Source organism: Thamnophis sirtalis, unplaced genomic scaffold (genome assembly GCF_051295495.1).
Source record: "Thamnophis sirtalis isolate CommonGarterSnake01/CBP01778 unplaced genomic scaffold, rThaSir2_p1.2 scaffold_5, whole genome shotgun sequence".
NCBI classification, from domain to species: Eukaryota; Metazoa; Chordata; class Lepidosauria; order Squamata; family Natricidae; genus Thamnophis; species Thamnophis sirtalis.
In genome coordinates this window covers 112,662,674-112,734,762 of record NW_028261385.1, presented here as the reverse complement: position 1 = coordinate 112,734,762, position 72,089 = coordinate 112,662,674, and positions in this window count along the sequence as shown.

Below are 72,089 nucleotides of genomic sequence, written 5' to 3'. Positions count from 1 at the left end.
CCGTCTTTTGGGGTAGATGGGTTTTTGCTCCAGCTGCTTCTTCCATGATATCGATTTCTGGCTAGGTTGATTTCCACATCAGCAGCCAGCTCATATCAACATTGGAGGTCACCCCCACCCCCACCCCCATTCACACAACTCTGGTACACAATGTTTTTAAGGCCATCCATGTAGCTATCCATCAATGCCTCCTGGCACCACTCCCACATGTGCACAGCCAGCTCATGAAACTCCTGAGGGTATTCTGCCAAAAATCTTCGACCCTGGGTTAAAGTTTTCATCCTGATACCTTCAGGGCCATCATAAACCCATTGTAATCTCTCAGCTGGGGGGAATCATTGTTATGTAGAGCCACCATCCAGTCAGCTGCGTTGCCTTCCAATGTAACACTTCTCACTTTGGCAACTTCTGATGGGAAATCCTCTCCATACTCTTGCATGTAAACTTGAACCAAAAAAAATCCCAGTGCTTTGGGATCTCCCCCTTACTTCACTCCAAGAGGAGGAATCTTTGGATTTCAATGTCTTTGGGGGGATACCCCCCTTGGGTAAGGTGACCAGACATCCCAATTTCAGCGGGACAGTCCCTCTTTTGAACAATTTGTCCTGCGTCCCGGTTTTTTAAAAAAAAGTCCCGATTTTTTTTAAGTTACGAAAAGCCTCCAGCCGCCTTGAGGCTCTCCTAGCAACTGGGAGCGTATATTCTTCAGGCCGAGCGCATTCCCACCCGCGCGTCCTTGGGAGCTGTTGCCAATGGCTGAGGGAGGAGAACACTTTTCTCCATGTGGAGACACCGGGCTTCCCTCACAGATTTTTTCTTCTTCTGTTGCTTTGAGCAGCCCCTCCCTCCCCCTCCCCCTCCCTCTCCCCCCCCCCTCTCTCTCTCTCTCTCTCTCTCTCTCTCTCTCTCTCTCTCTCTCTCTCTCTCTCTCGGAGCTGACGGGATGCCTCCGAGGCTGTCCAAGCTCAGCCCCTCCCCCCCCAGACTGCTGCTTCGCCTCGGCTGCTCGGGGGTTCTAAATTGGCATTGTGTGTTGTTTGGGGAGGGGATTACTGTGCCATAGAAACACAGCGTATGTCTCACGTGGCTGATAACCTGGTCTCTATACAGAAGAGGTAATTTTAAAAACTTCAGAGCGAATCCAGAAAGAGGGGAGAAAGAGCTGAAGGAGTGTTTGCACAGGAGGGGGAATTTATAAACGGCCCAGTGAATCCAGAGGAGGAGTGTGTGTTTGTGTGTGTGTGTGTGTGTGAGAGAGAGAGAGAGAGAGAGCGAGAGAGAGAGAGAGAGAGAGAGAGAGAGAGGCTGAAGGTGTGCACAGGAGGGGGAATTTATAAACGGCCCAGTGAATCCAGAGGAGGAGTGTTTGTGTGTGTGTGTGTGTGTGTGTGAGAGAGAGAGAGAGAGAGAGAGAGAGAGAGAGGCTGAAGGTGTGCACAGGAGGGGGAATTTATAAATGGCCCAGTGAATCCAGAGGAGGAGTGTGTGTGTGTGTGTGTGTGAGAAAGAGAGAGAGAGAGAGAGAGAGAGAGAGAGAGAGAGAGAGAGAGAGAGAGAGAGAGAGAGAGACAGAGGCTGAAGGTGTGCACAGGAGGGGGAATTTATAAATGGCCCAGTGAATCCAGAGGAGGAGGTTTGTGTGTCTGTGTGTGTGTGTGTGTGTGTGTGTGTGTGTGTGTGTGTGTGTGAGAGAGAGAGAGAGAGACTATCACTAAGTGTTGTAGCTTCTGATTCTTGATGAATGTATTCTATTTTATTTTTATTTATGTACACTGAGAGCATATTCACCAAAGACAAATTCCTTGTTTGTCCAATCACACTTGGCTAATAAACGGTTCTATTCTATTCTATTCTATTCTGTTCTATTCTGTTCTATTCTATTCTATTCTATTCTATTCTATTCTATTCTATTCTACTCTACTCTACTCTACTCTACTCTACTCTATTCATTTCTATTTCAATTTTAATAAGGAGTTTAGCTCCTCTCTCTTGAAAATGTAAGCTAGCATAAGGCATTATAATGCAAGCTAGCTTTAGCTTTCAAACAGTTCATTAGTTCATTTAGTGACCAAAGTTACAATGGCATTGAAAAAAGTGACTGATGACCATTTTTCACACTTAGCGACCATTTTTCACACTTAGCGACCATTGCAGCATCCTCATGGTCACGTGATCAAAATTTTGATGTTTGGCAACAGATTCATATTTATGATGGTTTCAGTGTCCTGGGGTCATATAATCGCCTTGTGTGACCTTTTGACAAAATATAAAATTTTTAATCAAGGCTCCCCCCCCCCCCCGTCAATGGTGTCCCTCTTTACCAATCTTTACCACTTTACCCTTGGGGGAACCTGAGGTGTGGCTGTAGCGGCAGCTGGAACTCCTCCACCTTGCCCAGTTTCTGGAGCAGCTCCCAGGGCCAATTCGGAGTTAGCCAGGGCATCTGCTCCCCCCCTCCACCTGCTCGACTATTCCAATCTCCCTCTCAGTGTGACTTTCACACATTCAGCAATTCCCCCAGGCCTCTTGCAAAAGTTGTAAAGCATTGGTCATCATTAGATCCTCTTTTTTGGCTTCCTGCCAAGCAGCCTCTGGTCACTGGTGCTGGGTGGTTGTAACTCCTGGCAGCATCTCCTCAGGATCATTCATCTGTCACACTCCCAGTGACCATCTGGGTTGGACCGATTTTTCTCCCAGATTCAGTTCAGTCATCCACTCTGTTTCCACGGGAGGGGAGGATGCAGCAGCCCCCATGTCCTACTGGTCGCTGCAGGGGTTAGACACGGTACCCCCCACGGTAACTTTTAACTCTGGGATGGGTGGGAAGGTAGATCTTGCTTAATGTCAGGCATGCCTCATTCAGTATTCAAGAAAGAAAACCCCCAACTCCATTTTAGTAGAGATAAAAGTACTTTTACTGGACATGAAATGAAAACAGCTAAAGTAAAGCAGGATCTGAAGCAAAAAAACGCAAACGTGTACATATCAAATGTTTGGCCAAGACCCTCCCCCCCAGTTACCCCAACCCAATGTCCAATCTGCAACTCCCAAAGGTGTCATGTGGGGTACATCTTCAAGTGACCTCATTCAGCTGGTATGCAGAGATGGTTGACTTTGACCAAGCCCAAACACCAGCCATCAGCATGCGAAGATGGTGAGAACAAAACTCCCTACATGGTAACTCCTCCAGTACCTAGTAATCCCCCCCCCAAATACCATGAGCCCCCACCCTCCCCATTACTATGGCAGCCAATAGCAAGCAAGCAAATTAGAGGCTGACACACAGATCAAAATTGTTTTTTACCAAAACAATAAATGAAAAACAATATAAGAATAATATTAGATATCTTAGAATACTACGAGAAACATGACCCACGGGCAAGCTAGAGGACAGGGGGCTATAAGTGGAGGTGGAGTGACCCAAAAACTAAGAGATGAACTGCCAGCTGACCTGTGATATAATGACAAAAAGGAGGCACTGACCCTAAAGGATGGATTAGCCTGGAAAAGCTCAAAGTTGTATGTGCCCACAAGCCTGTGACTCCAAGTTCTTCGGCAGAGTCATGACTCTTGGGGGGGGGGGTTCAGAGTGCTCCTGGGGGGGTAGTGGCCCCCAAAATGAGCAAAAACTGGCCCAATTTTCGTGAAAATGGGCCCATTTTTTGTCAAGAAAATTCATGCATAGCCTTATGGAGCCTTATAGAGTGTTGCTGGGGGCTGGGGGGGATTGTTGCTCATTTCTGCCCTCCCCAACTCCCAGGAGCTCTCTGAAAGTATCCATAAGGGTAGGCATGGCCATTTTGGTGAAGGGGCGGGAGGAAAAATACTGTATTCGGTGTATTCAGATTTTCAGCCTCTTTTTTGAGGGGAAAAGGTGTGTCTTATACTGCAAAAAATACGGTATCTCTTCCTTCTCCTTGTCTTATTGATTCATTTATTGTTTTTTCTGCTCTATCCTTTCCTCTGTTTTTTTCTATTTTCTCCTCTATTTCCTGGGTTTTCTGTTCATTTTTCATTGTTGTTTGCTGAACATTTTCTAATCTCAAAACTATATCATGTATCAAATCCTTTATCTCTCTGTGGTTCTTTGTTATAGTTTCATAAATACTTCCAAACATCAATAGTATTTCTTTTTGAAATATACTTGTTTTCCCTGTTGAAGAGTTTTGTCTTATTTTAATAAGTCCAAAGATTACTCAATAATCAAGGTCCCATCAAAACATCAAAAAGTCAATATTAAAACAATCACCCAATCCCAGAATTATTCTTCAAGATGCACAATAATTATAGTTCTTTATGGTCCTCCACCAGTCAGTTTTCCCAAAACATCTTTTTAAAAAACATTTAACATTTTTAAAAAATAATTCCTTTTTTTGCCTCTTTTTGCAGTTATCAGACAACATTTGTAATCCTTGTTGATCCAACAAGTTTTCCCTTGTCTTCATCAGCCATATAGTCAGATCTTTAATTTCAATGATAATTCCAGGTTACTCTATTTAGCAATCTTCAAAAGTCTCAAAAATTTTCCTCCCTAGCTGGGCAACAAATAGGCGTCAGACAGTATGCAAAAAGAAAAACAATCTTCCATGTGTTGTTTATCTCCACTCTGTATTTCAGATTATTTCAAGGACATTCCCAGCCTTGTAAAAATATAGTATATTTTCTTTCTTTCACCAATAGATGGCACGTCGCCTAAAATTTCAACATTGCACTCACTCTGACAGCTGAAAATCTATTCCAATTTTCTTCAAGCAATTTATTTCAATTTCTTCCAGTAATCAACAAAATGTTTCCAGCATTTAAAAATGTCTTTTCAAAATATTGGCAATAAAATATTCAAATCCAGTCTTTCTGTATTTTAATTTTTTAAAATTCTTTCTTAGGTTTCAATTTCTATCTGTAATCTTTCTCTAAGTATTTGTTCGCCACTTTTTTTTAACCTTTTGGAGGGTCTATCTTTTTGGAGTTTCTTTTCTTTGGGGTTTGATCTCTAGTAAAGAAGTTGAAAATCACGTCACCCAATTCCAGTACACTGTTGACTGTTCACAATATGCTCCAGCACAGTTCTTTCTTCAGTTGTCCCAGCTTCATGGTGGCCATAATGGCCGTTTCCCCTCTTCGTTGTAGGATGGGAGGGTAAGCCTCAGATCAAACAGGAGAGTTGCCACTCTGTGAACTGCAAAACACCCCTCCTTTCTGCATCACCCCTCCAAGGTGACTTTAGCCCTTTAAAAGCCCTGCCAATGAAGAGGATTCAGCCTAGGTTCATGGAGCCCTGCTCCCTACAATTGTCCTGCAGCAACGCCAAACCGGAAGCTTCACTGGAGGCTTTCAAGGGGAGATTGGACTGTCATTTGTCAGGGATGGTGTAGGTCTCCTGATTGGGCAGGGGGTTGGACTAGATGACCTACAAGGTCCCCTCCAAATCTGTTAATCTATGTATCTATCTATAATGAAATAAGTTACACATCTCTGTTTGTTATTTCTTTTTATCTATATCTATTCTCTTCTGCTGTCTCCAAGCACTGCTACATCCTCTATCCAGACTTTTTTTTATCTTTCTTACTGACAACTGTTGTTGTTATTGTTATTATTATTATTATTATTCATGGCCAATCTAGATGCAGTGTGCAAACCATTGAGCACCTCTGATGGTTTTCATATTGTTTTTAATGTAGTCATTGGGCATGTGACTAAGTGTAGAAGATTGGTAGTGCAAAAAGAACAGAAATTGTGCTGGGCTTTTTTTTTCCAGGCAAAAAAGAAAATTGGAAGATTATTTGCAGCTGAAAAATGACTGGAGGTAAGAATTTATTCTTAAAATAAATATCATCATAGTGTATGTATATGTATGTGTGTGTATGTGTTTGTGCATGTATGTGTGTATATATATACACGTACATATATAGATATATACATACATATACACACGTATACACATGTACACACACATGTATGTACACACACACAGACACACACACAGATTGTTTTTTCTTTTGTCAAAGCACCTGGTATGAAAAACCATTTTGTGTTGCATTTATTTATCAGCAAAAATGCAACACAAAATTGTTTTTCCTCCTTGAAGGCTCCTGGAGTGGGGCTGAAAGGCAAAAGGGAAGCAGTATGCCCTCCCATATTTGGGCATACCAGGTGTTTTGACAAAAGAAGAAAAAACAATCATTCCTCTGGCTCAGCTGATAATAGAGGAGAGCTTGTGGCTTAGAGGTTAATATAACTGCCTAATATGTATACTAGTCTCCCTTCATTTATTTATCAACAAAAATGCATCTCTCTCTCTGTATGTATGTATGTATTTATTTGTAGATTTTCATGGGTGTAGGTATGCTGGTCTTGTTGTATTTGGGTCTTTTCCCGTGTAAGATTGAGATTGTCTTGGCAACGTTTCGGCAAGGTCTCACTTGCCATCCTCAGGCTGGTGTTTTTGGCTTAAAGCATGGCCAGAGCTGCCATCTTTTTAAAAATCTTGGTGTGTGTGTGTGTGGAGTGCTGGCTTTGTTTCAGTAAGTGGATTGATTGGATGTGTGGCTGTATCATGATTGGTAGATTGGTGCTGATTGGTGCTGGCTGTGGGTCCATTGTTGGTTTGTGTTGTAGGCCTGGGTGGTGGGTGAGGCTCATTTGTTTACCAGGGCTGGTTTCCAGATATCTGGTAGGCAGGAGGCATCATCACGTTTATTCAGTTGTGGGGGTGTTTCTCTATTTCGATAGCTTCCATAATTATTCTCTTGTTGAAGTGTTCAGTTTTGGAGATTAACCTGGTTCCTTCAAAAATAATTTCATGTCCTGTAGCTTTAAGGTGCTGGAAAAGGGAGGAAGTTTTTTCTTTTTTTCTTACTGCGTTCTTATGTTCTGTGAAGCATGCATTTATTCTCCTGTTCGTTTGTCCTATGTATGTTGCAGGGTAGATTTTGCATGGTATTTCGTAGACTCCTTGGTTTTCTAGCTGGATTTTGTCTTTGGGATTTCTTAAGATGTTGGGTATTTTTGGGTCAGTGTTGAAGGCTGTCATACTCCTGCCTGTCTTTTTCATACCTGGATTGTATCTGCAATTGTGGCCACCATGATAGGTCAATCTCTAATCTTTTTAGTTCTTATTTTGTTTTTAGTTCTCTCTTTTTGTTTAATATGTCCCCATACCTTATAATTTTTTCCATATTTATGACATTAGAATATGTCCATGCCTCCATTATATATAATCATACTGGCACTTACAAGTAGTCATCATATTGTTGAGCCCCCTGCAGCAACATTACAATAAAAATAGAAGCCAACAGCAAATGTCTCAGTTCTGTTTTGGCCTTTATCCTTCTGCTCTTAAAAAGAAATTCATCTGACACTGATACACAGTAAAATCTACATCTGTTTCCATGCAGTGCTCACATTCCTATAGATATTTACATATCTATAATACTAAGTATTTTTGTAAAAACTATTTATAAAGACCTCCTTTATGTATTTTCAGATCTGTGCATATAAATGAGGCAGAAAGATATTCCTTATTATATATGAACATCCTGTTATAGTATTGCATTTGTGGTATATGAAGTCAGACATCTGTGCAAACATTACAAAGAAACTTGTAGGTCTTAAAAGACTAATTACTATAATAGCAGTAAAAGTTTTCATGGGTCAGAACCCATTTAATCAGATGCAGTCACTGTGTAGTATCTGTCCAACTGTATTCTGTAAAATAGGCAATTTTCTCATTTTGCTTTCTCAAGCATGACTGAAGCCTAGATCTTCTTAATCTGTTCATGACCGAATAATTTTTCTGGTTTTATAGAAAGTCTTTAAACTTCAGCATTGCTGCTTTCAAATTCTGAAGAGATAAGTTTACCAGATCTAAATTTTAAAATTGTTACAGTGATAGGTAAAATACTACCTCCATGGCAGCCATATTCCTTGCTTTGGATGAGAATTGCAGGTATTACATATAAAGAAGTAAAGTTTGAAAATATGTATAAGGTATTTTTTTGATATTAGTAAAGTCCAAGTATTAATAGCAATTATAAAAGTAAATTAATAAAATCCAGGACAATTTCCTTTGGCTAAAATTATTACTTATATACGCAAAGCTGATGTGCACTGGTATTATAAATTAATAGTTTAAAGTAGTTTATGTATTTAAGAAAGAGGTAATCACATAATCCTTTAGGCCATAAAATCTCCTTTAACCCTGTATCCTCTATTCGTTACACATTTAGTGAAGCCTTTCTCTCCTGAGATAGTGAATGACTAGGCAATTTCTCTATATAATGTTGCTTAGATTCATTCCTACCATACACCACTTGTAAAATACAGGCTAGAAAATCAGAGACCATGAGTTCTAGACTGCCTTAGACACAAGGCTTGCTGAGTGACCTTTGGCCAGTCACTTTCTTTCAGCCCTAGGAAGGAGGTAATGGCAAACCACTGTTGAAAAACCTTGCCAAGAAAACTGCAGGGACATATTCAAGCAGTCTGAAAATTAAATACAATTAAACCGAAAGCGGGGGGGGAGCCTTTGTGCATATACCAATAAAGGAGAATATTTGAAGTTCAGGGTTGAAATGGGAGGTCCTTAGTGCTCTCTGAGCTTGGTTATTTTCTTGCAGATGCTTCATTAACCAGACTAGGTAATATCATCAGTGCTAGCGATGTAGTCCAGCCACTGATGATGTTACCTTGTTTTGATAGATGTGGACAGTTATGTGAAACGTGCAGTCAGGGGAGGCAGAGCCTCACCATTGTCATCACGAAAAGAAAAAAAATTGTAAAAGGAAAAAGGCAAGAGCTGAGGTCAGGCTGAGCTAGTTGCTGCCAGAGTCATCGTGTCAGGCCTGCAATTATATTCCTTTTAGAATTTTGGCCTGCCACACTTTCTCTTATTTCATTATGCTGTTTCTTTAGTATAGTTGATGGGAGGGGGAAATAGACAGGAGTGAGATTGTGGAATGTATTGTTTTCATTCTTTATTAGAAGCCAAGGTCATCCTTTGTCTCCGCACCAGTACACCTGACTGGAAGCAGATGGGTGTGGATGCCAGCGTGGAAGAAGAAGATTGGACCATGTGATGGATTGTGGGTGTGGGGACAAGATCATGAACTTTTAACTGGGTGGAATTGTGATGTCATTTCCAGTTTTGGGATTAACACAGATGTGCTAAGATGTCTGCTTTATTAAATTGGAACTTTAAGGATCGTTTTGCCTTTGATTCTGATTTAATTCTACATGATACTTGGAACGCTGACACATCATGAATGACTCTGCTTAACTGTTTAAAAAAGCCTCTAAAAACCGCCCTCTACAGGAGGAGGCAGGAGAACGACGTGCCTCATCTAGTCTGACTTTAGGCATTTTATGATCACTCGAGCAGAGTTAAGCAAGGGTTAAAAGCCTAAAAATTCCTGATGTAGGTGAGGCACGTCATTCTCCTGCCTCCTCCTGTAGAGGGCGCTTTTTAGAGGCTTTTTTAAACAGTTAAGCAGAGTCATCCACGGTGACTCTGGCAGCAACTAGCTCAGCCTGACCTCATCTCTTGCCTTTCTCCTTTTACATTTTTTTTCTTTTCATGATGACAGGCAAGAGCAGAGTTGAAATCCTCTTTGAAGCAGCTGGAAAAGGTACGTGTGTGGGTCGGAGGGAGGGGGAGGAATTCAAACTTCATCCTCAAGTGTAGATCCCTCTCCAAGTGTAGTTTGATTGCAGGCAGAGCCACGTGGCCTTTTCAAACACACACACACACACACACACACACACACACAGCTGGACATAAAACTATATAAGCTCAGCTTCACTGATTACAAGTTTGAAAAAGCAATGTGGCTCCGCCTGCAATCACCCCAGCCTGCAAGCAGGAGGTGAGTGGGTGGGTGGGCTTTATTGCATTTCAGGCATTTTCCACCCAGACACCTTGCTGCATTTGCAATAGTGGAGGTGTTTGGGGAAGGCATCAGGGGAATGGGGGGGGAGGGGTATAGCAGAGGAACTGCTTTCAAGCCATTGGAAAATATATCCAATCCAACTTCTGTGTTTGTGTTTGTTTGAGAGAGAGTGAGTGAGAGAGGGAAGGGGGTAGGAGAGATAGTCCAATTCAACTTCTCTGTGTGCGTGTGTCTGTTTGAGAGAGGGGGGAGGGAGGGAGAGAGGGAGGAAGGAGGGAGAGGAAGAAGAAAAGGAATGAAGGAAATTTTTTCGCAAAGGAGAAAAGCAAATGCTGTCACTTTAAATCGGAACTGAGCATGCCTGGCTGTGGAATTCTGGGAGTTGAAGTCCACAAGTCTAAAAAAATTTGAAACCCACCATTGTGTCAGTGCCTCACCAGCCATAAACCTAACCGCACGTCACTGGTAAAAAGATGTGGACAGTCATGTGAAAAGTTGCACCATCTGCACCACAATGAAGAGATCACTGGGAATTCCCCCCGTACTGCTGCAACCAGTAGCAGAGCCAACAAAGCTGTGGGAGGAGATCGCCATGGACTTTATAATAGAGTTGCCAAAAAGTGGGGGAAACATGGTGATTTGGACTGTAATAGACTTGTTCTCCAAACAGGCACAGTTCATACCCTGCAGTAGGACTACCCTTAGCTCACCAGCTGGCCAAACTGTTCCTGAAGCACATCTACCACCTGCATGGAGTACCTTGAAGAATTATCTCAGACAGAGGGGTCCAGTTCATGGCTAAGTTCTGGAGGAAGTTCCTGCAGTCCATTGGGTCATCCCAGGGCCTTAGCTCAGCTTTTCACCCGAGCACCAATGGGGGGGGGGGCAGAAAGACTGAACACCATGGTAGATCAATACCTGAGGTGCTACGTGAACTATCAACAGTCCAATTGGGCAGACCTTCTGTCTTTTGCTGAGGTTACATACAATAATGCTGTTCACAGTAGCACAGGACTAACACCATTCAAAGTAGTGAGCGGCATGGACTTCATCCCAATGCCTGAGTATCCAAGGGATTCCCCCATCATCAGTCACCTTAACTGATTGGATGTCAATGCTAAAAGCAACCTGGGAGAATATCAAAAAAGTGCTGGCTAAAGTGGCACAAACCTATAAGAAATAGGCAGATAAACACTGAGCTCCGCAATGACCATTCCTGCTACTTTCTCCCCTTTCCTTTGGCTGGGGATAAAAAGTCTTAGGGGTAGGGTGAGCGGTTCGATTGGGTCACATACCAGCGGGCTGTCTTCTGGATTGCTTTCAGACTGGTTCAAGTCTTCTTGAACCAGTGCTGTAGTTCCTTCCTCTAGGTTTGGAGGGGAATGAAACTCCACGGCCTCCTGGATTCTCAGTGCAGTTTCTTTTCCTCAGAGGGTGGGTGGGTTTTGCAGGTTTCCCCCCAACATGGTGATCAGGCTTTCTGGTGGGGATTTTTGAACAGCACTCTGCTGCATGGTGCCCCTCCTTCCCACACTTGAAACAAGCTGATGGCCTCAGCATCATGGCGATTTGGGGCTTGAATGGTTCCCGCCAATCTTCTCCATGCTCTGCTTGTGTGGTACTGGTTTTGGGTCTGCCTCCTCTGCCACCAGATACCCCCCGGGCTAGGCAGGCAGTGTAGAGGTCATCGTTGAGCCTGTCTTTAAACCAGAGGCTAGGATATCTTCTGGCTAGTTGACTCAGCCAGCCAAGTCATGGAATTCCTCAACAGGATGATGGCCCTGCATTATGAGTCTAATACAGTCACGGACTTTGCTATTGGTGAGGGGGTCTTTGAAGCGGTGGTGCATGGCTGTCATGAATCAATCAAAGTCCCACAGCTCTGGAGCATTGGCATTGTGGAGGATCACCATCCATCTGGCAGCTGCCCCATTTAGGGCTAGGGTGACAACTCACACTCGTGCTTCCTGGGATGGAAAATTGTGTCCATATTCTTGCATATAGGTGAGGATCTGAGCCAGGAAAAAACCCAATTTCTGAGGATCTCCATCAAATTTTACCCCAAAGGGGGAGTGTTCCTCTCCACCATGGGCCCCTGGGTTTGCTGGGAAACATCACCTGGGCTGGATCTCTGGTGCGGCTGCTGCCCCCCATTTGGTTGGCTGTTTAGTCAGTCACGGCAGGTGACTACTCAGGGTCCTTCGGCTGCTGGATCGCCCACTCTCCTCCATTGGTATCCCAGATCACCTTGGACATTGAGGTTTTGAAGGGCTTCCATCATGAGTTGGTTGATGTACTGCTTCAAACAATCACCATTAGTGGTTCCCCAATCGGTTCTTCCTAATCGGAAAGGGCTTCCAGTTCCTTTTTCCATCCAGGCTTGTAGCTGCCATGGGTGAGGGTCACCCCTTGATTTTTCCTTCCCAGATGTCCCTTTTTCCTATGCTGACAGACCATCGGGGCTTTGTGGAACTTTCAAAGACAGCTTCAATGTCTTCTATGGGACATATGGAGCTGGTATTGGGTTGAGTAGTTGTCAAGGTTTCTCCCCAGCACTTGGCTTCCACATGTTCACTGCTCTGTTTGGGCATTGTTGCAGGGTCCCCTCAGTAGAGAATAAATTTGGAAGAATTTTTTTTCCTCTCCAGGTTGACCACTATTGCACAGCCTGCTTTATGTAAGGACCTGCCTCACTCCTCCTTCAAAAAAGTGCAGACTCTTGAAAACCTTGTATTTCAAAAGGAATCTTTTATTGAAAAGGAGTGAAAGCAAGTCAACATCGAAAGCAGGCTCTGGGGCCTTCAAGTTATACAATCCATGATAAAAGGACTTAGGAACCCCTCCCAATATGGATTCCCAACAATCTGCAGATGTGAAGATGTTTTTGTACTAGCCTCTCTGAGACACAGATAAGCAGGAATTCTCAAGGATCATGTTCCAGAGTTTCAAACCACATGGCTCCCCCCCTCCTTTGCATCCTCCTAGAGGTGAGGATTTTCCAGATCTCTGAGGCACTAGGCAATGGCTATAAATTGGGCACAAGGTTATATAAACATGCAAGGCAAGACATAGAAAGGAGAAAGAACAAAATGCATCAAATCCAACTCCCCCATCTTTGTCCACTGAAGAATGGCAGATTCATAGATCTGACAGGAAGGATTATACTCCTTGCAGACATCTGGTCATTTGCATTCTTTTAGTGATTTGTAAAGGCCACTTGGAGGTTTATCTGTATCATCAGGGCCACCTGAATAGTGCAAATGGGTGTGGAGCCTTCTTGGAACTGTAGAAAGGACTATGTTGTAGACTGGAGACGTATGATGTCATATCCTTCCCCCTCTGTTGAGAGATGGCTGTTCAATTTGGCCTCTTTGATTCCTCTTGATTGATCGATTTGGTATATGCAGTACAATGCAATGAATATATGCAGTACAATGTGCAGATCTGTACATTGGAGGGAATGTACAGAAACAAACCCACCAGGACAAGATTCCGCAGTCCACCTGCATTTAAAAAACAATGGACACTCCTTTGAAGACTGCAAAGCCATTTTGGACTGAAAGGACTTCTGTTTTGAAAGAGAGGTCAAAAAGGTCATCCATATCAAAATTGAACAGCTCTCTCTCAACAGAGGGGGAGATATAGGATATCATCTATCTCCAGTCTACAACACAATCCTTTTAACAGTTCCAAGAAGGCTCCACACCCATTTGCACTACTCAGGTGACCCTGATGACAGTGATAAACCTCCCTGTGGCCTCAACAACTTGCTAAAAGAATGCAAATGAACAGCTGTCTCCAAGGAGCATAAATCCTTCCATTTCCCACCACCCATGCAGAGCTGAAGAAGCTTTTTCAATGAGAAGTGAAATGTCTTCAAAGTAAAATCAGAAAGTCCAGTTGCCTCTTGAAAAAGCACCTTTGGAACAACCATGGCCTGGATGACTGAGAATCTCCATAGACATTTAGGATTAGATTATGTGCTGCCTCCCTGGCCATAAAAATGGCAGATGCTTCCAGTACTGTCACCATAAGGTAAAAGTAAAGGTTCCCCTTGCACATATGTGCTAATTGTTCTCAACTCCAGGAGGCGGTGCTCATCAAAGCCAAAGAGCCAGTGCTGTCCGAAGATGTCTCCGTGGTCATATGGCCGGCATGACTAAATGCCGAAGGAGCATGGAACACTGTTACCTTCCCACCAAAGGTGGTCCCAATTTTTATACTTTCATTTTTACATGCTTTCGAACTGCAGGGTTGGCAGAAGCTGGGACAAGTAACGGGAGCTCACTCCATTATGTGTCACTAGGGATTTGAACCACTGAACTTGTCAGATCCCTAAAAGTGATACTGCCATTCAATTGGGAGGAGGGGGGCTTGGAATGCCTGTGGCAACTGATATTTTACAACTGGCTTCCTGGCGCCGAAATGCCTAAGATCCCATCACCTTTTGGGGGGAACGTTTATGATGGCCATCAGGGACGTTGCATTTTACTGTGTAATGGAAGATAGCCATGGGAACGTATGTTTATTCGGCTCTCAGGGCAGTTGATAAAGGAAACATGTTCACACTTGTGTATTGGCTAGAATCTGCATTCTAACAAATGGGAGGGGTCTCTTTAATGGCTTCCATTCTTCTTAATAAAAAGTTCCTTTTTTAAATACTCAGTTTCAAGAGTCTTCACTTTCTTAAGATAGGAGAGGAGCCCTTACAGAACTGCCAACCTTTTGATCGACAAGCTCGGTGTCTTCCCACTGAGCCACTGCATCCCCTTACTGTCACCATAAAATGCAATAAAATAAAATAAGGCAGGAGCAAATCCATGGTTTGCTACTGTTTTGTTTTGGTGGATTACCTGATCTGAAGATAAGTTCCTGCTTTCTGATTGTAGCACAGATGTTGTCTGGAATTTTTTTTTTGTAAAGGGCAATGAATGATTTGATAGCCTATATAAATGCACCTGTGTATGGTTTGCCAATTGCACAGTGGCAGATAGGACAGCACTTAAGAGGGTTAATGTCATTGCCAAAGGATCATTGGTTGCCCTCTTCCCACTTTGGAAGAGCTTTATAGCTCCCACTGCCTTAAGAAAGTTCAAAAGATTCTTAAAGATCCATCTCGTCCTGGGCACCCCTTTTTTTGAACTATTACTATCTGACAGATGGTACAGGATAATGAAAACAAAGACAAATAGGCTAAAAAACAGCTTCTATCCCAAGGCAGTAACTATATTGAATTCTACTGTATAGTGCAATATTAATGCAATATCAGTTTTAAATTCAATTGTATAGAATGTGAAGGATGTTTGTGTTTTATTTTTATAATGATAATGTACATGGAAGATGGCCTTTAATTTCATTAATTACATGGAAATGAAAGATATTAGAGAATGTAATAAATACAAGAATAATAGAATGATACAGAATATAACATAAAAATATATTATTATTGGATAGATTTAAGATGATGTAATAAATTGTTATAATATAAATGAATCCAATACCTAGAATATCTTATTTAAAATGAAGGAATAATAGTGATAGTCAAATAAATGAGGTACAGTGATAATAATGTACACAAATATATTTGATTTGATAATATGTGATTTCATATAAATTGTAAGTGATGATTATGGAAAGGATGCACAAAAACCTTGTAAGCAATTGACACACTGTATGCAATTGAAGAAAGCTTTATGTTTTATGTTCTGTTTGTCTATGTCTGTCTAAAAATAAAAACTTTCTTAAATTTTAAAAAAAGAAACAGTGAAATGATTGAATAATTGCCAATGGTTTTAGAAATAAATTTGTCCTTTTAAATTACTATCAGAATTCAGTACAGCTCTCAATTCATACCTAGACATATTGTTTGATAATGAATTCTTTTTCTAAACGAAATCAAATTATTTTGCAGTATCTGACAAGTTTACAAACTATAAAATAAATCAGGGATATTTGGTAATTATTTCCTTAAAAACTGGGGATAGTGTTCTTTAAATATGTATATAGCCACAGATATACAGATATCCAAATTAGGAAGGAATCAGGTATGATATATAGGAGAATGCTTGATTCAAAATGTGACAAATATAGCAACATATTCACAAGACAGTGAAAATGCTAACAAAAATCAAAAATCAAGAAGTAGGATTTGCACTTGCCTGAGTTTACTTGCTACTGTCTAGTCTAGCGATGGCAAACCTTTTTTGGCTCGTGTGCCAAAAGCAGGGGAAGCGCAGGGGGGTCATGTGCCACACCCATAATGCTTTGCGAATGACTCCAGTGCGCATACATGCACGACCAGTACTCCCCCCATTTTGGACTGCTTTTTTCACCCTCCCCAGGCTCCAGAGGCTTTATAGGAGCCTGGGGTGGGCAAAAATAGCCCCCCGCCCCCCGGAGACCCTCCGGAGACTTCAGGAGCTTCCCTGAAGCCTCTGACGCGTGAAAAACCGGCCCTATGGGCAAACTGGAAGTTCGGGAACAGACTTCCAGTTTGCTCATAGGGCTGGTTTTAGCCCTCCAGAGCCTTCAGGGGCCTCCAGGAGGCTTCCCTGAAGACTCCGGAGTGCTAAAATTGGCCCTATGAGCAACCCGGATGTCACTTCCGGTTTCCTTGTATTTTTTGCCCTCCGAATTGTTGCCAAAAAAACAACATAGATTAGTCAATGTGGTCATCAAGGATCAATTCAAGGTAGTTTTATTAAGAAGAATCACTTATGAAGAGTTCATCTAAAAATTTTCCAGTGTAGATATATATAAACTATAGCAGGATAACAAGAGGGATGTCCTAAACCTTGAATGTATCTCACAAAACCTCCTTAGAGAGTTTCAAAACCCCTCACTAACATTAAACACTTTCACTTAGGTCAAAATAATGGTGTTAATCCAAACTTAATTATTACAATTCTGTAATTGTAGGAATTATTCTGGGTTTGTGGTATATATTCTCAATAGAAATCTTAAATACTTCCATCAACTTAAGTTCCTTTCTTCCTACCCACTTGCCTACAATTTTATAATGAAAATAAACTGATCCTTAGTGTTTCATACAAAAAGATTCAAAGTAATAATTAAAAAAGTGATTTAAAAAAGTTAAATTTATGAAACTATTGAAAAAAAGTATTTTTGATTGAGAAATCTTGTAATTTGGGAACGTTTACAAAAAATGCTGTATAGTTTTAAGATCATGCAGTCTTGGGGATAACTATAACTAAAAGCGAAAGTTCATGCTTGATAACTTTCTCAACCTCTTCACTGAGATGATACTTTAGTGCAGGAGTATCAAACCTGATTACATTGCAGGTCGTATTGTGACATATTGTGATGTTTTTTGCCTTTGTGGAGCCGGAGTGGGTGTGGCCTGTGTGGGCCGTATCCATCCCGTGAACTGCCAGTTTGATTGGCCTGCTTTAGTGTCACTTAAAAGAAGTCCAGTGCCACTTTGAAAGACAGTATATGTTCTGTCCTTCCCCTACAATTGGTGGAGGTATTCAAGAACATGTCAGCTAGTTTACATTGTGAATTGAACGTAATAGGTAGTGCTATCAAATATGAATTGTGAAAAAAGATATTTTAAACTAGTGTCTATTTCATAGACAGCAGGCTCAAGGGAGCAACTCATAAAATATGTGACTGAAGATTGCAATGCAAACTCCACCTCTTTTATACTGCATTCATGACATCGTTACAATTTACATTGTAACCATTTTGACAAAACTTGGCTTGCTGCAGACACTTTCATATGCTTGAATATGTTCCAAAACAAAACTTAAGTTCATGTTGTGAGATTGCTATCACAAAGAATTTCTATCCCTTTAAAATGTTGAGAAACACAATATATGAAAACAGAAAACCAAGGAATAACATGCCAATAAATAAGTAAATCAACTATTTCTTAATTTTTCAAGAAACAGTTCAAAATCTTTTTTATCTTATCAATACATTTGTAATCCAATGCCATATTTCTCCAAATACTTTCCCTTCAAACCAAAAAATATATAATGGAACTATTCAGTTGGTCATTAAAAAAATTGTTTATGACTTTTTTTTAATCTAGTATTAACAAATCTTCATTGTCTATAATACTATGTTTTTCTTTGCTCATACAAAGAAAGAAAAAACAAGAAATATTTTTGTGCCATTTAAAATAATGAAATGATTATAATCTATAATTAAACGCTAAATTCTTCCAAAGTCATTTTATTCAGCCAAATTGTTCTGGAATGCAAGAAGCCATATTCTCTTTAAAAGAGTAGTATCAAAGTAACTAGGACAGGGGTGGGTTCCGGCAGGCACTACTGCTGGTTTGCTTGTGTGTGCGCTGTGCATGAAGTGCAATAAAAATTGTTCTGCGCAACATGGCGGTGCCATAGGAGAACTGGTTCAGGGGTGTGGCAGGCCTTGGGCACTGCCGGTTCCAATGACCCAGGCCGCCAAACCACTACCGGTTCGGCCAAACTGGTCTGAACTGGTAGGAACTCACCTCTGGACATGGCTCATTTTTTGCATTCTTTGCTTATAGTTTTCAGTCTTTCTCCACTCAGAGTATGCAGTGTCACAACAATAAAAAGTGGTTATGTGTGCTTCTGGAAGCACAATTTCCTGCCCTTCCAAATCATATTTCATGACCATTTTTATATAAACAAACATATGCCAATACTATAATCAGTTGTGGTCTCCATCAAAGGAATAAAAAATCTGGCATTGTTTCCATGATTTATCATTATGATCTGTGATCCTTAGATTATTACTCTCTGCAAATTATTTTATATTAATTGCAATTTATAAATGAACAAACGTGTATGTACTGTAAAAATAAATGCATATTTATGCACATTTAGAATTCTAATTCATTTTTTAATACTTTTAGCCAAGGAATACAATGCAAGATCTGCTTAATTTAGGAAATGCACATAAAAGATTCCAGCTAATTTATCTTGATGAAAATGACACTATTTAAAAAGAAGGCTTTTTATATAGTTATTCTCATGAATGTACATGAAATATATTTTCCCTAGCAGTATTCATTATTCCTCTTTGTATTTCATGGCTATTTTTATTTTTTTCTATTTTGTTTTTCCACCAATGAGGCTGTAGTCAAATAATGCTCAGCAACTGATTTTCTCTCTTTGGACTGAAAAATTAAACAGATACTAAATTATGACAGTGGATTTAGAAAGGAAGGCTCCAAGTGCTTGAAAGAACTTGTCTGAGATAATATGATGCTTCTAAGAATATTGCAATCACATCCAAGCAATCACTGAAGCGTGCCATGTAACTACCTCCTCGGCTAATATGCCTTTTTCTCCATGATGACTAATCATGTTCTATTAAACAGCAGTACTGCTGGAAGAACTCAACTATATAAGTGTAATGAAGCCAGTATTCTCTCTGGACAGATTAGCTACAACTGATTTGACACATACCATCATAGGAGCTTCAGACCTGACAAACTCTGTGCTTTCCTCTGATTTATGCTGTCAAGCTCTTTGGAAAAGAGAATGAAACCCAAATGTTCAGTTTGGTGGAGATGAAATGTATGAATGCGCTTAACTGTCAGTTAAAGAAAGTTACCATTTTTTCCTCCTTTTCTCTGTATTGTCTCTCTCCAGTAACTCTCATGCAATACTCCTAAAAACCCCACCTAGAGACATCCGGTAAAATGGTCCCCCGGCATGAGCTATTTCATTAGTACATCCATAATCCCTCTTTATCTTCTCCCTTGTATATTTTGTTTCATTCAAAATCATTGTATTACTATATATGGTTTCTGTAATTCTTTTTTCCTTGTGTATTAATACTTTCAGTGCTACTTAACAATATCCTGGTGGAAATGAAAAGAGGAGGAAGACAAGCAATTTTTTTAGAGACATATAGATTTCCACTTCCAAGCTAATACAAGGTTGTAGAAGAAGGAGAAGAACTAAATCTTTCAGATGATGGAAGGCATCCTTGCACTGGTGTTGTTCTTATTAATATTATTCCGGGATAAATTGGGAGTATCCATAAGGACAAAGTGCTCATCCGGACAACCATAATGCAGGAGGATATCAATGCATTCTTGGCTTGTTGCTTGTCTTGCATAGGCTAAAGCACTGTTTCCATGGGCATCACGTGCCATAACATCAACACCATATTGTGGAAAGAATAGACAACATTTCAAGCCCTGCAATCACTTCTGAATAGCAGCCGGCAGAAAAGTCTATAAGAAAAAGACTTTTCATTAAAATAAGGTCCACTTTACCAATTTCTTATCTGGAGATTTTAAATCTAAGCTGCTTTTGCAACATCCTTTTCTAAAGAAACCCTGAAACTACATTGCTGCTCTTATATGTTTGGTCTGAGTGAATTCATATCAAAATGACACGAGGATCATATCTTAAGATTTGCACCAAAATCAATCATAAGAGAATCCAAAATAGATTTGAGGGGTATCAGTCATAGCAGGACTGTATCTTTAATAAAAAATATCTCATACCAGGATTTTCTTCTATTGAAAGCAAATGCAAGAGCATCTGACTATCTAATTCACTGACACTGGCAATTTGAACATTTTTATCAAGCTTGTTTCAAACCCATGTGTTACTTATTTACTCAAATTAAGAGCTGCACCAATATGACATTTCCTCTCCTGCAAGCCAAATGTAAAGCTGATCGCCCATCCCCTTCTCCACAGGTTTCATTCATTTCTTCATGTGTTCCATGTGCAAGAAGCAGGATGACAGTCTGCAAATCTTCTTCTGCAGATGCTCGTAGTAGTTGCTGAACTAAACAAAGGTCTAAACATTGCAATGGAGCAAGAAAGAGTTTTTGCTCATATTTGGCCTGGATCCACTGCTCTTTTTCTTCCCTAGGAAATAAATACATATTATCATTCAATATAAATCTTCATCATTTAGGCCAATCCTCAGACTGACCTTTGAAATACATACACAATTTGACAGATTGGAATTAGAGAAGTTGTAAAGTTTAGATTAAATACTTCAGATAAAAAATATTATTAGGATGCATGGAAGATCCATAGGAGCAACCCCCAGGGGTGACTGTCGCCAGATGCCAGAGGGAGATGATGCCTTGCAGGAAGCCAACAAAGAGGACATCCTGATGATCCATGCCCTGCAAAATACAGTACTATGAGGACTACCATGACGGCTCCTAGGAGGAGAACCCTTAACCAATGGAGGTCTGGGAGATACAACAAGAGTCCTGATAGACCAAAAGGGGATTTTTCATAGCCAATATTTTTTGGAGACACCGTATATCACTCTCTATAAGTTCTGAGTTTTTGTTTAAATTGAAACAACACATATGGAACTCCACACAGCCATGGTTATTCCTCAACAAGAAGTAATAAATAGTTGCATGGTTCTCCAGTGTTGCTTCTCAAACCTGTCTCAGTTCTCTATTGTGAGCGTCCAAGGCCTGGGAGGTTGAATTCAGACTTTTGGTCAATATGCAAGCTAGGCTATTGAGGTTTCTAGAGTTTTGCACTACAAATGCTGGCACACACTGAAACTGCTAGAACTACATATTCGGCTTAGGTGAGTAAGGCAGTCTGGGGATCAGAGTCTGGTGTCAGAAGTTGGAGGCCCCTTTTCTGCCATCTTTGCAGGGAGGGCATAAAGACTATTAGCCACCCCACGTGGAACGTGGAATTTGCAGGGAAGTAGAAATAGATTTTTGTGACACAGAGTATAAAACAGCCTAGAAGGAGTTTAATATTCCTGTATGTGAAAGGGATAACCTTGGTGTGATTGCAAGTGAGGGCAGTATTATCTGACAATCAAGCACTTTGGTCTGTGTGCAATCCTCCTGTGTAAGCCTCAGAGTTTCTTTTCATTGGGGTTGTTAGTTAGAACCCTGACACCTCCATTCTAAAACATAGGGTTGTCCTGGTCTTTGTGGCAGTATATAATACAAATATGGTCCCGTCCTTAGAATCAGTGCTGTGTGCCCAGTCAAAAATAGTGGAATATGAAGGCGTCAATTTGAAATCCCTGAGCTTGGTAAAATGCTGAATGGCTCGTGGGTGTGTTGCTACCCCAATGAGGCAAGTTGACAAAATGTCCTTGACTGATTTTCTTCCTTTCAAACAAAATTCAGTTGTGTTTAACACTTCCCTTGCTAAATATTCCCAAACATTCCCCTTGTCAGGAAATAAGTTTGTTTCCATAAATTCATCAGACAGGTGGTTTGAAGGTATACAAAGCATTAAAAACACGTCCTCCCCATTTTCATCTTAAAACAGAGTCTTTAATGCCCACTTGACATTCTCTGTTTCTTTGTTGCTTCAGAGGTGAAACCTTTTCTGCAGGAGCTGCTTCTGTGCTGTGGTCGAAGACTACAGGTTTGACATGTGTCCAATGTATCCAAGCATCCTTTTTGGCTACTTTCACTGCTGTTTGGGTCATGACGAGGATCTGGAAGGGCAATATTGGTGACTTTCAGACAAACAATTTGATCCAGATCCAGATCCAGATCCAGTCTCCAGGCTAGAAGGGATGAAGGTTCTCTTAGAGTGACAATGTCTGGGTTAAGGCCTCTGTTTCCACAGTCTGTGAAGCTGAAGGCTGATGATAAGATCACCTCCCCCGACTTTCCAGATTAAGGGAGTGTGGGGTATAAACCTTTCAGAGTATCTGGAGGGTAACCAAAAATAATTCAAAAGGGGAAATACTCATATCCTCCTGGGGCCTGGTCCTAAGGTGGAACAGGGCTATGGGTAGCCCTGAGGCCATGGAAAGTGTGTCTCTTGGCATAGTTTAAGATCCTAAGAGGATCTTAAATTCCCTATATTTCATTCCACCCCATCCACAGTTTGTTAGCAGCTTGACTTTTGAATTTTCTGAGGCACTTCTTACAGCTGAGTTTTAGCTGAAGGAAAAGAGGGGTGTGTGTGTGTGTGTGTGTGTGTGTGTGTGATGGCTTCCTACACTAGAATCATTGACTTCTCCAATGAATTTTCATGCATGGCATGGCCAAAGTAAATCAAATGTAGTCTTGTGATTTTTGGCTTCTAGTGATGCTTCTGGTTTTATATAATTCAGCAGGTTCATGAAGGTTGTATGGTATATGCATGGTATTTACTCCAGCAGCACAGTTCAAAGGGGTCAAGTTGAAGACTGTAAGGAAAATCTTCTTGAATAGAAATATATGTAGATGAATGGAATACTTTAACTATGGAGTTTGGGAGTTCTCCATTTTTGTGCGAGCTGGATTGAACATTCAATAAAAATAGAAAAATAACATTACCACCACTATGAATAGTTTAGCTGACTTTCCTATACACTGCAGAGGGTTGCAATTAGATTATCCTTAGTTTTATATAAGAATAGTAATGAATAACAAATCCAGATATCTGTAGTTGTTTTTCAAACTATAAAGTCCAAAAATATAACTTAAATTGTTTGGTTTACTCTCAGAAATACTTTCCAATCTGTAGAAGCCTTCTCTTCAAAGAGATTATTATAGAACAGTATCAATTTGTTCTTTGGAAGAATAGTTCTTTAATACCTAATTAGGCAGCTGATAGCAATATGTAAAAAAATAGCAATTTTTTGATTGACTCTAATCATCTGGTTTCTGTTTTCCACCCATACACTATCAATATCATTGTGATCTGTCCCAACTGCACTGATCTGTGATTCCTCTGGAATCTGTCTATTATTTGTCCATCCCTTCTTATCCATTCCTGACACTACTGTATCCTGCATTTGGCCTAAACCCATTTTCCAAACTTGGAGCATTGCACTTAATTATGCACATTATGTCTAGCCTAATAAATAGTTCTACTTCTTGTGAAGCACTTATAATGAATTGCCATTTCAGTGGAGAAACCAGCTAATAAGATAATTCAGCTGGGTGCCTGTTTCCTTTTCTATATGCAAAATCACAGCATTGGAACTGAAGAGCTTTGCGGTTTGGCTCTTCTGGAGTCAGCCCTGGAGGCCATCTTTTTCTTTGGATCTTCAGGGCTTCCACACTTAATGCTGTGGAAAACTGGGAGAGGGGATTGCATGGAGTTGTGGGATACCTAGCCAGAATAACATTTCTTTTTCTGAGTGCTAAAGACATTCGGTCTGTACCTGGAGTGGTGTGACTGGAAGACATTTCCAGTTGGGATGGTGCATTGATTGGACATGTGGGTGCAGGACATGGGCTTTCGTTTGGGTGGAGAAGACTTAGAAGCTTTCAGATTCTGGTTTTCACAGATGTGCCAATATGACATCTCTAATAAAATGGAACTTTGAGGAACTTCTAGCCTTGGAGTCTTCTTGTGTTGGGAGTGTTACTTGGAACTCTAACACCAGGATTGTCCTACCAATAGCTATTATTAAGTTAGTTTTAAATTCTTTTATTATGTAGACATGTTGAGAATCAAGAGCATTTTGCAAAGCATTGCTGGTCCTAAATCAGGTGTACTTTGTCTCTGAAAACTGAAATCATAGCTTTCTTGTGCTTATGAGTGTGTCACACAAATTATATAATAATAAAAACCTAAATCTTTTAACAGAATGAAAAATATACAATCTATTAGTTTCCCAAGACAACACATAATTACTATATAGAAATCAATTTCAAGTAAATTTACTTTTGCACATATTTTCATTCATTATGGCAATGTCTTTAAAATGAAAGCCACTTCATTTTATCAAGCAATGAAGTATGGTAATGGATTTGGAGATCTGTTTCTTCAAGTACAACATTTTTCAAGCTTCAATAGTAGTGATTGTTGTTCTTCCAATAATGTAGTATCAGGTAAACTTTAATGTGTTTTAAATGCTTAGTAAACATATATTTTACAGAATAAATCTGGATTAATTTTGCATCACTATCTGATGAGCAGAGCATGAATTTACTATAACCTCTCAACATACTTTCATGCAAACCTCTCCACCGTATGTACTTACTGAAGTTATTGACGTGCTATACAAAGGAAAACAAATTATATTGGTCCCATACAATAAACATACTAAAACATTATTCCGGCTTCCGGCGGTGATGTCATAGTGGAGCAAGTGATGCAGATGAAGAGGGGAGAATCTTGATGATGGAGATAGAAACAGAACAAAAAAAAACTTCTCATACATACCAAACAAAAACCAAAAAGAATTTTACAGAAAAGTTCATAAAAATAATAGAAATAGAATATGAAAATATAATATTTAATAGGTGACTTCAATGCAATAACAGATATTTAAAAAGATTACAAAAGCAATAAAAGAAACAAAAAAAGAACAGTACCAACTATATTCTGTGAAATGGTGCAGGAACTGAGTTTACAAGACACATGGAGAGAAAAAAATACAGAGAACAAACAAGAATATTAACAATAGAAGGACAGGATTTAGAATTAGGCAGCCATGCTTTCATTTGGGATAGGAAAAATAAAATACACAGTTACTTCCAAAGCAGAGGTGGGTTCCTACCAGTTTGCACCTATTCGGTAGAACCGGTTCGTCAAATCTACCGAACCGGTTAAAAGAGGTTCCACTAATGGACCCGGAAAGCAGGCCACACCTACAGAAAGGTTCCAAAATTTTTTGAAACCCACCACTGTTCCAAAGGCATCAAATTAGAAATGCTCTATTGCAAATATGGCCAAAAAAATAAAGAATCATTATAATAAAATTCCAATTTGGTTATTGACTATGAAAGCACTAATCTATCCAAACATACTAGATATAAATAAAATAATAAGATATGAAGATTTATTGGACAATCAGGAGAAATTAAAAATGAGACAAGAATTAAAAAATCTGAGGATGGACATAGACTGGTGGCCATACATGCAGACACAGACTAGATACAAGAAAGACTTAGAAACAGATGGATTGTACAAAGAACCACAAGAATTAGACAAAATTTTACAGGGGACAGAAGAAAAACTAATTTAAAAATATATCATTATCTATTGTGATTTAAAATGGAAGAAGAAATAGTGAAGGAGACTATGATAACATTAGCAACAAATTTTGGACACAACATAGAATTAGAGAAATGGGAAAACCTCTGGGAAATAAATTACAAAATAACAATGACAACAGCATACAGAGAAATCTTGCACAAAATGTTCTACATTTTGATGGCATTTACCACCAGAGAGAATAGCGAAAATGTTTCCGATTTGCAGACTTTTCAGGCACTGAATCGGTACTAATGCCGGCAGGAACCCACCACTGTATAAAGGTATACATGTATGGATAAAAAGAGTATAATGGAGGCTTACCACTGTGGAAATATTGCAAAGATGATATTTGTGTTTTTAAAAATGGAAAAAACCTTGTTTAATGAAAACACTTAAAAAAAAACATTATTCCCAGCTCTTGTATTAAAACAATCTAAGGATTTACTAGATTTTTTGAAAACGTACTTAAATACTAAAAAACTCTGGGACTTAAAATTACTTTAGTATGTTTTAAAATCCAAGAACTAGTTTGATATAATGGTATTAAAAGGATTGGGCTAGAATTCAGGAAATTGTGAGTTTTAGTCTCCTGTCTTGGGCAAAAACTCAGCTGAGCGACATTTGGTCAGTCACTCTGTCAACCCTAGGAAGGAGCCAGTGGCAAGCTACTTCTGAAAATAAAATCTTTACATGAAAATTTCAGGAGTCAACACTGACTCAAAGGGACAAAAAAGCCCATACAAAAATAAATAATACATGTAAAAGATAAAAATTAGCATTTGGAGTTACAACAAAGAATGCCTTCAACCATCACTGAAAAAGAGAAAAAGTAACCCTTTACTAGGAATAAGTCCTGTTATTTTAATAGCAAGAGCACTTAGACTTATATACCACAGATTACTGAACGTGGTGATTTAAGACTCCTGCTAAGTGACTTAAAACCAGACATTGGGAAACTGGTATCACTTCATCAAGCCCATCCATCACATTAAGAAGGAGGAGTGGGAAAGAAGAAAGATGAGCAGAGAGGGATGGGAAAGACCGAAAAAGAATTTACTAAACAGTGAAGTAGTTACTAAATTTTACTGAGTTTACTAAGTTACCAGTTACTGCGGCTCTTGATAAATGACTATCAGACTTTGAAAACCTGATATCACTGGATCATGTTCAACAATTTTGTTGAATTAACATTAACTAAAAAGGTTTTTAAATTGGATTTTGAACAAATGTGCAATTAATTGTTACAGTTTTGAATTTTACTGTTACTATCTTCCTTCCGGCGTGCAAACTGCCCAGTCACATGACCCCCAGCCACACCCACCAAGCCATGCCCACAAAACCAGTAGTAAAAAAAATGAATCCCACCAATGGGTGAGGGGCACTGAGGATTTGTTTGTAGTATCAAGGGGGCGGTGGACTGAAAAAGTTTGGGAACCATGTTCTAGTTCTTTCTTCTGTTTTAATTTTCCTCTTTCTGTTAGTATATCTTTATATCTAATAACATTTCTCATATACTACTATACTATACTACTAATATCCAGGTGTGTCAAAGCTTCCACTGTTGAAAGCCACATTGGTATTTCCATTTAATGTTTTCCTTTCACTTTCTCCCATACTGTAAATAGACCAATTCTTACATAATGTCTCTGAAAGTAACCATTTATTCTATTTTTCCCATACCAGAAAAATGTATTCCAAGTTGCATATCATGTCCCTCCAAAGATAATAACCTTATATATCTCAGTAAAATCCATTAATTTATCCAAGTTAAGGCTGCTACTTGATAATACAACTCCCAATTTGGTAAACCAAATCCACCTTTAGTTTTTGAATCTTGTAACATTTTTATGTTAATTCTCGCTTTTTTTCCTTGCCAAATTATTTTATTTAATTTTTCAAGCTTTATTGATATTATTTGGAATAAAAATAAAATTCTTGCTCATCTTAATTACTGCTATTCTTCCCATTAATGATAACTGCAAATCCTTCCGTTTCTCTACATCTGTTTCAATTTGCTTTCCTAATTTATAATAATTATCTTCCTTAATGGTTACACACCTCGAAGTCAGCTGTATAAGCAAATATTTTACTTTCTTCACTATTTGAGTATCTAATTTCATCATTATTTCCCTTTTCTGTTATATTTTTCACTAAAATTTTGGTTTTGTCTTTATTTGTTTTCAATCCTGCTACTTCTCCATACTTTTCTATTTGCTCATGCATTTGGATTTTTTCTCTTCTTTTTTCCATTAATTGAACAATGGGAATAAATGATAGTGCCATCTAGTGATAATACAGGAAATATACCTGCCAAAGAACAAAGAACAAAGAGAGAAGACCTTGGACAATGTCTAGAGACTTGGTAAACAGAGTGGTGATAACAACTGCCTCCTAAAAAAGAAATAATACCAGATGTGTGCTTATTTTTTGTTTTTCTTTTTTCTATGCCTTTTTGTCTATAATTTTGGAGTTTTGGAACTCTGGGGTTTTTGCTTTCATTCACATTCAATTTTTTGTACTTGGGTTTACTTTTTTGTAGACACCTTTCCTAAGTTAATTTTTTCTTGGCTTTTTCCATTCACTTGTTTTTTTTTACTAGAGCTGGAGGGAACAAGGTGGATTAAAAACTTATTTTTATTTTTCAACTGTTGTTCATTTTTTTCTTTTTCTTTTACCTCTTACATGATTTGTTTTTTTTCTTTCATTCTCCATTTTAATTACAACACTCCACCATTTGTTGGGGGAAAACCTTTGGTGGAAAAAACATAATTGGATTAGGGTAACAAGAACTCAAAGTTTTGCTCGCTGGACTTGAAATAGGCGAATTTTGAACATTTGGAGATAAAAAGAGCTTTGGTGGGACCACTTCCAGGATTCTAAATTTGGATTAAAAATTCCCTTGATATTTGGATTATAAAAATAAACTACCAAGATGAAGAAAAATAACAGCATATTCCTCATTAGCAACAACATCTTCTAGCCCTACAACACAAAAATCATCAAATACAACAATGCAACAAGATAAAGCTAGTATGGAATTAAAGAATATGTTAGATCTTATGGAAATAATAAACAAAGTGGATGAGAGAATGAAAAAAGTGGAAGAAGAATTGAGAGAGGTTAAGGAGATAATTGGGAAAAATGAGCAAAGATTACAGAAAGTGGAAGAAAAGGCGGAAACAACAGAGAAGAAGGTGGAGAAGATAGACTATAGACTTGCAATAACAGATAAGAATCAAGAAAGGATAAATATATCCTGGGAATGGATAAGGCTGATTATTATTTACGATTCCAAAATTTGAAGAAGAAAAGAGAGAGAATCTAGTGGAAAAAGATTGCAGAGATTTTAGGGGATGCACTAGAAGAAAGTAAGGAAAAGGTGTTAAATGGGATTGATGAAATATACAGGGTCTACACAAGATATGCCAGAAGAAATAATCTGCCCAGAGAGGTACATGTAAGGTTTACTAAGAAAACATTGAGAACAGAGACCTTGCAGGCTGCAAGAAACATCACTATAAAATATAAATCCAGAGAAATAGTAGTCCTGAAACAAGTACCAAGAAGGCTTAGAGATTTAAGAAGAGAATATAAATTCCTGACCAAATGTCTAATAAAAATGGAGTGAATTTTAGATGGTTAATGCCAGAAGGGATATTAGTGAATTGGCAGGAACAAAGACACAGATTGGATATGATAGAGAAAGTAGAGCTATCTTATAAACAATAGTTTGGATCACAAAAGAAAGAGAGATTGAGAGAACAAAGACAAATAAAATTGCAAGAAGAGAAGGAGAAAGAATTGAGAGAGCTAGATAAAGAACAAGAAGAGATCATTAAGAGAAGGCGCAAGGGCAAAAGAGATGAAAGAACAAAGAGAGATAAGAATGACTAGATCAACTAAACCTACAATACAATACAATAGCACAGTTGGAAGGAACCTTTGAGGTCTTTTAGTCATTGGAAGGAAACCCTATACCTATTCTAGTCTATATTCTAGTCATTCTAGGTAGGAAACCCTATACCATTTCAGACAAATAGCTATCCAACATCTTCTTAAAGACTTCCAGTGTTGGGGCATTCACAACTTCTGGAGGCAAGCTGTTCCACTGATTAATTGTTCTAACTGTCAGGAAATTTCTCCTCAGTTCTGAGTTGCTTCTCTCCTTGATTAGTTTCCACCCATTGCTTCTTGTTCTACCCTCAGGTGCCTTGGAGAATAGTTTGACTCCCTCTTCTTTGTGGCAACCCCTGAGATATTGGAACACTGCTATCATGCCTCCCCTAGTCCTTCTTTTCATTAAACTAGACATGCCGAGTTCCTGCAACCGTTCTTCATATGTTTTAGTCTCCAGTCCCCTAATCATCTTTGTTGCTCTTCTCTGCACTCTTTCTAGAGTCTCCATATCTTTTCTACATTGTGGCAACCAAAACTGAATGCAGTATTCCAAATGTGGCCTTACCAAGGTAACAAACAAGTAAGATATGGGAGAAGAAATAAAAATGATTTCAGTAAACATAAATGGACTAAATTCGAGCATAAAAAGAAAAAGGACATTTAATAAATTAGATAAATTGAAATTAGATATAATATGCCTGCAAGAAGTGCATATTAAAAAACAACAAAAAATTTTGTACTACCCAAAATTGGGGAACTTATACATGACACTTGTTGATCAAAGTAAAAGAGGAGTAGCTCTATGTATTAAAAATACAATACAATCAAAGCAAATATTTGAAGATGAGGAGGGGAAAATATTGATAGTGGAAATAATGATGAACTGTAAAAAAAAATATTGCTGGTGGCAATATATGCACCAAATGAGAACCAAGAAAAATTCTATGGGAAATTACATAAAAAGATAAGAGTATAAGCATGAAGAAATATGTATATTAAGAGACTTTAATGTGATTGTAAATAATGAGTTGGACTATAGAATTACAAAACTGAATAAGAAGTTAAGGAGAACTCTTCCTAAAACATTTTTTTACAATGACAGATGAATTAAGTTTACAAGGTATGTGGAGAAGAAGGCATTTGAACAAAAAACAATATACATTTTATTCAAATAGGCACATGACGGGATCAAGAATAGATATGATTTGGATGACAAGTTTATACACTACAATAAACTGCTAAGGACTCACTAACTGTGACTTTTTAAATTTCATTTGACCAACCTGTTTCCACAAGATATCCTATAGGCATATTTTAAATCAAAAACAAAAGCTGTCAGAAACTCAAAATACCGCAGATTTACAGATAAGGGAATAGTACTTTAGAGAGGAAAAGAAAGCAGTTCTACTGTCTGTGAGATAATCTACTCACATAATTTTATGCCAAGTTTACCTTTAAAGGATATAATATATACAACATGTTTGTTAATTAGGCCCGCCCTGTAGGTAAGACTCTCATTTGATGTGGGGCCATTCCCAGGAGCCGGCAGGTCTTTTGCTGGCCGCTGAGGCAGGGCTTTGCTGAGGTGACGATGCTGAAGAAGCAGTGCAGAAGGAGTTAGGGGGATGCAGAAAGCCGAGGGAGGTCTCTGGGGATCAGGCTTCGGGCTGGTGGATCAGGCTTCGGACCTTGAAGGAGTAGGGGAAGAAAGGTGCTGGCGCCAGTGGAGGAAGTGATGCAGCGGGGAGGAGAAAGACAAGCTTGGTGGGGCTGCATGGATGCTGAATGCTGCAGAAGGATGGGGCTCTTTAACTCTCTCTCTCCTCTCACCAGTGCCTGCCTTCTCATGTCATCCCTGCCATCCTGCCTTCCAGGTCTGAAGGGGTGTCTTTGTGCCTGTCTGTGTGTCTGTGTGCCATTGCTGCCCAACTTGTGAGTCATGAGAGGAGGAGCCAGGTGGCTCACCTGCCTGCGGTCCCGGTTTCTTTTTGCTCTTGGGCCTGTTGGTTGCGCTGTTCTCCAGTATGGTTACTGTCTGGCCTGGCTGTCCAAAGTGATATTAAAAATCACTGCGCAGCAGTTGGAAACTGCTGTGCGGTGTTTTCTTGTCACGTGCATGGCCACACAGCTGCACAGCTTAGAGGGAACATTGGTAGGTGGGCAGCAGCCCCTCATGCGGAGAGCGGGCCAAGCCTGGCCATGCCACCACAGAGGCTATATCACTTTCCCTTCAACCTGGGCACCATTTTTTCATCTTGTCGAAGACCAGGTCACCCCACAATTCTAGTGCAGCATCATTCACTTTCGTTTCGCAGCAGGAGAAGAAAGAAAGCAAAAGGCAGTTCTGCAGAGGTGTTCTGGGAGGGCAGGTGGATGTCTGAACCAGTCAATGAGGGAGTGCAGCAAGAGCGGCAGTGGTGGCCCTTTCCAAGCACAGCGCACAGAGGCAGTGGGCAAGATGGGCAAGGCTGCCCTGGCGCGCCTGTTGCCTCTCTGCCCACGCCATGTCCCGCTCCGTGACCCGTCAAAAGCGCGGACGACAAAAGCGCGATCGACAAAATCGCGCCTTTGACGTCATCACAGCGCGACGAAAAAGATCGAAAAATTCAAATAAAAATTAATAAAAATTAAATTAAAGCAAGCCGATTCACATAAAGGTAAGGGTTAGGGTTAGGGTTAGGGTTAGGGTAAGGGTAAGGGTTAGGGTTAGCTTTAGAGCGTTAGCGTTAGCGTTAGGGTTAGGATAAGGGTTAGCGTTACGTTTTTCGTTACTTTAACGGTTAGGTTTAGGGTTAGGTTTAGGGTTAGGTTAAGAGTTAGGGTTAGGGTTAGGGTTAGGGTTAGGTTTGGGGGGGTTAGGGGAAGGTTTTAGCTTTATTTTTACATTTTTTCGATCTTTTTCGTCGCGCTGTGATGACGTCACAGCGCGCTTTTGTCGAGCGCGATTTTGTCCTACGCGCTTTTGTGGTGGAACCGTCCCGCTCCATCTGGCTGCGTGAGTACAAATGTGGTGACCTGGTCTTCACCAAGATGAAGTGCCACCACCCAGGATGAAAGCACCACCTGGCCTGCTCCCCACATGAGGGGCTGCCACCCACCCACCCACTGGCAGCTTTCATGACTCTCACTCTACTTCTTCACTGATGGGAAGCAGCACCGCAGCCGAGTCTCCTTTCCTCAGAGCCCTGAGCCCAAAGCCCGCAGAGCCAGCATGGGCCTGGGTAGAAGGCAGCCTTTTCTGCAGAATCCCCATCCCCTCTTTAGATCACAGAGGGAGCTCTGCCTTTGCAGAAACAGGGTGAGAAGTTTGTATGGAGGATTGGTGGGGGGATGCGTGGCCCTCCACAGAATCACACAGGATGTTCATCGGTGTCGGCCGGCCACGCAGAAGAGAGCTAGTAGCCTACTCTCTTCTGCACAGCCTTGCTATGCTTGGCTGCCTTCCACGTGGTCTTCCCGGTTGTTCCCCATTCACTTGCCTTTCGAGGTTGGGGTCCAGCCTGGCCCAGCCAGTGGGTAGGCAGCCGGGTGGCCCTTGGTGCAGTTGCTGCTCTGGGGCGAGAGGGGCAGCAGTGGTGGTGGTGCTCCAGGAGGGCAGGCATCAGGTGAATGTCCTGGGGCTGCTGCACATGTGCACCGCCTGCCCTATCAGCCCCAGATCAGCAGCTGCCTCTCTACTAAGGAACCCAGTGTGAGAAGCCAGTGGGCTGCTTCACAGCCTGAAACCCCACGGAGCCGGCATGGGAGACATGCAGGCCCAGATGGAAGGCAGTCTTTTCTGCAGCATCCCCCTCCCCCTATTTGGATCGCCCTGCAGGGGGGCTCTGCCTTTGCAGAAGCAGGGTGGGCAATTTATATGGAGGATTGGCAGGGGGGATGCGTGGCCCTCCATAGAACCACACAGGATGCACATTAGGGCCAGCCAGCCACATGAAAGGGAACTATCAGCTTACTCCCTACTGCACAGCCCTGCCATTCTTCGTTGCCTTCCACGTGGCCTTCCTGGTGGTCCCCCATGCCTGCTTGCCTTTTGAGGTTGGCATCCAGCCTGGCCTGGCCAGTGAGTGAGTGGCCAAGCAACCCATGTTGGGGATACAGCTGCTACTCTGGGGCTGAGAGGGGTAGTGGTGGTGGTGGTGATGGTTCTCCGGGAAGGCAGGCACCAGGTGAGTGTCCCAATGCTGCTGCATATGCGCACTGCCTGCCCTGTTGGCCCCAGAGCTGCGGTTGCATCTCCATCAAAGGATGCCCGCCCTCCCAGAACCTGGACTAGAAGACTAGTCTGGACTAGAATACCTACCTTCCAGCTTCTATTTTGTTCTGTTCTATTGTTGATATTATCTGTGTGTGACAAAAATAGGTGTTCGTAATAGAACTTCCTTTTAAAAAAGCACAATTTTCTTTATCTGTTTGTTATTTTATTTCTTTTTTAAAATACTTCATTATGTAAATGAGATTAATATTAAAACATGGTAACTCAATTCAGTAATTCATAAAATAATAAAAACAAATAACTACCGTCAGCTATTTATTCTGCTCAACCAATACAAATTGTCACCAGTGATTAAAAAATAACATAATAAGGATTTTTTTAATAGCCACCATCACTCCAGAATACTTTGAGGTGGATGAGCATTGAAAACAATAAAGGGAAGGTTTCAGGAAGGCTTCCCTCAGGAAGACATTGATCATGTCCCACATGAATGTCATCAAACTTCAGTCAGAAAATTGGTATTTTAGATGCTATTTAGGGTACAGAAGTATGCATAACAAAGGGAATTCTTAAGATCCCCAAGTCATTTAGGGGTCAGCAGCTGTTGGTGAGATGTATATAGAAATAATATAGTCAAATAAAGCCATAGTCTTATTATCTTTGAGTCAGCCAGTAGTTGCAGATCAGAAAAATCTCAATGGCTACTCGATAACATGAAAAATGGAGTGTTAAATGATATGTAACAATGACTATTACGAAAAACAATATAATATTTTGTGAATCCAAATGTTACATTATGCAATTGGCATTAAACAACTGTCCAAATAAATACCCACTGTAGATATAGGGTTAGCTCACAAGCCTCAACATTTTAATAGTCTATCTACATCAGTGGTAGCTAACCTTTTTCTTGTTGTGTGCTGAAAGTATGTGCACATGTGCACGCTAACACTCCCACGTGCCAGCACCCATAATGCAATGTGCTGCCCCTGCGCATGCACGCACCCTCCCAAATCTCCCCCCCCGTGTGCATGCACATGTCTACTGCGCATGCTCCCCGCATTTTGGACCAACCTTTGCCAGTACAGCTGCTCCTCCTGACAGCCTTGCACTCCGGGCAGAGTCCAGCCAGCCAGCCATGCCAGCAGGCAGGACTGTGGAGGAGTGAGCCACCCAGCCTGCTGCTGCTGGCATGCTATCCTTACAGCAATGCTCTGATCTGCTCACGCAGCCCACCCTTCTCGGGGACCACAAGCTGGGTTGCCCTGCAGGGTCAGTGAAGAAAGCAGCCTCCCAAATAATGGCATGACAGTTTGCAATCTCAGAGCACTACAGCTTGAGCCGAGCTTGACCGTGTCCTCACCACACACACAGTACCACACCATGCACCCTAGTTTGCAAATTCAGCCCTTGAAAATCCCTTAAATTTGCCACGCTGTACGCTGCCCAGAGTGAGCTGGCAGGAGGAGGAGGAGGAGAGGAGCTGGCTGGTCACGTCTGCCTTCCTCCCTGCTGCCCCATGTGTTCGAGCAGCCCTTCTGCCTGCAGCTATCACTTCTGCTGCTCTTCTGGAGCCTTGCTTCCTCCCACCCCCAAACCCCTTCAGACTCACTCCAAATTAGGCAGAGGAAGGGGCATGGTAATAAAGAGACGGCAGCTGTGTGCACAAGGGTTCCTAATTCTATTTCTCTCTCTGGTGTTCCTCCTGCACAGCTCTGCTGCCCCAGAAGAGCAGCAGCACCGGCAGGGAGAAAGGCAAGAGCAACTGGCCCGCTTGTGTGTTCAAGAGAGCAGGACAGCACTTGCTGGCTGGGCAGTCGGCTGCCCCTCTCGCTGCTCCTTCCCCTAGCCATGTTGATCTCCAAGGAGTTCGAGTGGCAGCTAAATGAAAACAAACAGCTTAAGCAAGCATGGTTGGGGAGAAGCAAGTCCAACATGGCTAGGGGAAGGAGCAGCAGGAGGGTAGCAGTGAAGGAGTGATGACTGTTGTCCCCCTCCCCTTTTTCCAGAAAACAGCCCCCTCTTTCTTGCTCTTCTCTGGACCTGCATCGCCAGATGACAGGTTAAACTTCAGGCAGTGCGGGTGTGTAATAGCTCCTCTCCTAATTTAAGAAAGTAAAGACTCTTGAAATTGATTATTTCAAAAGGAATCTTTAATTAAGCAAAATGGAAAACCATTAAAGGCAAAGCAGCATCTGAAGCCCTTTAGGCAATGCAAGGGGGATTAAACTGATAATGACCTCTCCCCTTTGTCAGAATGCAGATTCTGGCCAATACACAAGTGTGAAGATGTTTCCTTAACTCTTCTGCCCTGAGAATCGAATAAAACACATGTTCCCATGGCTATCTCTAGTTTGACATTAAAGTAAGATACCCCACATGGCCATCATAAACATCCCTCCAGAGGTGCTGGGACCTCCAGCTTTCCAGCGACAGGAAACTAGTTGTAAATCTCAGTTGTTACAGATACTGCTAGTAATTTAACTCTGAGGTGCCCCCTCCCAATTGAATGGCAGTATTGCATAAGGGATCTGACATACTGCCATTCTTTAGAAAAAGGAGAGATCCACCTGTGAAAAGATAGGAAAAGAAATTGCATCATAGTACTTTAATAAGGTTTGTCAGGGTATTGGGAGTGAATTTTTTTCAATAGGCCAGGAGTCCTAACATGGTGTTTCACTACCCATTCATTGTGGGATGAAGGTAAATGCTTCCAAGCAACTAAGTATTGGATTTTCCCCCTGTGGGTCCTACAGTCCAGGATTTCCTTAATTTCAAAATGTTGTTCGCCTTCTATCATGGAGGAGGTGGTCTGAGGAGGTGGTCTGAGTTGTGAGATTACTTCTCATTTGAGTAAATTAATGTGAAACACTGAATAGATTTGCCTAAGTGTCTTTGGAAGGAGTAATTCTACTGTTACTGGGTTGATAACTCTGGTGATCGGGAAAGGTCCAATGAAATTTGGCCCTAATTTCTTTGATGGCTGCAATGACTTCAGGGATTGTGTAAAGTATACTCTATCTCCAACATGGAAAGGTTTGGTGTCTACTCTTTTTTTGTCAGCTTGATTTTTAAAAGCCTCTCTAGCTTCCTGTACAGCTAATCTAACTACTGGCCATGTGTTTCGTAGGTTGTCTATCCATTCTTTAAGTGAGGGGATAGTGGGTTCTTCTGTGGGTAGTTCAGGCATGGGGTTGAAATCCTGGCCTGTTGCTACTCTAAAAGGTGCTTGAGTGCACAGCGTTATTGAAGGCCACTTCTGCAAAAGGTAAAAGATCAACCCAGTTATCCTGTTGAAAATTAATAAAACATCTTAGGTATTGTTCTAGAACCATGTTCCAACTTTCAGTTTGACCATTGGTGCACGGATGGTGACTGGAGCTCAGTCCTTGGGTGGTGCCAAGTAAGTTTAAGAATGTCCCCCAAAATGTTGAGGTGAATTGGAGATGATTCTGTTGGAGATGATTCTCTGTGGGGCTCCATGAAGGCGATAAATGTGCATCAGGAATAACTAGGCTAGACTTTTGGCAGTTGGGATTGTTTGGCACGGTATGAAATGTGTCTGTTTTGAAAACAAGTCTGTTATGACCCAAATGACAGTATTCTCTGCGCTTTCTGGTAGCTCGACAATAAAATCCATAGCAATCTCCTTCCAGGGTGCTGAAGGCTCAGCTACCTTCTGTAACAATCCTGGCATTTTGCCTTGGTATCTTTTAGCAGCCACACAAATTGGACAGATGGCTACATAGCTCTCTATGTCCTTTTTTAGTGATGGCCACCAAAATTGTCTATTAGGTGTAAAGTTTTTACAAAACCAAAGTGTTCTGCCAATTTGGAGTCATGGCGCCTTTCCATTAAGTACAGTCTTTGGCTAGCTGGAACATACAACTTCCCTCCCACCCAAGCTAAATTATCTTTCATCAGGCAGCTGTCTTTGTGGTTCAAAAACCATTCATCGGTGGTTGAAGCTTGTTTAAGCTTGTGTCATTGTCCTCCAAAGTGTCTCGTTTTCCCTGGGATCTGGTGGTCACTTTAGCAGCAAGTTGATTTTTTTGTATCATGGGTTTGACTATGTCTGGCTTCACATTACTGAATTGCAGTTTCCTGCATAGTGCATCTGCCAGAAAATTCCCCCTCCTCCCGGGAGGTATCTGAGCATAAATTCAAACCGTTTAAAGTACTGAGCCCATCGTACTTGTTTTGGGGAGAGTTTCCTTGGGGTATTTAGGGCTTCTAAATTTTTATGATCCGTCCAGACTTCAGAAGGGATCTTACTCCCCTCTAGGAAATGTCTCCAGGTTAAAAGAGCCCATTGAACTGCATAAGCCTCTTTCTCCCAAATGGCCCACCTGTGCTCAGATTCATTCAATTTTTTGTATATGTAAGTGCATAGTTGTAATTTGTCTTGCTCATTTTTCTGAAGCAGGACAGCTCCTATCGCCACATTGCTAGCATCCGCTTGTATGATGAACGGTTTCTCTGTGTCCGGGTGCTTTAGAATTGGTTCTGCTGAAAACAGCCGTTTAAGTTTTTCAAATGCTGCTTGGCGTTCCATTGTACAGTTCAAAGGCTGCTTTGGTTTCGGGTTACCCTCTCCCTTTGTTTTTAAGAGCTTGGTGATGGGGAGAGCAATCTGGGTGAAAGCGGGGATAAACTGGTGGTAAAAGTTGGCAAATCCCAAGAAACTTTGTAGCTATTTATGTATTCTGGGTGGTTCCCAGTGAAGTACTGCCTGTACCTTCAAAGGATCCATTTCTATGCCCTGGTGTGAAATGCGGTATCCTAAGTAATCGATTTTTTCTTGGTGGAATTCGCATTTGGAGAGTTTAGCATAAAGTTTGGCAGAGCCAAGTTTCTTCAGAACCACCTGGACTAGTTTTACATGTTCTGCCTTGGTCTCAGAATAAAGCAAAATGTCATCTATGTAGTCCAAACAGCCCTTATATAAATGTTCCTGCAGCACTTCGTTTATTAATTGCATAAACATTGCAGTGGCCCCTTGTAGTCCAAATGGTAGCACTTTGAATTGATAGCATCCCAGTGGGGTGTTAAATGCCATTTTCCATTCATCTCCCTCCTTAATTCTTAATTCAGTAGTAAGCCTCCCTTAAATCCAGCTTTGTAAAAATTCTCCCTTTCACAAGGTGTGCTAGCATATCCTTCATGAGAGGGAGGAGATATATATTCTCCACACTGATAGAATTTAGGTTTCTAAAATCAACATAGAGGCGTTTGAAGCAATCTTTTTTCTCTCTAAACAACACTGGGGCTGCAATTTTTGACCATGCTGGTTCAATGACACCCCTTGCTAGGTTTTTCTCAATGAATGTCCTCAGTTCTTCCAGCTCCCTTGGAGACATGCTATACATCTTGGGTTTAGGGAGTTTGGCCCTGGTAGAATTTCTATTGCACAATCAGTGGGGCGGTGGGGGAGAAGCTCGTCAGAGGCTTTTTCGCTAAAAACTTCAGCCAAGTCTTTGTATTTTTTGGGTACGCTCTGGGTTGGCAGAGTGTAAGCAGGCATTGCTGTTTCTCAGTGCTCTGCCCCTCAGTTCTTGTTTTGGATTGTCAGCAGAGATTACCTGCACTCTTATGGTGTCTTGCTTCCAATTAATTTGGGGGTTCCATTTTTCAACCATGCAAGACCTAAAACTAATGGACATTCCATGCCCGGTGCCACTATAATGTAAGTATTTCTTTGTGGCTTCCGATGCCAATTGGAAGCTCAGATTGGGGCTCAGTGGCAAATGAAGCTGGCTCCCCCCATGCTATTGACCCATCTAGCTATGGGGCTCTTCAGCTTCCTTACATTAATCCTCAACTTCCTTACCAAGGTTGGGCTGATGAAACAACGGGTGCACTCTGAGTCCACTAAAGCAGAGATTTTTATCCCCCTCTCCCGGTTGGGAATAAACAGTCTTAGTGGGAGGGTAAGTGGTTTAATTGCTTGGCTTACCAGTGGTTCATCCTCTGGATCGCTCCCGGATGAGTATGGTTCCTCTTCCCGAGAGGCTGGGGTATCCTCCTCAAAGAGGGGAAGGGATGGAGATTCTACAATCTCCCTGCTCCTCCAGGCCATTTCCTTCCCACGTTGGCCCGGTTTTGTAGGTTTCCCCCCAATGGGCATTCTGATTTCCTAGCTGGTGCTTGAGAACGGCATTCTGCAGCTCGGTGCCCCTCTTTTCCACACTTGAAATAGGCTGAGGATTTCAGAGAAAATTCTGTTTGCGGGTTTGAAGGCTCTTGCTTCCATTGGGGTGTGGATTTCTTCCACATTTGCCTCGATCGGTATTGGTTCCTGGCCATGTCGATCGCTGCCTCTTCAGCAGTAAGGTACCAGTCATGTAGGTGATTTGGTGTCCCTCAGGTCACGCAGGCATTGTAGAGGTCATCACTCAGTCCGTCTTTGAACCAGCTTACCAGGATATCTTCTGGTCAGTTCACACGACCCGCCAAGTCTCAGAATTCTTCAGTATACTCTGCCACTGGCCGGTGTCCCTGCTTCACTTACTTACTTATGGTAGTCCATAAGTAGAATTAACAACTCTGGCTCATTTAACATCATTTCAATCGCAGTGAAGTCCATGCTCAGAACTCTGTTAACTAATGAGTTAAAAAATGAACTATTACAGCAGGAGAATAAGGAGAAATAAGGAGAAAGGAGCAAGTCAAATGCTTTATTTTAGCACATAGTGATATACCTTAAATAAATTAGTTGAATAAAAGTAAGGGGAAATGTGGAGAATAACAACTACGGGTAATTAGCAAAGGGCACTCCTTGTCTTTCTAAGCAAATTTTCCTGTACGAAAGTTAGTAAACTGAGGTTGTCATGGTCCTAAGCAAATAAAAATCATGAAAACTGTGGTTAGAATAAGTGCACTTCCTAATATAAGCATAAACTAACACAATGGAAGGTAAAAATATGAATTTTCACCCATTGTAATAGACCTTCAAGAAATTGCCTTTTCAACGTTTTGTCAGTTAGCAGGACTAAGATATTGTTTTAAATAACTTTTTCCAAAATACATTTCCAAATGCTCTTCATTTGAACTGTGATTGAAATTAGTGCTGTTTGAAGTAAGGTTTATTAAATTAATAAGAGAAAGCACAATTTAAAAGACTAGGCAGTACTTTGTAAAATACCTGAAGACTGTTCTTTCTTTCAACCTGTTACTATGAGACTAAGCTTTGTTTGTAACAAAGAACTGATATCACAGGAAGCAAATCATCATGCTGCTGCCTCCACTATACCAGAGAAGTGATGATGCATTAAAGCCTGACGAAACAGCACCATCAATTTCCTGGCTTTAATATGCATCTTTACCATCAATGAACTCTAAGCATTTTTAATGCAAATAATTGAAATGGGTCCTGTTTCCTACTCTGCATAGAGGCTACACAAATTTAGCCCCCAACCCTTTTGTTTATTAGCTTTTTAAAGATAACATCCAATTAACTTAAATGCCCTTTTCTGGCATTTGAACAGTATTAACTGTAATCTGAAAAGAAACCTGAAAACCTGGATGGAGAGAAGATGGGGAAGAAAAATGATCACAAATAGAAAATATGCTTTTGACTATCATTTTGCTACAGAACATACTATGCCATCAGAGCATGGTAGAGTATAAATTCAGTTGTGAGTTAGCATCCAGGCAGGAATTTTTAATTCACCATTACATTTTTTAAAAGCCAAGTTTTTAAACTGGTTGAAAACATCTACAGCATTCAGAAATATATTGAACTTAATATTCACTTTAGTCTTTTTTGTTTCCCCCCCAAATCCTTTTCTCTGATATAAATTCAAAATTGCCTTTAATTTGGCAATTAGTCATCTTGGGCTTTTAGATACTTCCAAAACATAAATTCAAGTGAACACTCCATTTCTGGGGAGCAAATTTCAACAACCTTAAAAATATTAGGTGAGATCCAATGGAGAGAAAGCCTCAGATCAAAGAATTGGAGAACTTCTCAGAAATAAGATGCTGAAGAATAATCAAATACCGTACTAAGAAAAAAATTAGGACAGCTTACTAAAGTGCTGTGGATGTTTAAGGAAACTTTTGACTGAACTAAACATTTTGTTTGATATTGTTATCTAGCTAAGAAGTCCATATCCTAAGATGGTTCAGTCACTTGCTCTCAACTTTTTCACTGCTTTTACATTTTAAGCAAACTCTTCCTCATTAGTTAGGAGAAAATTTAAGGAAGCCAATCCCCTTGATGCTTGTTCAGTCTTCTGGAAAATGGAGTAATCAGCAATACCACTGAAGAATTTTTGAGATGCCGAAGTTTTAGTTAAGTTGGTTTTCAATCAGAAAACTGGGTAGTTAAAATCTATAGCACTCCTCCCCCCCAATGTTGTTTTCCTTTCCTGGTATTCTTTTATCCTTGAAACAAGATAGGATGTAGATAGGGCTGACTGTGACTAAATCATCAGTGGCTAACATTTTAAACCCTGATGCTTTCAGCAGTTTCTGTCCAAACTTTCCCTGCCAGAATTTGGAGAAGGCTGTTGGGTCATCTCTGAGCAGGGAAATGATGGTTTGAATCTATTCTTTCCAAAACATGGAAACACACACACACACACACACACCCAAATGTACACAAAAGATAAAGGATGAGAAAGAACAAGAGCCCCCCCCCCCCCCCCCGAACAAGAACGTTGGATTCTGCAGTCCTCATTACCTGCTTGTTCTAGTACTACCAACATCTATCCCATTCCCTCCATTGGATGGAGTTTCTTGAGCAGAAAAAGGTTATCCACTGCTTCTTTCATCTTTAAATGTTTCTTCATAATAAATGGCCAATGTACCTCTAAAGTATTTCTGGAAAGTTCTGTTAAGACTGTAAAATCTCCATTCCCTTCCCACTCCAGGGAAAGGATACAGCAAAATCCCTATTTCCTCCCGATCAGCTGGGACTCAGGAGGCCAAGAATAGATGGGGGTAGGGCCAGTCAGAGGTGGTATTTACTGGTTCTCCGAACTACTCAAACTTTCCACTACTAGTTCTCCAGAACTGGTCAGAACCTGCTGAATACCACCTCTGATGTGCCAACTCTTTAGCCAGTTTTACATTGAAAGTTGTTTTTGGATTCCATTGTGAATGGAAATATATAAACAGAATCAACAGTGGCCATAAGAAAAAATCCTACATGTTCCACTTATGTTACCGAATATGATAAAAAGGAAAAAAAGTCAAATTTAAATCTTGACCTACCAATTGGAATAGAATAGAGCTGGAAGGGACTTTATAGGTCTTCTAGTCCAGCCCCCTGTTCAAGCAGGAGAACCTTACTATTTCAGATAAGTCTAGTCTCGTGATGGTGAACTGTCTAGTCCTGTGATGGCGAGCCTGTAGCATGCGTGCCACAGGCGGCACGCAGAGCCCTTTCTGTGGGCATGCAAGCTGTTGCCCAGCTCAGCTTCACTGCACATGTGCACATGCCTCACATCAGCCAGCTGATTTTCAGGTCTCTGCACCACATGCAGGAGACTCACTCATGTGGGGGAGTCAAAAAGGGGTGTGAGGGGGGTTGTGTGCATGTGCAGGGGGCAGGGCCATTGCATTATGGGTGTTGGCATGCACATGCTTTTGGCATGCAAGGACAAAAAGGTTAGCCATCACTGATCTAGTCTCTTCTTAAAAACCTCAAATGATGAAGCACCCACAATTTCTAAAGGCAAGCTTTTCCACTGGTTAATTGTCTTCACTATTAGGAAGTTTCTCCTTCATTTCAGGTTACTTCTCTCATTGGTTAGTTTCCAATCATTGTTTCTCGTCCTGCTCTCTGGTGCTTTGTAGAATAATGTGACCCCATCTTCTTTGTGGCAGCCCCTCTAATACTGGAATACTACTATCATGTGTTCCCTAATTCTTCTTTTCTTTAGACTAGCCAAACTCAAATCCTGCAGTCATTTTCATGTGTTTTAGTCTTCAGGCCATTCATCATCTCAGTTGCTTTTCTCTGAACTTTTTCCAAGGTTTCAACATCTTTTTTGTAGTATGGTGACCAAAATTGATTGCAGTATTCCAGGTGTGGTCTTACCAGGGTTTTATAAAGCAGTAATAATACTTCACATGATATTGATTCTATGCCTCTGTTTATAAAACCCAGGATTGTATTAGCCTTTTTGGCTGCAGCTGCATACTGTTGGCTAATATTCAAGTGATCATCCACTAGGACTCCAAGGTCCCTTTCACAGTTACTGTTTTTGAACCATATCTCGCCTAATTTGTACTTATACCTTTGGTTTTTCCTGCCTAATTGTAAAACTTTGCTTTTCTCCACATTAAAATTCATTTTGTTGGATAGGGATCATTGTTCAAGTTTGTCAAGATCTTTTTGGATCCTGTCTTCAGGGGTGTTGGCTATTCCTGCCAGTTTAGTATCCCCTGCAAATTTGATAAGTTCCCCTTCTATTCCCTCGTGTAAGTCATTTATGAAGATATTGAAGAGTACTAGGTCTAAGATGGAGCCTTGTGATACCCTACTGCTTATTTCTCTCCATGTGGATGTAGTACCATTAAGGACTACTTGTTGAGTAGGTTTGTCAGCCAGCTACAAATCTATCTGGTGGTGATGTTGTCTACTCCACATTTTTCTAACTTACCAAGAAGTAGGTTGTCTTACTGAAATCTAAGTAGACTATGCCCACATTTCGCTGGTCTACTAGTTTAGTCACTTTATCAAAAAATGAAATAAGATTGGTTAACAAATCCATGCTGGCTACTAGTTATAACTTTATTTGCTTCTAGTTATTTGCAGATCTATTTCTTGATCGTTTCCAGGATCTTCCCAGGTATTGATGTTAGACTGATTGGTCTGTAGTTTCCAGGGTGTTTTTTCCCTTTTTCTGAAGATGGGAACCACATCATCTCTTTTCCAATCCTCAGGTATTTCCCTGGTGCTCCAGGATTTTTGAAAGATATGGTACAATGGTTCTGAGATAACATCTGCCAGCTCCTTCAGAACTGTGATTTATATCAATCAAGGTTGGATAGGTGTTCTTTTACCATTTTCCTTGCTTATTTTAATTTTTATTTCTAGTTTGCCTTGTAGAGTAGGTTTTTTTTGTTATGTTGGGCTATAATTTCTTTTTGTGTGAAGACTGATGCAAAGAATGAGTTAAGCAGCTCTGCTTTCTCCCTACTACCTGTTTCTTCCTTGCCATCTTCTCTCTTTAGTGGACCTAAACTATGTAAATCTATTTCCATTAGATCTCTTGATAGGAAACTTCATAATCCAGGACCTGACTTTTACTTAATGCTGCAGGACTTCTTAAGACACTCAGAATACACTAGCTAGATTCCAGCACATTCTATGTTTGGTAGAGTTTAATAAATGGATATTTTGAAGGAACAAGTTGCAAAGTGCCTAACTTTAGTTGCCTGGAATTTAATAGGAAGGAAAAAGTGAGACAAATTCACATTAGTATTAATGACAGAATGACAGGGGAGGAGAGAGAACAAAGAGGGTGGTGTTGGGGGAGGAAGAGAAAGAAAGGGCTAGCAGCAAGGAATTTACCAAAATGCCTCCCTGCCTCAAGGAAAGCAAGAACTACAGTGGGGTTATGGAAGAAGAGCTAGAAACAATATGCAGAGCAAACAGAGGGGTCTTCCTCTCCCTCAGTGCAGGAGAAGCCCCTACCCTTTTGCAAAGTGAGTACTTAGCAGATTGCTGCTTCCTTCATATGCATTCTTTCTCTCTTAGCCAGTGTTGCTAAGGGACACAAACCCTCTAGGGATGAAATACTTCCTAGCAAACAAGAGGATGCAGACAGCTAAGAAACGATAAATAGATGCTTACTTCCTAATGGCTGAAAACTTATAAGTTGTTGGTCACTATAAAATGAACAAGTAAAAGGTCCAAGAATTCATGTGCACAGAGAACGGTAAGATAAAAAAATCTATATTTTGTTGGTGAAATTGCCAGGTATTTTATAAAATGTAAGAATATAAAACATTAATTAAATAAAATCAACATATTAAACTTACTACTTTTTTAAATTACTGTTTTTTTAATCTTTCACCAAATTTGTGAAAAGTTACACACAACTCATCTAACAAAAATATTGTTTAAATGCCAATTATTAATATTACAAAAATACATATAGTTTACATTTTATGTTGTTTACAAATGGGTTTTTGGAAAATGTTGCTATTAACTATTTAAGTTAGGTCAGCTGCAAATTTTCAAAATATTTTAATTGCCTTGGTTCATTAACATCCATGTGTTTGTTTGTGTGTGTGTGTGTGTGTGGATAGATAGATAGATAGATAGATAGATAGATAGATAGATAGATAGATAGATAGATAGAGGGATAGATAGATAGAGGGATAGAGGGAGAGAGAGGGTGGGGACTAACACAAAGTGAAACATAGCAGGCTCATCTCCTAGCTGTAAACTAAAAGTAACTAGTTGCCATATGAAACAATACTTATGTTAAGATTGTATTCTCTATTGATGAAAGAAATGTCCTGGGTTTGGGTCCAAGTGGGATAAAAAGACACTGGAGACATGGAAAGATGGTTTAATGAAGGACAGAACCGCCTGGCTTGAGTCCTGAACAGAAAAGGTGATCACATGCTTCAGTGTTGGTGGAGAAGGGAAGGGTGAAAGAGAAGCTGAGTCCCTGATTTTATCGCCCTCTGGCCTTTGATCTTGAGCTTGTATTCTGATTGGTTGTCAGACTCCAATGGGGCCATGCAGGGGCAACTCTCTAGTCTGCGTTTTGAATCCAGGTTTGGTTGAGTTCTCAGATGCCATGTGGCGAGTTGGGTAAAGGGCCAATATTGTCATGCCTTAATCCCATGCCCCTGGAGCTGAAGGGGAGAACTCTTTATTATGTAAAGTGGACTAGCTTGGCCTTCTTAATGGCCTATTGACAAAGTGAGGATGGGCAGGAAACTACAGGGAGCTATTCTGTCTTTTAAAACATGTTTCTTCCTTTTCACAACCGGAGAAATATCTGCCTTTTCAATATTTCCTAGGATATTTCGTTTTTCTGGGAGAGGGTGGGGTGATAACTTCCTACACTATGATAACAGAGCTGTTTTCTTATTGTCTTGCTTTCATAAACACCTGCCAGGCTAATCATTTATTAAATGTTAACTGTCAGCAAATATTTGACAGAAAATTGAGCTCATCTTCCCTATAACTGCCTAAGGACTTACACTATTTGTTTAACAACAGTTCAAAATGTTATGGCTTGGGAAAAGCAACCTGTAGTCTGTACTTGCTCTTACGATTGGTCTATTGAAGCCTCCTCCCCACAGACATTTCTTTGTAATTTAGACACTTGGTAACTGGCTTGTATTTATGGGCAGTTGTGGTATCCTGTGGCCACATGATTGCTATTTTGCAATCCTTTTTGCTGATTTTGAGCAAAAAATGGCCATTGGGAAAGCATTTGCTTACCACGGCATGATTCTCTCAAGGACTGAAGTGAAAATTGTCACAAAACTGGGTCTGATTTGACTTACCATGTCAATCCTTTTTATTACTTTACAATATAAAATATAAAAATACAAAAGCAAATAATAGGAAAAATAGGGGAGGGAGGGGAAAGGGAAGAGACAAGTGTAGAGAAGGGGAAAGGAAAGAAAAGGCATTGACTTCCAACTCCCTTTGGTGCAGTAGAATAAGGAGTAACATCAAACCTCAACTTTTTACTTTTACATAGTAGTATAAACTAACCATTTCTATAACAACAGGTTTATCTAATCAGTAAAACCCAAAATCAAAGTTCCATTTTTTTCCAGTTCAAGCACAAAGTCCAGAAACAGTTTCCAAGTAGAAACAAAAAGTACTTGTGTTGTTTTCTTTTATCAAAGCAGTCAATTTAGCCACCTCTTCTAATTCCATCAGCTTTTGCAGCCATTTATCCATTGTAGGGATTGAAATTGTGATGATTTGGCATAAAATAAGGCAGACAGCAAGGAGCTTGAACTAGAGGCTTGTCTTTATTCAGCAGCAGCCATCTTAAAATTACCTTCTGCCCCAGATGACATCATTAAAAAAGTTAGCTGTTTCCTAACTTTCTTAAAGAGCTAGGCATAACAATTGAACTTGGAATATAGCATAAAACACACACATCATTACATCTCCCTTCTTAAGTATAAAACATCTAATATGATACAGTCTTTCCATATTTTTGGTTTAATAGCTTGACCATAGCGAGAGAAAGTTACCGTTGTCTGATCATCAGTAAAATTGCTGTCAGACTGTGAATCAGTCCCGGCATTGTCATGCTGATATGCTTACATTATCCTTGGCGTTCTCAGTAGGCTGTATATCTGTGTTTAGGAATTCTGTGCCATCATGCACTTGTGCTTCATTTTCCTTGCTGTTTTCTTCTTCCAACGCAATATCAGCAACAGTGTCTGGACGAAGATGACACCTGTTTCTTCTCAATTGCTGTCCACACTTGGTTTCAACTACATATGATTTTGGTGAATTGCCTTCTCTGACAATTCAAGCAGGTTCCCATGTTCTCCCAGTGACTCTGTGTCTCACAACGTGCCCGGCACACAGTGGACAAAGAGGTTTGGTAGATTTATCAAAATACAGTTTTTGCTTTCTCATGTTTATGTTCCTCTGAGCTGTTACTGGCTCATGTGTGATGGAACGAGGCTGCAATTTATGTGGAGGAGTAGGCACTGTAGTCCTCAGTGTTCTCCCCATTAGCAGCTGTGCTGGTGAGCATAAAACCTCAATGGGTGTTGCACGATAGTTTAATAGGCTTAAATACACATCCTGCCCTGACGATTGTGCTTTCTGTATAATGGATTTGGCTATGCCAACATATTTTTCTGCTAGGCCATTGGCCTGTGGGTGATAAGGGCTTGTGGGATTGTGCTTGATTCCCCATTCACACAGGAAGCACTGGAATTCAGCACATGAGAATTATGGGCCATTGTCAGACACAGGTTCTTCACACACTCCATGTCTTGAAACTATTGTCTTGAAAGCCCATATGACTGTTGACGCTTTTAAACTTCCCAGCTGCACTAGTTCAAAGTATTTGCTGTAGTAGTCTACTATCATCTGGTAGTGGATGTCTTCAAAATGAAAAAAATATCTGTAGCCAATCACTGCCACGCCCATGAAGGAGCATTCCACAGTGTAAGAGGTTCTTTTGCATTGTTTTTTTGAAATGTCTGGCAGGTGTCACACTTATAGCAATAGTTAGGCTTATATACCACTTCATAGGGCTTTCAGCCCTCTCTAAGCGTTTTACAGAGTCAGCATATTGCCCCCAACAACAATCTGGGTCCTCATTTTACCCACCTCGGAAGGATGGAAGGCTGAGTCAACCTTGAGCCTGGTGGGATTTGAACAGCCAAACTGCTGAACTGAAGTAGCCTGCAGTGCTGCATTTAACCACTGCGCCACCTCGACTTCTTTACAAGTGTTTCAATATCAGAGTCCAGATGAGGCCAGTAGACCACCATTACACAGAGTAATGCCCAGATGTCCCTGATGAATTTGTTCTATTACTTCTGTCTGCTGTGACTTAGAAATAAGAATACGGTCACCCATGAGTATGATATTCTCATGAATGGATAGTTTATCTTTCACAGGCCAGAATTCCTGCAGCTCAGGACACAGCTTCTTGCATTTTTCTGGCCAGCCATTGCACATGACACGAGTTAGTTTCTCTAGTACTTTGTCCTGTTTGGTGTCTTGTCTTATTTTCTCCCACTATACATCTGATATTGGCATATTCACTAGTACTGTATGTACCTGCTCTTCCAACTCAGGTTCCTCCCTGGCTTCATGTCCTTCTGGAAACACCCTTGACAGGCAATCTGCCATTGGAATTTCCTTCCCAGGCTTATACTTCACTGTGAGATCATACTGCTGTAATTTCATAAGCATTCGCTGCAAGCGTGGAGGTGTAGAAGCTAGCGGTTTTTGTAGTATGTACTCCAATGGCTTGTGGTCAGTTTCTACAACTACTGGGCAACCATATATGTATTGGTGAATTTTCTCACATCCATTCACAATGGCCAACATATCTTTCTCAATTTGAGCATAATTAGCTTGTGTTGTGGTCAGTGCACATGAAGCATATGCCACAGGATGTCCTTGTTGAGTCAGTACAGCACCTAACCCAAACTGGGATGTGCATAACAGTATCAGACTGACCCCCTTCCAAGTTACAGTGGCATGGAATTTGTCCTCATGCCAGATCTACAGTGGCATGGAATTTGACCTCATGCCAGGGAGCTCTTTCTTTGATGACTTTGATGTAGCGGATGGAATCTTTGAGGAAGGGCAGGGAGAATACGAAGAAAGCACTAGCCATCGCCGCAGAAGAATATAAAAAATCAGGCAACAAGCATCATTCCTTTCAGCCCCCCTTCCTAGTGGGAGACAAAGTTTTCCTGTCCCCAAAATGTATATGGCTAAGATTGCCTAGCAAGAAATTAGGACCCAAATTCTTAGGCCCATTCCCAATAGTGAAAGTAATTAATCCGGTAACAGTTAGGCTAAATTTCCCCAGCATTCTAGAGAAAATACATCTGGTGTTTCATTGTAGCCTACTAAAGCCGGCCCTGGGATCTAGGTTATGACCTTAGACCCAGGCTCCACCTCCTCCTACAGTAGTCCAAGGGGAAACCCACTATGAAGTGAAGAAGATTCTAGACTCTAGGTCAGTGATGGCTAACCTTTCTTTCCTCAGATGCCGAAATCGCGCGCACGCATACTTGCATGCCCACATCCATAATGCAATGCTCCTCCCAGGCACCCCCTGCACATGCTCATGCAACCCCCCCCAATGCACTTGCCCTGTGGATGCACGCAACATCCCCACCCTTTTTACCTCACATCCCAAAACAGCTCTAAGAGGGGGGAAAAGCCTCCCATCGAAAACAGCGCTGAGTGGGGTGGGGAATCCTCCCTTTTCCTCCTCTCAGCAATCTTTTGTGAAGGGAGGCTTCTCAAAACAGCTCTGAGAGGGGGGAAAAGCCTCCCATTGAAAACAGCACTGAGGGGGGGGGGAATCCTCTTTTTCCTCTTCTCAGTGAACTTTTGCAAAGAGAGGCTTTTCCTCCTCTCAGCAATCTTTTGCAAAGGGAAGCTTCTCAAAATGGGATGCCCCCGTCCCTTTGCTCCCCTCAATCTGTCTCTCTCTTTCCCTCTGCCTCCCTCAATGGCTCAGCATGAAGAACTGGGGGGAACCATGCAGAGGAAAAGGAGGAGGAAGGAAAGAAGGGAGAGAAACGGGGGAGAAAGAGAGACAGGGACAGAGAGAGAAAGAGTGACACACAAAGGGGGGAAGTTGGGAGATGCTCCCTCTAAATACTGACTCCCTCTGCTTTTTTGGGGAAATGGGGTGATCCCAGGAGGGGAAAGGAGAGGAGGGTCCTTGGTGAAGCTCTACCCCCTATTCCCCTCATCCCAGTTAAGCCAGCTTGGTTTGGGAACCAGCTTTTCTAACTTATTTGGGATCTTCTAATTTAAGATCTTCCTTTACTCTCCTTACCCCTTTTGCTGGCACTTTCAGAACTTCTATTTGTTGGGCAGGCGATTGAGGGTGGGGGACATATGACAACCTAAGGACTCTCTCCCCAAAGCCAGGAAAAACATAGAGGAAAAGTAGCAGATCACCCAGCAGAGAGCCAGACACTTTCCTGCCTTCCATGTGCAAACACTGCAATCCACAGCCCTGCAATAGGATGAAATGTTTTTTTGAAATCTACTTCTCATTTTCCATGGGAATTGACATTCTGTACCTCCCCCTCCCCAACTCTCTCTGCCATTTTATTTAACCCTTGGATCTATTGAACCACCAAGTCCAAGCCGCAAAACCCTTTTCTTAAAAGCAAGCCCGTCGGGGCTCAGTATCTTCTCTGTTGCATTTCTCTTTTTCTCTCTGTTTCTCTTTCTCCCTCTCTTTCTCCCCCGTTTCTCCCCCATTTCCTTCCTCCTCCTTTTCCTCTGCAAGGTTCCTCCCAGTTCTTGCTGAGCCATTGGGAGAGCACACACAGAGAGAAACAGATTGGGGAATCTCGGCCAAGCATGCCAGGGAACAAAGAGATGGGGACAGCCTGTTTTGCAGCCACAGCAGCTGCAGATGTTTTGGTGTGTCTTTTTATTTTCTCACCCTTGGAGAGTTCCCCACCTCTTTTCTCCTCCTTTCCTGCCTGGCTCTGCAGGCACCTGCAGTTGCGGGCTGTGAAGAAGGAGCACCGAGCCCTGTATTGAAGCGGGGAGAGGAGGAGGTGGGAGAGGAGAGAGAGAGAGAGGGAGGAAGGCATTTTGGCAAAATCTTTTATGTCACTCTCCTTTTGTTGGATCTATATTAATTGTCCTTTCTAATCCTAGACCCCGTCATGAGAAGGGGAGAAAAACGACCCAATGTGCAAACCAGAAGTCAATTCCTGTACTTCCAGTTTGCGTGTTGTGTTGTTTTCCCCTCTCTGGAGACTTCAGGAAAGCGTCTGGAGGGTGAAAAATGGCCAAAAATGAAGGCCAAAATCAGCTGGCCAGCGCATGCATGCACACTGGAACTGACAGGGCAACACCTTGCGTGCCCTAAGAAATGGCTCCATGTGCCACCTATGGCACGGGTGCCATAGGTTCACCATCATGGCTCTAGTTGTATAGGGGTCAATTACAATATTTAGTTCACTGGAAAGGGTACCCTTTGTCAGAAGCTACGTGAGTAAAAAGCTGGAATATGAAGGCAGATAGACTAATTAAGCAATTCCATGACAAATACCCTGATAAGACAAAAGCCCCCCCTGGGGCGGGAAGGTGGTTAGGTATTTAATTAACCTCCTGTGTTACTTCCTTTACAGGACATGCTCTCCTGTTGAGGTGCTCTCTGGGGACCCTTGTCAGACAAATTGCATCACTTTAAACTGGAAGCTTCCCAGCAGGCAATTAAACACTGTCTTCCATTTATCTCCCTGTCTGATTCTGATGGGATAATATACTTCCCTCAAGTCTAATTTGGTAAATATCTTCCATTTGGCTAGGTGAACTAGCATGTTCTTCATGAGGGGAAGAGGGTACATATTCTCCACACATATCCCATTGATTCCCCTGAGGTCTACGCATAATCTCATTGTTCCATCCTTTTTCTCCTTAAACAGGACTGGGGCTGCTACTCGAGATTTAGCTGGCTGGCTATGTTCTTGTTAATGTACGTCCTCAGCTCCTTCATCTCTTTGGGAGTCATGGAGAACAGCTTGGTAGTTTTGCCCCTGGCAGAATTTCGATTGTGCAGTCCATAGGCCTGTTAGGGGATAGCACATCACACTCCTCCTCCCCGAAAACATCTGCAAGGTCCCAGTATTCCCTGGGGATTTGGGACCCCAGCGGTCAATCTGACCCAGCTCCTGGGTGTCCTGAGGTTTCAGCTCCTGTCCTCTGTGGAGAGGCTTGCACAACTAAGTCGGGTGAGGGAGGGAAGGGACATCTTCCAAATCTCTATTTCCTGTTTTCTCCTTCCCACCATCTCATCGGTCCCACTTGTCCAGCCAACCTAATCCCAGGATCACAGCTTCTTTCCGGGATAATCATAAACCAGATCATCTCCCAGTGCTGACCCATCTCCACCTTCACAGACTCTGTTAAGTGGATTACTGGGGGGGGGGGGGCTCCTATTAGTGAGCCATTGACTTGTCCAAATCTCATGGCCCTGGATAGCCTCCTTGCCCAGATTCCCAGCCTCAGCCCTGTGGGTAGGCTTATTAAGCATTGGGTGCAGCCTGAGTTTATTAGGTGATGAGATTTAACCAGTTCACACCTTTTCATTAGAACCTGTTGTTAACTTTCTAAGCAGTTTGGAGAACCAGTTGTTGGAAGAAATCTCCTTCTGTTCCCCCCCCCACTTTACAGAGCTAATCCTGTAAGGAACGCAGGAAGGAAACATTCTGGTGTTATTTCTAGCCTAATCTTTATTGCCCTGCTTACAGAAACTAACTCTTATTACATTGTAACAGCTTAAGGTTCCCAGACTTACTGTCACCTGAGCTTCTCTGGAGATTTTCTTTCTTTCTTCGCTGGTACTTTGCTGGGGCTTGACTTTCTTAAAGGGGAAGGGTTGTTTTAAGTTTTTTACACTGCTCTTGGGAGAAAATACTCCCCTGTTGGAGTTCTTCCAGCCGGGATGTAACAATCAGCACTTTGAAGAAATAATTGAATAACAAAGCAGAGCTGCTGGAAAGAAGCTTTTAATGACAAGCAACCAAGATGAGTGACATTCAGCAAGGCTTCTTGGCTAGCTGGAAAGATTGACATTCAAACCTGAACTGATATACCCTTTCTGAGTTTTGGTCTAAAACTGGTTTTTGTTGAAGTTTAATTCTGTGTTTGATAACATTTAATCCTGTGTTTATTGAGGGGATAATTTTCTCCATTCAGCTGTCAACTCGCAAAGCATCCCTGGCCTACTCTCGACTTGCCATAGGCTAGGGGGATGGGAAAACAAACTGCAGATGCACCAAGGGAGCACTTCAGTCAAAATGAAAGCACATTCCAGCCATCTTTCTGTCAAGGCCATCTCTGTGATTACCCACAGTGGCCAGAGGGGAGTGATCTCTACAACCTGCAAAACTGCTTCACTGGAGAATGTGACTAATGACAAACCACTTGGGGGGGAGGGGGAAACAGGATCAGAGCCGGGAAGTAAATTAAGAAAGGTCAGAATTGGCTTCATTTGGAATGTGCCAACATGAAGCTCCGAAAATATAACTGGATTTCTGTTGAAGCTTGGCTCGAGGCTCATGATTTAATTAGGGCATCGGCCAGAACTCTTTTTTTGCAAGGAAAAATATTTACCTCTGTTCCTGAAAAGAAGCAGGGTTGAGAAATCTGGCTAGTTTTTATGCATTTGTTCTGGTAATTACTTTAACAAGCAACAGCTACTGTGTTTGCTCTTATGCTACTTTCTAGTGCTAATTGCTTTTTTTTTGTAGTTAGGCTTATCTCAAATGTTTATGCTTGAGCTTGCCTGGGGTGTTAGTTCTGGCAATGAGCCAGACAAGGCTTGTGTTTTAATTTTAAAAGGATTTAAACTGTTGTGATTTAATTATTTTTATTGTGTTTGATTTTTTTTCTGCCTCAAGGTTTCTTTTTCTATCTGGGAGGGGTCTTCCTTTACTGCTTTAATGGTTCCTGGCACTGTCCTTTTAAGGTGTACTTCCAAGAGGCAGGATGCAAACTGATTATTTTACTGCTTTCTGGGGTGTATGTGATCTTTCCTTATAGCTGGATGATTTCCTTAGGATATCTTGTGAGGTGAGTGAGATCAGCTGTGCTTGACAAACTTCGGAGGGCAGAGACTGGAACCTGGGTTTCCTATATAATTTGTTAATTTGTCTCTTTAGCTTGGCATTTTGTAGCCCAAATATGCCCGCTCACTTTGTGGAGAGCTTAAATGACCTGTCTCCTAAAAGGTTTCACTTTATGAGCAAGAGTTGGCTGCTGATAGTTATCATTGCATTTTAACTATTTTAATTCCTCAAAGCGCTCTGACATCCTGCCTGATTTGTAACTCCAGCTTGCAAGTCTTTTTAATCTAATGATTGGTATTTAGGGCAGCTTTTTGTAAGCAAAGAAGCTTTTTGTATTTTTGTATTGGTAATACTTCACTTCATTTAGTGACTTCATTTAGTGACCATTAAAGTTACAATGGCACTGAAAAAAGTGACCTATGACTGTTTTCACAGTTACAACTGATGCAGCATCTCCACAGTCATGAGAGGCTGGGTTAAGAGAAGTGCTCCTCAATGTAAGTGATATCAAGTTGGCCACTCCCACTCAATCAGATGACCACTCAGCCATGTCTGGTCATTAGGGCAGAGAACTGGTTGTTAAATTATTTGAATCACACCACTGTTCAAACTCCTACTGTGCTCCCGGTTTGGGTGCCATGATTCTCACAGGGATTGTGAAGGGACAGATGGTTCTACTCACCATTGGGTCTCTTTCTCCCTCAACTTTGCTATTATTCGAGGCAGGTGACTGGTCTCCTCTGGCCAGAGTTTGGGAGGGGGAGAAGGGACCTTGATGATCTGCTGTCCCAAGCCAGTGGTGGGTTTCAAATTTTTTTGAAACCTCTTCTGTGGTCTGTTTTGTGGGAATGGCTTGCTGCCCATGTGACCAAGTGGGAGTGGCTTGCCACCCATGTGACCGGGTGGGAGTGGCCAAGATGATGTCACTGAATTTTTTGCCCCATGAATAAACTACAATAAGATTAAAATAAGTACACAAAACAATAAAAGAGCTACTTACAGAAGGAAGATGACTGTCCTTGCCAGTCTTCAGTATCACTGACTCCAATGAATGGCCTGCACAAAGAAGAGACACAGAAATGAACTCTTCCATTGCATGCACTGCATTAGGATGAAACATGCACACAAAACAATAAAGACAGCTACTTACAGAAGGAAGATTACTGCCTTGCCGGTCTTCTGCACCACCACCTCACCACCTTGCTCCAATAACCTGCACAAAGATGAGGCACAGAAAGGAAGACTTTAATCGCATGCACTGCATTAGGATGAAACAAGCACACAAAATAATAGAAAAGGAGGATTACTCTCCTTTCTCCATCTTCTGCACCACTACCTCACCACCTTGCTCCAATAACCTGCACAAAGAAGAGACACAGAAAGGAGGACTTTTATTGCTTGCACTTACTATATTAAGGATGAACCCAGCACACCCAGCAATAAAGACAGCTACTTACAGAGGGAAGATTACTGCCTTGCCGGTCTTCTGCACACCACCACCTTACCACCTTGCTCCAATAGCCTGCACAAAGAAGAGACACAGCAAAGAAGACTTTAATTGCATGCACTTATACTTTATATAAGAATAACCCAATGAAAGAGATACACTCAAGTACTTACTTGTGCTTTTGGTTTTCTGGTTGTTGATATTTTCATATTGTTCTTAGGCTTCCAGACTCCTCAGTTGCAGCTTTCTTGGTCTTTATCCGTGGATCATCAGCCATGGGGTGGTGGGCTCTGAACCATTTTTTCACTGCAGGAATTGGGTCCCATCTCTCAACAGGCATGCCAACAACACTTATCACCAGGTAAATTCACAGAGCAATACAGATTTCTTTTTCTGAAATTTAGTTCTCAGTTAAAAAAACAGGAATATATGAATTAGGTTCAGTACTTAGGTCAGTCCAAGTAGCTATTCAAGAGTTAGTGGTTAGAAGCAATGGTAAAGCAAGATATGGATTTAAAAACAGAAATATTTTTTTGACTATTTGAAAGGGAATACAATACATATTTAATTTTACACGTTAGTAGCTGCTGGAATTGTGTTTGCACAAGAGTGGAAAAACAGATATGAAAATGAATAAATATTAGAATGTGCAGAAATAAATAAATTGACAATTAAAATCAAGAAGGCTTTGAATACTTTTTCACATGGGATTTGTTTTAGCAATTGCTAACTAACAGAAACAGAAATTAGAAATCTACATGTATGAAAGAAAACACCAATTATGTAAGGAAAGGTCACTAAAATGTATAAGGAAATATTATTAGTACTTGATCATTATTAATGTGTAGATAACTGCTGGACATTGCGCACCCACACCCACACAAATTATGACAGTGCCAGGAAAACACCAAAAAATAACAATTTCCCCCCAAACGAAACCAGTTTTTTTCCCTAACCCTAAGGACAGGAAAGACAAAGCCACTGGAATAAAAATCATCAAGGTATTGTGGAAAATTATAAAGGATAGTGCCAGGAAACTCACAGAACCAGCAACCACCTCACAATTACCTAAACAACCAGGTAGCACACAGAAACACACAAAATCTGGCAAAGCTGCCTTGCACCAACCTGACCTGCCCATAGAAAAGCAGCCACTTTGAGACACATAAATCATGCACCAACCTGCACACTTAAAAGCAACATATTGCATCACAAATAAAACATTTGCAAAAAGGAATAACATTTCTTGTAATAAACATATTCTATAAAAAATAAATAAATAAAAATTCCCCCAAAATAATTAAAAAAATTCTATAAATAATAAAAAAGTCCTTAAAAACCATTAAAAATATTTCATACACAATAAATTACAATAAAACCATTTAAAATATTCCATACACAATAAATTATAATAAAACCATTTAAAAATATTCTATCCACAATACTTTTAAATGTATTGAGTATAGAATATTTTAAATGGTTTATTTTAATTTATTGTTGATAGAATATTTTTTTAAAATAGTCTAACACAATTTTAAAAAAGATTCTACCAACAATAATTTAAAATGAAACCATTTCAAAGTATTCCACAAACAATAATTTAAAATGAAACCATTAAAAATATTCCATACACAATAAATTACAATAAAATCATTTAAAAATATTCCATACACAATAAATTACAATAAAACAATTTAAAAATATTCTATCCATACTTTCAAATATATTGAATATAGTATATTTTAAAATGGTTTATTTTAATTTATTATTGATAGAATATTTTTTTAAAATAGTCTAAGACAATTTAAAAAAACAATCTACACACAATAAATTGAAATAAACCATTTTTTAAAAATTCTATACTCCATACTTTTAAATAAAACAATTTAAAAAAATTCTATACACAATAAATAAATAAATAAGCATAAAAGAAAAAAAATGGGTCACTTACCAGCAGGCAGAATCAGCAGCTCTCCGATGAGATGGATGCAGCAAGGAACAGGCAGGTGATGAGGCAGCAGGTAAGCTGGACTGAAGGGACAAGGGACAACCAGGTCAGCTAGGCGAGACTGGAGATGGCGAGGGCAGAGGGGGGTAGCAGGAAAACCCCTTTGGGCCACGTGGCATACGCCAGCTCATGGCTTTCGCAAGGCAAGGCCTGAAGGCCTTCCCTTGTGAAAGCCACGAGCTGGCGTAAGCTAGCCTCCCGCCACCCCCCTCGCCCCCCTCGCGCTTAGTTGCTTACCTGGAAGGCGAAGGGAAACAAAATGAAACAAAGGGAGGACCCGATCAGCAAGCGCGATGCGACAGCTGCTCGGGAACAAGAAAGATCCGCTCAGTGAGCAGCGGGCTGGGCTAGTTTAGTGTGGATGGGCAGGGGAGTGAGTGAGCTACGACGGAACGGGCAGGGCGAGCAAGTGAAAGGGCCGGGGCAGGTGTTCCGGAACTTACTTCTGGATCCACTGGTGGAACCTCTTCTAACCGGTTTGGTAGATTTGACGAACCGGTTCTACCAAACTGGTGCGAACCGGTAGGAACCCACCTCTGTCCCAAGCTGGACTTCTCTGGTGGCTTCCATGGTAATTCTTTTTGCTTTGCTGGCATTGTCAGCCCTGCTTTTGGTTTGGGTGCAGCCGCCAAGCATTCAGCTGCTCAGTATCCTGGCTGGCCACATTGAAAGTATTGGATGGGGATTCGGGTTGGTCTTGTGGAAACACTGGTGGGATGGATGAAGCCGATCATCTCTTGGGTGGTTCAACTCAGAGGTCCTCACTTCAGAGTTGCTCCTTGGTCCAGTGCAGTGGTGGCCTGGTACCACTCTTGTAGCTGATTGGGGAGGCCTCGATATGTGCAAGCCTCTCATAGCCCCCTATTGAGGCCGTCTTTGAAGTGGAAGATGAGCATCTCTTCTGGCCAGTGCTGAAGCCTCCCCGTGACCCTCTGGAATACTTGAATGTATTCCTTCACTTGACAACCCCTTTGTTTTATCTCGCCTCCTCCATTACTTCCAGCCAGTTCAGAGGTTCCACTCAGTGGATGCCCATGTAGTCAAACCACTCTGTCAGCTGCTCTATCAAAGATGTCCGAAGCATGGTCAAGTATTTCCACTCTCTCGGCTCATCACAGTCTACCATTCTCCATTTCCTCCACTGCATGGGTTGGGCCCCCATATACATGGGTGCTCTACAGGGAGTTAGACTTGCTCTGCTCTGATGGCTCTCTTCCACCAGAATTTGTGGGACAGGGGCTTCCCTCATTGCTGATTCTTCCCATGCCTGTCAGATTATGCTCCTCCAGCCACACTTTCAGCCATGCAATCACCAGTGGGGTGGTCTTGTTCATTTGGATTCCTGCTTGTATTACCACTGGTTCCTTCACTAGCTTGTTGGCAGCGTCCTTCCCCTTCTTCTCAGCCATCTCTCCCTGAGGATTTCCCTTCCCCTTGAAGTGACCAGGTAGAGGACTGGGGCTCAGGAATCCTGGAGGTTTGATGAGTTTAAAGAGTGTTGGTTTAATGTCATGGTTCTGAGTAATTCTCCCAATCAATTCAAGATTCTGAGGCCATGGCTTCCTTAAAACTCCTGTTTATTGGGTACATCTTATCGGCACAGTCAAATGTGAAACCAACACTGAATAATTCCCATACTTTGGTATAATTAAAGAATAGATACACCCCACTCCCTTTGTTTCACAGGTCAGGTAAGCCAACCGAGCAGGTGATGAACTTCTTAGCACCCCCTCCTGCCATTGCTAGGGCACGTTGATCTGGCCTTGGCTCGTAGGAGCCTTATCATTGTTATGTCTGCCACGTAAGAGGAAAACACTACATTCCATAATCCCCTCCACCTCCAAGCATGGCAAGAAAAATATGGCTTCAGCTAGAGTCATTTCATGAATTGACAGTGGCAGTGTTTGCCTGAGCTCTTCTGGATTCCTGACTATTCACATGCCTGGAAATGAGGAGGGGGAAGAGGTGACATGAGAGACAGGAGGATAAAAGGGGGAGGTTTGGTGAAAAATGGGGGAGAAAAAAGGAGGACATAGGAGGAGGAAGAGAGACAGAGAGAGACAAGCAAGCTCCTAATTCTCCATTGCTAATCTACTGTTTTAGATGGAATATAATTCTATTTAATTCTATTTAAAACTGGTCAATATTCCTTTCAAGACAACTGCTATTATCATTGGTTCTACATTATTCTGCATTTTGTACCTTGAATAATACACAGTTACAGGCACATTTTGAGGAAGTTTCAAACTACAACAGGTTCAGAGTAGGGTAACAATTGGATATTACAGCAATAGCAAAAGCACTTAGACTTATATACCTCTTCATAGTGCTTTACAGCACTCTCTGGATGGTTTACAATGTCAGCATATTGCCCGAAACAAGTTGAGTCCTCATTTTACTAATCCTGGAAGGATGGAAGGCTGTGTCAACCTTGAGCCCCATCAGGATTGAACTCCAAAGTGTGGGCAGAGTCAGTCTGCAATACTGTATTCTAATCACTGTCACTTATAAAGAAAGACTGAAGGAACTGAGATGAAAGCTTGAAAACAAAAGATTGATGGAGATATGATAGCTGAAATATTACAATAAGACTTGTTTTCTATCCTATATAGTAGGATATAGAGTATTAAATATTAAAACACCCCCTCCTAATAATGATAGAGGGGTGGACTTACTACATTAAATGGCTCCCCCCCCTCCATTTATGATTCTATTCTTTTTCTTTGGGTTAAATGTCAGTTTATTTAAGTCCATGAAATATAAAACTCCAAGTTATCCTTTCTGAACTTCCATTGTCTTCCGAGTATCAGGTATTAGAAAAAAAATGATACAGACTGGTATCAGTACACCAATAATACCTGGCCAGGTCTCTAAATGATCTCTCTCAGCAGTTTCACATACATTAAATTTCATAGTAGATAATTCTTAGAGCATCTTATGAAACAAAACATTGAAAAAAATAATAGGACTCCAGCACCACCTTCTGGGAAGGGCCAGAGTCACTACGTAACACTATCCATTCTTTAGACATCAAGGTTTAGAGAGAGTTGAAGAGATTGAAAAGAATCTAGTTCACTTCTCCTGTTCCACTATTTCAGGTCTTTCAAACTCCCAGCCCGTGGGCCGGATGCATCACTTGCTGGCAACACCCACGCCCGGTTTAGCAAAGGGGAAAAAGTCCCAATACATCATGTGACACCATGATGACGACATGAGCTTGACACTCCTGCACTATCTGGACCAAAAAGCTAATGACAACTGAATCTGACAACTGAACTTTTTTTTTTTTAAATATAATTTTTATTAAACATTATTACCTTTAAAAAACAGAAAGAAAAATACAACAACATAAGAAAGACAAATCATACATAACAATATAAAGTAAATATACAGCCTTTTGTATCGACATTCATTAGTTATACATTTTTTTAAAGCGTAAAACATACAGATACAAATACCGTTTTAAACATACAACCCCCCCTCCCCCTCCCCTGCGGTGACAGTCATTCACAGCCCAACTTTTTCTTTCCTTCCTCATTGTTAGGTCTCTAAGCCACATCTTCTCATTGCAAAGTTCAGGGATCTATTACAGTACCCATGTTAACTTTCCCCATTTTAAGTCCCTGCTGTTCTCCTTGTCGCCCACATATACCATAGGTTCCAGCTAAGATAATGTTCCGTTTCTCCTTTGTCCCTCAGCCAACCCGTCATTCTGTCCATTTCTGCACATTCATAGATCTTTTTAATTATAGCATCTTCCGACGGTATGGTAGTGGATTTCCAAAATTGTGCATCGGTTATTCTTGCGGCCACAATTATATGCAGGCTCAAATGCCATATTGAACTACTTATGTTTTCTGGTTTAATGCTTAGTAGAAGGTTCTCGGGTCTCCATTCCATGTTTGCCCCGGTAACCTCTTTTAACCATTTTTTAATCCTTTTCCAATATTTCGTGGCCTCAGTACAGGACCACCAAATATGGTAGAATGTGCCATCCTTTCTTCCACATTTCCAACACAATGGAGATAACCCAGGGAACATCTTGGCTAACCTCGTTGGGGGGAAGTGCCACCTATAAACCATCTTGTATATGTTTTCTTTGAATGCAGTAGATGTTGTAAGTTTAATGGTCTTACTCCATAGATCCCACCATTTGCCCATTTCAATTTCATAGCCTAGGTTTCTCTCCCATGCTATTAGAAGGCTTTTGTCCATCTCTTCATTAGCATCTTGGCAGGTCAAAAATTGGTAAATCTTCGATAATATTTTCTTGTCTCCACCAAACAGGATCTTATCTAGCCCCTGAGGGTTTGGGTAGATCCCAAAACGTGCCTTATCACTTTTAAACCTGTTTCTAACCTGTAAATATTCCCACCATTCCAAATTCCTGCCCTGTTGCTCTAATTCCATCTTTGTTTTCATGTTGCCATCTTCTGTCATGATGTCTTTATATGTTATGTTTCTTGTCCAATTAAATACACTCGGATGCGTTAAGGCCTCTAATGGTGCCAACCAGCACGGAACCCTAAGATAGTATTTTTTCCTCATCTTTTCCCAGACCCCCATCAAAATCTTCCGAATATAATGTCCCATGAAGTACTTATGGGGGGTGTCTCTTTCTTGCCAGAGGGAGGCATGCCATCCCTGGGGGAGGTCATGTCCCTCTATAGCCAATAGGTGCAACTGAACTTTTAATGATGAAGACAAAATAGAAAATACGGTAGCTTCAATGAAAAATCTCTAGAAAGACTATCCCACATTTGCTCAAAGACTTTGCCTCTCAAAGTTAAGTGCAAGAATGGATAATAATTATAAGGGTTTTGACTAATAATCCCTCTATGAAAGTTCTCTCAGAATAATATTTAACTGTCCTGTAACTTTATAATGGCAGATTTAGTAAGCCACTTTCTCTCATAATGTTTTTCAGACAATCTACTATCTATAGAAAAATGAGACTGACTACCTGATTCTCATTACTCTGACCAAGGAGGTCATTTTTAACCTCTTGGCAAACTGAGATCATCCCTTTTTGCATTTTATAAAAATGATTATCTGCACTGGTAATTTTAGGAAAGAAAGTGATAATGACAGCTTCTGCATCATTTTGGAATAAATTTCACTTCTGCAGAAAAAATAAAAATAAGAACATCAGACCTAGTCTGAATATTTAGAAAAAGCTATTGGTTCCTTAAAATGTCCAGCAGCCTCTTAATAGGAACTAGTGAATGAGTCTACCACCACATGCCTAATTAATGACCCTGCCAGTTGCAGCTGGAAGAGCTGAGCTGGGGGTGATTAATTAAATTAGCTGGCAGAGGAAATTACACTGGAAAAGCCAAAGTTTGATTGCTCCATAATTAACCACAGTGCAAATAATATCTGCATCTATAACTTCCAGCAATGAGATCAGAAGCCAATTGAATTTGGCACTGATTGAAGCTATAAATATCCTGCAGTGAAAAATGATAGGTTTATTCTGAAGGGAAAACTTACAAAAATGGATATGGGATATAGTAGGCAACTTACAAGGAGACTTCTCAGGAATCAATAATTTGTTTTAGTGAACTCTTTCCCCCAGCTATTTAGCTTGCAGATAATTTTTAACATATTTTCAAATGATTTTCATACTATTTTCACAGTATAATAAACACATCTCAAAATGGTTTTTGTTTTTAAAATCCCTTTCTTGTGTTATCAATAAACAAAGATAAATTAATAGAACATTTCAGCTTAACTCTCTTAACAGTATGGCTGTTTCCAAAAGGTGCAGTTTCTGATATCTTACATGCAAGTCTCTTGATATATTGTTTACTAACCTGCCAGTCCAAATAAAGAATCTACATAACCACAGTAAAGGATTTCTTCAGTCCCAACAATTTGTACCAGAGTACCAAACTAGACATTGTATGCAAACTGCTCAGGTGGAAGCAGGGAGGTAAATGTGTCCTCAAAGCAAACACCAGCTCTTAAGAAGATTTTTCTCAGAAACACAGCAGGAGACAAAAGAGTTAAATTCTCTATCCATGCTAACTCTGACCACATTAATTTTCAGTCTCCAAGGCTGCTGCAGATTTATACTTTTTACAAAGTGAAAATTGAGAACAAGGAAACATGTTATATCCAAAATCTACAGATCGGTTAATCAAAAATGCCAGGAAGCAAAATGCAGGTTTTCAGGTTATCTGGAGTTCTTCATCAGTTTATATGATACAAATAGCATGAGATGAGAAAAGCAGAAGAATGGGAAAAAACATAGCAAAGCAAATAATGAAATTTATTATTTAAAATTAGTATAAAAATGGAAACTGCAGAATGATAGTATCCAGTGGTGGGTTTCAAATTTTTTTAGAACCTATTATGTAGGTGTGGCCTGTTTTGTGGGTGTGGCTCAGTGATCATGTGACCAGGGTGGTGGCTTAGTGGTCATGTGACCATGTGGGCATGGCCAACTTGGAAAATGTGGTGAAACTCACTTAACTCTTGCTTAGCAACCCAAATTTTGGGCTCAATTGTGGTTATAAGTTCTCTCTCTCTCTCTCTCTCTCTCTCTCTCTCTCTCTCTCTCTCTCTCTTTCTTCTTTCCTTCCCTCCTTCCTTCCTTCCTTTTGTCTTTCTCTCCCCCTTTCTTTCTTTCTTTCTTTCTTTCTTTCTTTCTTTTTTCTTTCTTTCATCTCTCTCTCCCACTATGAACTAAAACCAATGCCCAATAAATCCTATGATCACAGCATTCTGACCTGGTGTTGGGCACTCCACGAAAGGCACAGACATCACGCGTGCATGCACGCACACACACAGACACCGTGCTTGCCGCAATGCAAGGTGCATGTGTAAGGGGGACTGGATCAGCTAGGAGGCTGGCAAAGAAGAAGCCACCATTTCTCTGCTGCCGCAGCTCGCAAAAGACAAAGGGAGGGATGCTGGCTGGCAGTCTCTTCACTTACCGTTCGCCGCTGCAGCCCTGTCTGGCTGGGTGGCTGGCCGGGAAAGCAGCAAAGGGGCAAGTGCCAGCCATCATCCTGGCCTTCTTCTTCTGCAAGCTATGGCAGTGGAGAAATAGAGGCTTCTTTTTTACCAGCCTCCCAGCTGATCCAGCCCCCCTTGCACATGTGGTGTGTGTGTGTGTGTGTTTCCTCCCTCTGCATGAATTTTGCCCCTCCCTGAGCTTCTGGAGGCCCTGTACTGGAACGCTTCCTCCCCTGGCCTGCCCCCCTGCTTGCTCCCCCACCCACCTGCCCAGTCGCCACTCGCTCACTCTCTGCACCAGGCTTGCCCCACCCACCCACTTCCTTTGCCGAAGTGAAGGATTGGGAGAAGCCCATGTGAGGTGCGCTCCCTTCTCTTTGAAAGCTACCTGGTTTCCAGTGGGAGTGGGAAAGAAATTCATGTGTTTTTTCTCCCTCTGCATGGATTCCCCCCCATTGGAAATCAGATGGTTGTCAAAGAGAAGGGAGCAGCGCACACCACGTGGGCTTCTTCCAACAGTCGAAGAAGGAACAGGAGGCAAGGATTCGGCTGTTGGAAGAAGCCCACATGGTGCGCGCTCCCTTCTCTTTGACAGCAATCTGGTTTCCAATGGGGGTGGGGAAGAAATCCATGTATTTTTCTTCCCTCTGCATGGATCCCCCCCATTGGAAACCAGGCAGCTGTCAAAGAGAAGAGAGCGCATGCCAGGTGGGCTTCTCCCAATCCTCCACTCCATCTAAGGAAGTGAGTGGGCGGGGCAAGCCTGGTGTGGAAAGCGAGTGAGCAGCGACTGGGCAGATGGGTGGGGGAGCAAGCAGGGGGGCAGGCCAGGGGAGGGAGCATTCCAGTACGGGGCCTCCAGAAGGTCAGGTATGGGAAGGCATGCTCAATTTCACGATCAGGTACGCGCTTACCTGTGCGAACCTGCTGAAACCCACCCCTGATTGTATCCATTGCTAAAAGACCAACCATTTTTGCATTCTTTTTCAATCTTGGAAGGTACAAACTGCACCCCAAACCCAAGTATGGGTAGTGCTCAACTTACAACAGTTTGTTTAATGGCTGTTCAAAGTTACATCACTGAAAAAATGACTTATGACCATTTTTCACAGTTACGACCTTTGCAGCATGATCATGTAATCAAAATTCATACACTTGGCAACTGGTTCATATTTATGACTGTTGTTGGGTCCCAAGGTCATGTGATCATCTGCAACCCTTCTGATAAGCAAAGTCAATGGGAAACCAGGTCCCGGACTTCCAGGAAGATGGCCAATTGAAATACACACCTGGGTAGTGATCTGTGAAGAGTTTTTTCCCTGGGTTGTAGCTCTTCTGCTTTTCAACTTCATTCCTTCAGTTTTTATGAGATCACACTCCCACCCTGATCAGGGTGAGGCAAAAAACTTCCCCTCGGAACCCTCTAAATAAAGCTGAAAGCCAGCAAATGGCTTCTGAAGTTTGACTCCAAAGCTATCTGCATGCTAAAAGTTTGGGGGAGGGGCTGCAATCTGTTTGGGGTTGCAGATGTCATCATTTTGAAATTCACCTTTCAAACAGGAAGTTGTGCCTTTCTCTTCTTAATCATCTTTAAGGACTATTAATCTTTTTAAGTCAAAAAGAGGCTCTTTTTTGTCACAGCTTGCTATGCTTTTTTGAAGACTTGCACCATTTTAGGGATTTCTTTTGTGTTAAAAACACAAATACAATACAACTGAAAGGAGAGCATCAAGAAAAAAGAAAAATTTGGGACATTTTCTTTAAGAATATTAACAAGGTTGATAAAAAGAGAGGCTTATAACTGCTTAATTAACCTTCCAGAGAAGAGAAGGGTTTTACTTCCATGAAGATAAGTTGGAAGGACTTACTTAAACTGAACTAGTTAACTGGAATTAGGATGGATCTTTCTTCATTTGATATGTGTAACTGAAGGAGCTTAATCCAAAATTTGAAAATGTAATTTATATAGTAGGCAAATGTTATTGAAAATATATTTGAGAGTACCTGCATTAAGAGAAAGTTAAAGAAAATGATTTATCAGTTTAAAGAACTGTGTTAAAAAGGGTTTATAAAAGAAAAAAAATCTATAAGGATAGTTTGGAGGGAGGGATCTAAATGTAATACTGAAGTTTAAAGTTTGTATGTTAAGAAGTCAAAGTAAAAGATGTATTAGAAAGTTTTAACTTAAAAAATGTTTGAAAAAATATTTAGCACTTTTTAAAAAAGGTTGAAAAAAGTTTTTTCAGTAAGGTCAAAGAATTTGAAAGAATACAATGAATCTTGTTAATAAAAATGTTGACAGTTCACAAATATTAGGTGCAAATAGAAATACATACTATTTACATAGCAAGGAAGATAAAGCAGGAATGGTTAAATTGATTATTTTATTCAAAGAAGAAAATATATCTTCATTTGGATATTACTTCTAGATTTTGGGCTTGTGATAAAAAATGAAACTTACTTTGGTTTTGTTGATCAGAAAGATTTGTACATTTCTGAACATTTATAGAAATGGCTAGTTATATATTAATGTGTAAAAGCAAAAAGTTAAGATTGTAGTATTTTTATCCTGTACTGTTCTAAGAAGAGTTGGAAGTCAATGTCTATTTATACTTTCTTTTTTCCCCTTGTATCTCACATCCTCTTTTCACCACTCTTTTTCCTTCCCTTCATTTCCTATTTTTATTTTTTCTTTGTATTTTATATAATAAAACAAATAAAAATTTTAAAAGAAATTTGGAAGCCAGATTCTCTTAATCAGCTTACTAACTTATCAACTGCAGTGATTTACTTAACAACTTTGGCAAGAAAGGTTGTAAAGTGGGGAAAACTCACTTAACAAAATTTTCACTTAGCAAACATAAATTTTGGGCTCAATTGTGTTTGCAAGTCCAGGACTACCTGTATATGTTGTATCAACCCTACAAGGTAGATCAAATTCCACATAGGTCTAAAACTACTTTTTAATAGAATGGTTATAGTAAAGGTATCTTGCATGTCTGAATGTGCTTTCCCTCCCCCCTTCATATGACTTAGGGATCACTGCCTTAGATGTTTTTGTAAATATCTTCATATAAGTTTAAGCCACATTTTCCTTTTTGTTGTCTTGGTAATGGCTCTTCCTTTTCTCTGTCAAGGTCATCTTCTCTATTTCAGTAAGGCATTCACCACAGTAAACCATAACCTACTTCTTGCTAAGCTAGAAAAATGTGGAATAAGGTTAGATTTGTAGCTGGCTGGCTGGATTTGTAGCTGGCTGACAAACCGTACTCCTGAGTAGTCCTTAATGGTACTACATCCACATGAAGACAAATAAATAGTGGGGTACCAACAAGGGTCTGTCAAGCCCAGTACTCTTCAATATCTTCATAAATGACTTAGATGAGGAGGCAGCATGGCTGCTATCAAGTTGTGGGCTTCTGGACTAAGCAGGAGCGGTGTATGAATGGAATGTGAAACCTCATTTAAGGTTTAATTAACCAACTGACATAAATCAGAATTTGGAGAAGGCAAAGAACCTTGTGAGTAGAAATAATATTGATGGATAGATTGGGATCTTGGCAGAAAGAAAAGAAAAGAGGGGGGGATTTGTGGTTTAAATTGTTAATCCCAGAGATCTGCTTGTTTTAAACAACTTGGAGACAGAAATGAGGAAACAGAGAATTGACTAACCCATTGAAATACAAACTTTGAATTTGGATTTGAAAAGATTGTGTCTTTAAAAGTGATTAATTGACAATTGGGAATTCTATAAAGGGAAAGAAGAAATGAGGGGGGAAATGAGAGTAAAAAAACATACCAAGGAGACTTGCTTTGTTCAAATTTGTTCTAATTTACATATCTTAAGCAAATTTAATCAATGAGAGATGAAAAAAATCAAGAAAAAGCACTATTTTCTCTGCTCACAATTCTATCTTGTCTGGATTTAAAACTGGATTTTAAAGTATCAAGCTGTATTGCTGGAAATCATTGAGTTGAAAGAACATGGAGCCATTTGCCAAAGTGAAGAACAAAGAACAAAGAAAGAGAAGTGATGAAGATGTCTTCCCCTTCCCCCCCCCTCCACTTTAGCTGAATTGGAATATTAGCTGGATCAGAATTGTAAAATAAGAAGAAACTGTGGAACTTAAATTATAATTAACTGTATGACTAACTGTAATCTTGGAACTGGACATTATGGAAAGGTGGGAATTTGAAGAATTACATGAAATTATAAAAAGTATGCATCCAGTTTGGATGGAATTGGGAAGGGCGGTGCAGGCAAGAAGGTCTTGGAGATTGAATGAAAACTTATTTAGATATGAAAAGTATATTAATGATTGTAAAAAATTGTTATCTGAATACTTTGTTTTGAATATGAATAAGGGTACACCTATGGAATTCGTATGGGATGCAAGCAAAGCGTATATGAGAGGAGTGCTGATGAATATAAATAAAACACATAGATATAAACAAGGGCTAAAACGAACAGAATTGGAAGAGGAAATTAAGAGGAAAGAGTTGGAGTTAACAATGAATCCAGGCGATACAAAGGTTAAGGAAGCAATCACCATATTAAAATATCAATTTGACATGTTGATCTCTGACCAGGTAGCCACTAGTTTACTATATGCAAAACACAATACTTTTTGTAACGCAAACAAACCTGGCAGATGGTTAGTTTATCAGATTAGGAAAAAAAGGAAAGCTCGAAATATATCTAAACTGACTTACAGAGGGAAGGAGGTGTTTCAACAGGAGGAGATTCAAAAGGCATTTCGGGAATTTTTTACAGAATTGTATAAAGGGGATAAAATTAATGGTTTAGATATAGACAAATATTTAGATAAAGAGAAAATACCCTCAGCTAGAGAAGAGCACAGGCAAAAATTGAACCAACCAATAACCTCGGGGGAAATTTTGCAGGTAATTAAGCAATTAAAGTTAGGGAAAGCACCAGGTACAGATGGTTTGACAGCGGTTTACTATAAAAATTTACAGTTAGAAATGGTAGAACCTCTTAGAGAATTATTTAATAAGATTCAAACGGAAGGGAAGGTGCCTCCATCTTGGAAGACAGCGTTTATATCTTTGATACCCAAAGAAGATCAAGATACTACCCAACCAAAAAACTATAGACCTATCTCATTACTCAATGTAGATTATAAATTTTTTACTAAAATACTAGCAAATAGGTTAATGCTGGTTATTCAACAATTGATACGCACCAACCAAACAGGTTTTATACAGTGGAGACAGATGAAAAGTAATGTTAGATTAATTATTAATGCACTAGAATATTTGGGAAAGAATAACCAAATTCCTGCTGCGTTCATATTTTTGGATGCTGAGAAGGCCTTTGATCGAGTTAACTGTCAATTTCTGTTGAAGATATTGCAAAAAATGCAGATAGGAGATAGCTTTTTACAGTCAATTAAAGCAATATACCAACAGCAAACAGCACAAATCATAGTCAATGGAAGTTTAACAGACTCTTTTCAAATTGGAAAAGGTACAAGACAGGGCTGTCCTTTGTCCCCACTATTGTTTATTATAACTTTGGAAGTATTGTTGAATAAAATACGGGGCTTGGATGGTCTAAAAGGGATCAAGATTAGGCGGCAAGAATACAAAGTGCGCGCTTTTGCGGATGATTTGGTCATAATATTGGAACAACCGCAGGAATCCAGTATGGTTTTAATGAATATGATTAATCAATATGGTCAAGTGTCTGGTTTTAAAATAAATTTAGGAAAAACAAAAATATTAGCTATAAATATGAATACTAGCAATAGCAATGGCAGTTAGACTTATATACCACTTCATAGGGCTTTCAGCCCTCTCTAAGCGGTTTACAGAGTCAGCATATTGCCCCCAACAACAATCCGGGTCCTCATTTTACCCACCTCAGAAGGATGGAAGGCTGAGTCAACCTTGAGCCGGTGAGATTAGAACCGCTGAACTGCAGATAACAGTCAGCTGAAATGGCCTGCAGTACTGCACCCTAACCACTGTGCCACCTCGGCTCTAAACAAAAGGAAGAACTAGGAGGGATGCTAGGATGTGAGGTAGTCAAAAAAGTCAAATATCTTGGAGTTAATATTTTAACTTCAAATGGGAAACTATATAAGCATAATTATGAACCACTTTGGCATAGTATACAGATAGAGATGAAAAAATGGGAGAAATTGCACTTATCTTTGCTGGGTAGGATAGCGGCAGTGAAAATGAACATCTTACCAAAAATTTTATTTCTCTTCCAAATGTTACCTATACTCAAAAAAGATGCAAATCTTTTAGAATGGCAGAAGGGTATCAACAAATTTGTATGGGCAGGAAAGAAGCCAAGGGTAAAGATGAAAATAATGCAAGATGTACGCGAGAGAGGAGGCTTGAAATTACCTAACCTAAAACTATATTATGATGCAGTGGCGCTATCTGTAATTAGTGATTGGACTCATTTAATTAATGATAGAATATTGAATATTGAGGGACACGATCTGGTATATGGTTGGCATGCTTACCTGTTATTCAAC